A 71,856-nucleotide genomic window follows, 5' to 3' on the forward strand; every position below is an offset into this window, starting at 1 on the left:
GCAAATTTTAGCGGCGCTATTTTTAGCGGCGCTTTTAGCGGCGTTTGTTTTTACGCCGTAGGTGTTTTTAGCGGCGCTTAAAAACGCTGCTATAAGTAAAAAAAACGCCGCAATAAGCCACTTTTGCTGTAGTGACTTTAGACTAAGCAATGATATTGACTTAATGGTTGGATACATGTTTAGTTTCCTGAGTGACAAAGGTTTGAATCTTTTTTGTTCCAAATTGCTTTCCTTTGTTTTCTTTCAACCAGAGGGTGACACATGTCACTATTTGATTGGTGAAAATAAATATATTAAATTAAAATAAAGTTAGTCCTTCAATCGAATGGTGATACGTGGCATGACATGTGGTATCATTCGATTGTATGATATAATATATTTTAATTTATTAAAAGTAAGACTAAATTGAGTGTAAATAACATGTACCAAATATGTGATTATATCAAAATATTTAACTGTTGTTAACGGCGGTTAACTCAAGATAACCACATCTTAATTAAATAAAATCGAAAGTGACAATATCTTATGTTTTTTTAAATCAGTGATCAAGAGTGGACAAAACACAAACATAAATGATCATCTGTGTAATTAACCCTAAAATTTAATCAGAAAAACATTCCTTTCAAATTCACTCGTTTGAGTATAAATAAATGTAAATTCTAATCTTCTCTCTTCTTCAAGTAATGAATATCATAATGTAACCACCATGAAATATTATAGAGCTGGCCAGAAATCTATCAATTTTATTATTAGACATTGACATTTTAATTTCATGTTGTGATCTCTAATAGTCATCTTTTTACCATTTATTTGCCCCTCCTAATCTTGGTTTTGATTCATAATAGGTTAAGTGACTGTGAAGATTTGCTTGAAGATACGGAACAAAGGGGTTAGCTGGATATGGAGGTAGGGCTGGTAATTTAGCTACATTTGTTTGGGTTTTTCAGAGAGGAAAAAGGAGTGGTGTTGATGTTATTCTCTTTTTATGAGAACATGAAATACTTTGGTTTCAGGTTTATCATGCAAAGTTTTTCAAAATCTGCAATAGGCAAAAAGCTGTTGAAGAAGCTTTTTCGCTTCACAAAGCTGATTTTGATTTAACATCGAGTACATTTAATATGCTGATTTTCGGCCATCAGTTGTCAGCTTTGTAATATTTCATGATAATTGCAGTATGATATTCATTACTTGAAGTAGAAGAAGAGAGAAGAACACCGATGAGAAGTTTTGGGGACTCAAACTTGTGCTAAACAATGCTAGATAAGCGGTTAACGGTCCAACTCAATTTTCCGTCACTCGCATTAACAACTGTTAATATCGAGTGACCAACTTGTTACAAACTAATAACTTAAGTGATCAATTTGTTACTTTTGAAATTTAACTGAAAAAAACTTACTTAAACGTTAGTGACTGTTTGTGTAGTTTACCCTTAATTTTTTAATAGTAGGTAATAAAAATTAAAATAAAACTAGCTAAACCCTACGTAAACTGGAGATGGCCGAGTTGGTCTAAGCGTCAAATTAAGGTTCTGGTCCGAAAGGGTGTGGGTTCAAATCCCACTCCCCACAATGTTTTTTATGCAGTTTTCGAATGATCTTTATGATTTTTAACCGAGGAAAGAGGGATTTCAACTGTCTAACTGGACAACGGACATATGGACTTGGAACAGAACAAGTTCCTAGTTTCCTCAGAGAAACAGAGAGTGAGATTCTCAACCAACTAAAATTACAAACCAAACCAATGATCACGATTTAATCACAACTGTCTTTCAGGTTCTGTCTTCTGTAAGAACTCTGAATCTTTCATTCTCAACTGACTTTTCCATTTTCTGTTTTTAATTTTCTGAAACTGTTTATTCAATAAAAAAATTAGCTGACTCTTAATCCCATATGTAATGGGATAAGGGGAGGTAGGATAGTAGGCTGCCCCCAACGTCAGGTTGAGAGTAGCTTCCGTGAGACACCTCCAAATTATGAAATGCATCTTGCGCTCTACCATTTGAGCTAGATAGTCATTTGAAACTGTTTATTCAATCATTATCTTTATGTTTCAGTTTTTGTTTTGCTAGAAAATGTGGGTCAGTTTTATTTAATTGCTTTTTAATTTATGCATAATTGTCAGCTTTGATCCATTCAAAAGCTTCAACCTTTTGCTTCTCAGTGTCATTACAGCTTTGGCTTTTCATTGAATTTTGTCCAATTCAATATGTGTGTGTGTGTGCTTAGGTGTAGGTATGTGTGCATGTATCATGTATGTGTAGGTATGCATGCATGTGTAGGTATGTATGTGTAGGTATAGGTATGTATGCATGTATGTGTAGATATGTATGCATGTATGAGTACTTTTGCTTGTATATATATGCCTGAACTTTTCAACTAGTTTAGCTCATCAATGCATTTTGATTAGGTTATCATGTTTGATCAATCTAAATCTCTTTATATATATATATGATTAGTTTTGTAGGATAAACGGGAGCAACTCAGCAATACTGGTATACATGTAATTTTATCTACCACTGTTGGAGTTTATATTTTTCATTCTAGGTAGTTGCCTTTGGGATTGATCATGGCGACTAAAGAGAATCCTGGTGAGCTAAAAACGAGGAGGCCGATTTCTATGTCTATTTTGATACTAGTTGCCGTCTATTGTTTCTTCTACATGTTAGGCGAGTTGCGGTGCAGTGGATTCGACAAGATAGCCTCGGCTATCAACAGAAAACCTGATTCCACTCCTCATGTTGGTGATGCTTTGAAAGTCGCTGATCATTCAGATGTATCAACCAAAGAGTTCCAACCATGTGATGATAAGTATATTGATTACACACCATGCCATGATCAAATGAGGGCGATGAAATTTCACCGGGAGAATATGATCTACGGGGAACGGAATTGTCCGCCAGAAGAAATGAAGTTGCATTGCCTCATTCTGGCACCTAAAGGGTATGCGACCCCGTTTTTGTGGCCGCAGAGTCGGGACTTTGTGCACTAAGCAAATGTTCCTTATAAGAGCTTAATAGTCGAGAAGGGCGTGCAGAACTGGATACGATATGACGGTGATGTGTTTAGCTTCCCAGGTGGAGGACCACAGTTTCCTCAAGGAGCGGATACGTATATTAATCAACTTGCATCTGTGATTCCGATAGAAAACGGGACGGTCCGGACTGCATTAGATGCTGGATGTGGGGTAAGTTAACGTTGAATTAGGTTTTCCATTAATGTGATTGAAAAATTAGCATAGAAATAACTTATGCATTCAGTTGTTAATCTTGGCTACTTGAATCGTTTGATGACTGCAAATTGTAGTAATCCTTGATATGGTGTTCAGGTTGCGAGTCTCGGTGCATATTTATTCAAAAAGAATGTCATAACAATGTCATATGCACCGAGAGACTCTCGTGAAGCACACGTTCAATTTGCTTCGGAAAGATGTGTTCCTGCTGTTATCGGAGTGATGGGAACTATAAAGATGCCATTTCCTTCAAGGGCCTTTGACATGGCTCACTGTTCTCGTTGTTCGATTCCATGGAGGAAAAACGTCGAGTATAAAAATCGACAAAACAATTTTGACTTCTGATGTTTCAGTGCAGTCCAGGTTTACGTCACTCTTAAACCATAATAAACATCATTTTATACCATTGTTATTGGACATCTTTCTGCAGGTGGAATGTATATGATGGAAGTCGATCGAGTTCTTAGACCTGGTGGCTACTGGGTGCTTTCCGGTCCTCTGATCAACTGGAGGGATAATTATGAATCATTGAAACGTCCTGAAAAGGGGCTGAAGAAGGAACAAAGGAAGATTGAACGGACTGCACTACTCCTTTGCTGGGAAAAGATTCGAGAAATCCAGGAGATTGCTGTTTGGAGAAAAAGGAAAAACTACAATTTATGCCGCAAGAATGATCTGAAACCTACTAATTGTGTAGGAAATCCTGATGATGTCTGGTATGACATTCATGCCGTTCACTCATACTCCTTTTAACGATCTAACATATGTGTTGGCCGAACGAAAATGACAATTTCCAGATAAGTTCGATGAAATGTACGATTACTGCAGCAAAGTAAACTAGTAAAGCTTTGCGATGATTTGAGCATTAAGTTCTAATGATATGAGTTCGAAATAACTTTATCTTGTGCCATTTGTTTTTATGGAACACAGGTACAAGAAAATGGAAGCACGTGCAATTCCATATCCGGAGACAACTGAACCAGAAGATGTTGCTGGCGGGGATTGGAAGCCATTTCCCGAAAGGCTTAATGCAGTCCCCTTCAGAATATCGAGTTAATCTGTCCCCGGAGTATCTGTTGAGGCATATCAGGACGATAAGTTGCTATGGGAGAGGCGTGTGGAAGCTTATAAGAAGGTTAACAATATTATTGACTCGGGGAGGTACTGCAACGTCATGGACATGAGTGCTGGTCTAGGAAGTTTTGCTGCTGCCCTTGAATCTCCGAAACTGTGGGTTATGAATGTTATGCCAACTATAGCTGAGAAAGACACACTGGGAGTTATTTATGAACGCGGATTGATTGGCATTTATCATAACTGGTAAACTCGAATGACATTTCTCTTCCACTTTTCTGATTGCTCTCATATCACTATTTCTTAAATTCTGTTTGATCTGAGTAATCATTAAACAGGATTTTGTTACATGTTCAATTGCTCCTATACTTTTCTGGCATTGTTAACTCGGATCCTACTTGACTTCGGTACTGGTTTTCGTTTCGGAGCCAAAATGATCTTAGTTATATGCCACTTCGGATATCGTTTTCTTCGGCAAGATTTGAGTAGAAGTCCAACCATTCAAATTTTTATACAATATCGATGCATTTATGGACTTAAAGATAATCTGTCAATAGTACTTCAGAATTCACAGTCAATTACTTGGAATGCAAGTCTGTTATTTCAATCATCGATGAACTGCAGAACGTGGCAGAATCATCTACAAAATTCTAAAAGTTTCGTTTCTTCTTTTCCGTGTATTTCCTGTACTGATATTTTTCTGGCCCCTGTGTTCTTCGATTTAGATGATTTTCGGGGTTTCAATAAGGTAGACAGCATGTTGAGAGAGACTGAATTTCTCTAATTTTTCTCACCAGGATTCTGCAGGCTTTATCTGCCTTGCTTGCTTGTCCTTGTCCTTCTTTTGACAGGAGCGCCGAGAATTTCACGTTAATGGCACCAAAAAGTCGTCTAAGATCGTAGGAAACTAATCGTTGACGCCCTGGATCTTGGTTCTTAGGAGATTAACTTTACAAATGAGCATGAATGAAATGAATGTCAGTTATAAAGCTTGCAAACTAGGTCTGCGATGCCAGAATTGATGTTTACATATAGTTCCATATCTATGTTCGATTTGCATTTGTTACGTCGCATCGTGCACACTACGTACCATTACAGAAGTGCGAGCTGAGTCACTTACAGCAATTTGAAATATGTTTTCTGTAACCACTCTCGTCGTCAGACAACTTAGAGTCTTTTATCCCAGGTGTGAAGCTTTCTCGACATATCCTCGGACGTACGGTCTCATACACGCAAATGGTGTATTCAACTTGTATAGTAACAAGTAAACCTTCGCCCTGATACCAGTGCCTCAGTGGTTTTGGGTATGCAAACGTAAAAATCAAGTATATTTGTGTGCTCATTGTTGCAGATGCAAAGCTGAAGATATTCTTGTCGAGATGGATACAATTTTACGGCATGAAGGGGCAGTCATAGTCCGCGATCGAGTTGACATGCTAAACAAGGTAAGGAAAATAGCAGGAGGAATGAGATGGAATACACAAATGCAGGATCATGAAGACGGTCCCCTCGTCTCGGAAAAGATACTTTTTTCCGTGAAAATGTACTGAGTTGCCGGTGAAAACATCACGGCATCGACGGGGTGAGCGGATTATCAAGACTAGGAAGCTGCAGACTGATTGCTAACCTGAACTTAATTGCAATGAACGTGTAGTTAACCAAAGAAACTGATGGAAACTCCTATATGAACAGTTTTTGCGATTTCTCCGTAAATAAATTTCGATATTTTCCTCGTTTTAGGCTTCGGGTTATGATTAAATTTAAATCGAACATTTAAACATATTTTAATTTTTAAAGTACAATTTTCTCGGCAGTTTAGTTAGAAGTACCTTTAAGAACTAAGAAGATTCCGTGTACAAATATTAAAACGGAATCGCTTTACTTTCCCATATTACCCTTAGAAAAGGAAGAAACTGACTATAATGTCCTAAACTTCCAGCTTTCAGATTCCTATTGATCCACGTGTAAATCCAAAAATATCCCCTGACAGAGAGGATATAAACTCCAAAACCCTAACGTTTCCTCCCTCTCTACTCTCTCGTGTCTTCGTCGATGATAATGTTAGGGTTTTAGAGTTAAGAGAAAACAGAGAGAAAGAGGTCAAAGGATAGAGAAGAGGCTAATCTTTTAGCGTTTGATTTTTTTAGAAGATTTTTTTTTTTTGGATTAAGAAGACGAAAATGGTGGCTGATAAAGGGAAGAAGATGAAAGTTGAAGAGAAAGGAGAAGAAGAGAACTCTGAACAAATCGATGGAGAACTCGTCCTTTCCATTGAGAAGCTTCAAGAGATTCAAGACGAACTTGAAAAGGTACGTTCCTTTTATTTGCATTTTACTTTCATTTTATATATCCATGTGTGTATGTACGTGCTCTGTTTTTTTTTTGGCGTCTTTTCTTGCTTTTGGCTTGTCTGAAAAATTCAGGAAAATTTGCTGGCTGAAGTGATTTCCCCACCCTCTTTTCCCCCCTTTGTTAACCGTTTGAGGTGTCTAAGTATTGTATTTTTATTAATTTCAATTGCGGATCAATGGAATAAGTGTTTGGAATACTATTCATTCATGTGGTTGTTAGTTTGTGTACCCGATCTGTTTTATTTCGTCGAGATGTTGGATATATCTTAATTATTGTATAAAGCTTGACTCGTTTTAATTGTTATTTTCTGCGTTTTTAATTGTTCACCTTTTTTTTGGGGTGGGGGAGTTTACTACTTTAGGTTATTGTACTGTGGAGAAGGTGATTTAATGCTGATGTGTTTGCTTATGAGCTTATTGATGAAGTGGTAAATGATTACGCATTGATGTTTATTTATTTATTTTGTTCCTTTTGCGGTATATTGTAGATCAATGAGGAGGCCAGTGAGAAAGTATTGGAAGTGGAGCAGAAGTACAATGTGGTTCGCAAGCCAGTCTATGATAAGCGGAGTGAAATCATCAAGTCGATTCCTGATTTCTGGTTAACTGCTGTATGTGGTTCTATTCATTCCTATTGATATATAAAATATATAAAACTTTTTCATACAGAAGAAAGTTTTAAACTAACAAACATTCTTGATGTGCAGTTCTTGAGTCATCCTGTTCTTGGTGAACTTTTGACTGAAGAGGATCAAAAGGTTTAATGTCACTTCTTTCCAACACTGAAATCAGTTCTTCACTTCTTTTATTTCGTGAAATTTATTCGGTGTCCGATTTTCTTTTTCTGGATGTTTGCCTGATTTCTTTATCTTCTTTTGAATTATTTTTAATCTGTAGATATTTAAGCATATTAGCTCACTTGAAGTGGAGGATTTCAAAGATCTGAAATCTGGATACTGTATTACATTTGTAAGTTCATTTATGTTCTTCCTTTTTACCTTTTTTGTAGGCAATTGAAATTGATGGTACTTTCTTTTTCTTGCATTCGATTGCTGGTACAGAAGCAATATTAGTTCATGTTTTAATTGAATTTGATTATAATTTTTCAGAACTTCAACCCCAATCCATATTTTGAAGATACAAAGCTTACAAAGACCTTTACATTCCTTGATGAGGGAACCAAAATTACGGCCACCCAAATCAAGTGGAAAGAGGGAATGGTGAGGCTGTCTCCGCTCATGATGTGCGTATGTCCTATTATTTGTATTACATGATTATGATATAAAATTACTTTCCTTAAACACCAAGGGCTTGCCAAATGGACTTCATCATGAGAAGAAAGGAAGCAAGCGCCAGTTTGCTGAAGAAAGGTTTGTTTGTCTTCCCTGTCAATGAATTCTTTCTGTATCTTAGAACTTAAGTAAAAACTTCAGGTTGTGAAATGTAATCTTGTATTTTAGCCTAGCATTATATGAGGTTCTCATTTTCTTTATTAGTCATTGTTCTGATTTATTGAGCCAAATCTTGACTGATTAAGATTTCTTTTTTACAAGATGAGTACATTGCGAATTGTAAAGCATCAAAGGAAAAGGATATCATGGAGATAACATAAAAGATGGAAAACTATGTGTCCTCTTGATAAATATATACATAAAAGATTATATAATCCTAATAATAATTTAAATATATTAGCCAGTTCAAGATTTTGAATATAGGTTGTGTAACAACTTTTAAAATTTAGTTTTATTCTAAAGCAATTCATAAGTAATGAGGATATCATAGCATTTAGAGCCAGGTTTCAAAGTAAAATATATTAGCCAGTTCAAGATTTTGAATATAGGAGTCAAATTAGCATTTATGCATGCATTTGTATCATCTAATCTGGGTCTAGTTAAGTAACTTATATCCCTTTTAATCTCCTGGCAAGCATTTTTAGCGTGCTTATAAATGGTGTGCATTTATACATTTATTTCGTTAGTTTCTTATAAGTTACATACTTGTATTATAACTCTAATATGCTAGTCAATTGCTGTGTTATAAATCATTTGCATCCCTTTTTGCCGGCCTCTTATTTGATCCTTTGATCTCACTTAGCCAAGCTACAATTCAGACTATAACATGCTAGATTTCCTACACATAGTTGCAGCTTCTTTACCTGGTTTGCTGATGCTCAGCAGAAAGATGACATGGATGAAATTCATGATGAGGTAAACTTTATATGCACATGCCATCTATCTATATTTAGTTATGTATTTATGTTCTTTAAAGTGCTGGTCTAAGTTTTTCACTTGATAAACCATTACAGGTAGCAGAGATTATCAAGGAGGACTTATGGCCCAATCCTCTCACTTATTTCAACAGTGTAACTTATTTTTTGCCTGGCTTCTTCCTCTGGTTTTGTAGCACATATTTTGTTTAAATTATGTTTTGCTTTGTTTGCTTATTGTTATTTGTAACTTCCTGATGTAGGAGGCTGACGAAGAGGATTTTGATGGAGATGAAGAGGTAGATTTTTTTTTGAAAAACTTAATATATGCATCCGACCATTTTCACTCTTCCCCTGCCCTGCTCTACCCTCAAGCCCTGGGGATTTTTAGATCAAAATGGCTTTAAGTTTTTAGATCAAATTTGGACTATTTTTGTGATCAATATGTCAGGGTAGATTATAATTAATAGTGTATTTTGAACTTGAAAAATGAACTTATCAATTGAACCCAGAACTGCTGCTATTGATAACAAAATGTGAATATAAATTGAAATTACTAAGGTTTAGAGGCTTATCAAATGGTTGGAATAAGTTGATAATTTTCTCTGGGGTCGTTGTGAGTTGGTGACATTTGTGTGAGGCATACTTTCTAGAACTTGCTATGTGAATTTGCTTATACCTGCATACATTTGTCTCATGGGGTTTAGGTACTATAACTGGTTCTACATATGATCTTGTGCTACTTAGTTATTGAAGGCAATTTAGTTTAAGTTGGAAACTACAGTTTTTCTCTTAATAAGCTAGAGTGATAGGGCTTCTCTACTATGTAATGGATGCCGTAAGACAAGTTTCTTTTGCTAAGATAATTGCGCTGATTATACTAGGCTTCGTTTGGGAATGCTTATCCAAACAAGCTTTTCCAGCGAGCTTTTCAACACAAAAGCACGTTTTTCCAGCTTTTTGGTTTGAGTCAATAATCATGTTTCAAATGTGAATTTTTGGCTGAAAATGAGTTGTAATTTTCGGCCAAAAGCACTTCCATAAGCATTCCCAAACGGCCCCTAAGTAATGCAGAAGCCACCAATTTGCGTTATGTAAATCTAATAGCATTCAACAATTTGCCATGTTAATTCTGTCGAAGGTGGCTGAATTGGGATAGCTGGAGGAGCTAGGTCCATGTGACTACCTCTACAAACATGTATATCATGTATTGGCTTTAGGTTATTTCTAGGTGTTTACAGACACATTTTTGGGAATAATTCTTCTTCTACCCACCAAATCATTCGGATGGATTCGTGGGTTATTTCCTCATGTGCATGCCTTTTAAATTACTTTAGACCAGTTTAGCTCGATTTTCACCGAGTTCAGCATTGTGTAGAGAATTTAGCTGTTGTGAGATGAATGGTCTTTGACCAAGTTAAGATTTGGGTTTCAAAATGAAGATATTTAGTTTGGATTACCGATCAGTGGAGTACTCAATTTAGCAGTATAACAGAATTTTGGAATTAGATTGGAATAGCAATGGGGGAAATTGTGGTGATTTGAGAGCATTATTTGCATTTTCTCTTTATTCTAGGAAATATTTCCATCTAGGTCCTGGTTACTCTGAATCTTTATTTTTCTTGACATAACTCTGTCAGACTTTGAACCATATCCAGATATGGTTTGGGTAACATGATCCTACACAGATCCTCCAAATACATTGAAAAGCTTTGAAGAAACTAGAAAGCCTATATATGATGATTACACCTGAGTTTGAGTACTATGTTTCCATTTAGATATAAATCTGTATTGGAATTCATATCTGCTTCAGAATTGTTAGACAACCGTTCATTTATTTATGCTCTGCTGCTGCATTCAATGTCTAGATCACCTTTGTGCACGTTCTTAAGTTAGATCGATATGCATGTACGTATGAGTTGAATTGCATCGTTGCCATTGAGCTCTACTCTGATATTTTTTGTGGTATCAGTTGCTTAGGAATTTTGTTTACCCTATTAATATTTTTGTCCATTGATAGGGAAAAGAGGACGATGATGACGAGGACGAGGATGATGATGGTGATGACGAGGATTAACAAAAATGAGTGGGTGGCCTTAATTCTGTCGGGCTTGCTTTAGTAAGAACTTGTGAAAAGCTGTCTTAGTGGTTGCTAAGTAAGGTTCTGGGGAGGATGACCATCCTCAAGATAGCTTTCTTTTTGCTCCTCTCTCTTTTACGTTTTATAACTATTTTTTATGTTTCCCCCCTGATCGGAACATGGAATGATATATTGCAGATTTTTAGAATTTTATATATGCTTATAATATTTCATGTTCTATTTGCCTAGATTATGCATGTTTAGTTTTAAGCAAATAGAGAATTATTTAATTATTTGTTCAATGTAAAATTCTTAAATGATAATATATCAAAAAATAGTCCCAAATCCACTTGAGAATACATTATTAGAACGATTGTATTATTAATGGTTTTTAAAATATATAAAATTAGATAGATAAACAATAATATGAATTGGTGTTTCATATGATCATTAGTTCAGTAATGAACTCAACTCAAGCACTCATAGGTGGTGTTTGGTGTTGGGATGATTACTCCAAAACCCTCGGCAATCTACTTATTGGACACTTTTTGTGTTCTTTAAGATTTTAATAGAACCTGAACATTATAATATTTTATTAGTATAAAAATATATTGTGTACGTATGAAAAATTTCATTAAAAAATGTTTTAGGAGTGAAACTAATTTACGCGAACAATATAATTAATTTAAACATAGATGTGTTTTAATTTTTTAAATACGATTTACGTTGTATTTTCAATGAACCGAGTTGTCTCCGTGGTAAATAAATGTTTATTATTTCTTGAGACCCGAATTCGAACACTGAAAACGTCAAGGGTGTGAGCATCAATACCAAAGGTTGAGAGTTTCTGATTAATTAAAAAAAAGTTTACGGTTAAGTCGACAGAAAGATCAGATTAATATGATATTAATAATTTTTTATTTTATTAGAAAATTTTCAAATTTGAGGACTAATTTAAAATCAGGGCTATAATGTGGGGACATAGGGTGTATGTAAACCCGCCCGCTTCGTATCTGGCATTGACTTAGATGTCTATCTGTCATGCGGCGGTCTCTATCGTTCGCACTACGGATTCGTAATCTGGCAGTGCCGTCCACCCCTCACGGAGCAACCCTTGCCATGGACAACAGCAACCCCCACAACCACCACCACCAACGCCGCACCACTAACAACAGCGTCGAATCCGACCCTCGCGTTCAAAAACTCCAACAACTAATTGAAACCGACCCATCTGGTAATCGTCCTTTTAAACCCCAAACAATCATTCACATATTTGTTATTTGTATAGGCATTAGGTATTCGTTCAATCTTTTTTCGAAGCAATTAAGGGTTTTGCTTATATATTAGACTAGTTTTCTACATGGGTTCTGGTAATTGTATGATGCTTTTCTACACCATTTCATGATTATCTTTCCTCTTCATCTTTAGCTGGTTGGGAAGAGTCCTGGAAGCAGGGAGTCACCCCTTGGGATTTAGGTCGCCCTACGCCTGTTATTTTGCATCTGCATGACACTGGATCACTCCCCATGGGCAGGGCTCTCGTCCCTGGATGTGGCACTGTAAGTTGTAATTCTCTGCAATGTGCCTTATTGCTTAGAAAAAACAGCTTCATGAACTATGCAAATCAGGGCGGCCTTTACTTATTCGCAATCAATTGTTGAAATTACATATAATGTTTCTTAACTGATTTAAATGAGAATAAAGTATTGCTCAGGGATATGATGTGGTGGCAATGGCATGCCCTGGACGCTATGTTGTTGGTCTGGACATATCAGAGGAGGGCATAAAGAGAGCAAAGCAGGTTAGTGAGGTCTTTGCGGGTTGGACACAAGATATTATGACAGGGGTGCGAACCTTTAGGAAGCATATAAGAAATTTAGAGGGTGCAAAATTATATCATCAAAAGAAAATACAATGGAAATACTTAAATTATATAGGAATTTGAAATTTCCAGGGGTGTGATCGCCTTCTAGCACCCCTTGGTTCATCCCTGTTTGCACTCCTCCCACTTTAACAAGTTCCTTAGAATGGTATCAGTTGCTCTGATTTTAGGTATTTTTGCTGGTTTTAGTCTTTCTGCAGAATTGCTTATTCTAATGTTATGTTTGGTTGTCAATATAGATGTCTTGCTTGTCACCGAATGCAGATTATTTTACTTTCTTGAAGGAAGATTTTTTCTCATGGCGTCCAACACATTTGTTTGATCTTATTTTTGATTACACGTAAGTCGTCTTTAAAGTGTAGTTATTCCATTAGGAAAATCTCTCGATCATCACAACCTTATGAATTTGCAGGTTTTTTTGTGCCATTGAGCCTGATATGAGACCAGCATGGGCACAGCAAATCCATAACCTTCTAAAACCAGATGGAGAGCTTATTACGTTGATGTTTCCAGTAAGCATTTTTTTTTGTGGTTTTATGAGTTCTTCCTTTTCGTCATCTCCTCATCGAGGGACCATTTTTTTTTTCAGTTAAATTCTTCTTTATCAATTATATTATAAGTAGCTATGACTGTAAAAAAAATAATTCTGCACAATTTATGGTAATTGAAGTGTGGCTTTCCTACTCTACTTTTTATTGTGTTGCTTGAAGTAAAAGTATAATTCCCTGATGTCAGATGGATGATCATGCTGGTGGACCCCCTTATAAAGTAGCAATTGAAGAGTAGGTTTCTGCCACCTTTTCCCCTTCTTTTATCTAGATTATGTTAAAATTATTTTCTAATTCTGTTTTCGCGCTATTGCTCGTAAAATCTTGATTGAATAGGGACACACACACACACATATATATACTGACAAGAGAATGATCCATCTCAATCTGTTGGGAACTTTGTAATCATGCAGCTATGAAGAGGTGTTGCATCCAATGGAGTTTAAGGCAATATCCATTGATGATAATGAATTGGCCATCAAAGGTAGAAAGGTAGGTTAACTTGTTTCTACTTTTTAGTCAATAAACTTCAGTCTGAGGTTGCAAAAGCTATATTATACCTCATATGAAGCTGTAATTCGAATTTGAATAACGTGCACTAAATATTACAATTTCAGGAAAGTAACAAACCCAATGGTGGATCTAGAAATATTTTTTTAGGGTAGGCACACATGCTAACAACACAAAATTTTCGAATGGGGTAGGCACATATAAACTTTCAGGGTGGGCTCCATCAGTAAAATAGGGAACTAACTGAAGAAAATTCGGATTTCAGTGCCCACCCTCAGCTATATTTGGCTCCGACGCTGAACAAACTAGTTTGATGGTTCCACAGTATATATAAGATAACACCTTTAGCGGAGGTGAGGATGTGGACTTTGTTGATCAATCCTTATGCAATGCCATTATAAAGTATATACTTAAGACTACTGCTAACTAGTCTTCCTGTAGACTGGTTTTTTTTCTTCTATATCATTTTGATTAGAAACAAGTCACATTCATGGATCTTCATTCTTATTTGTCAAAAGAAATTCAGCTTTCTCTATCTTCTTTTTGAAGGAAAAAAGTAAACACTATAAGGGATTTATATTAGGCTAAATAATTTCTTTGATTGATTGAAGTCCATTTGGACTGTTGTTTCTTTATTGGACTTGACTTGAGGTTATTTGGATGTTCAATATCATTTCTCTATAACTTGGGAAGGGAAATGCTTTATATTAGATTTTCCGACCGAAGCATCTTGTATCTCTGGTGAATAAATGTAAAGCGAAAGAAAAATGGAAGATGGAGGAGGAAAAGGAAAATGGACTTTGTTAAGACCAGCCGACGGACAAGGCTCTCTCATTTTCTTCGTCGATGTCGTGCCTATAAGTCAGTACTCAGTATTGTCCTCTTTGGATTCCTCTCCAGTTCTTGGAGAAATTGTCACCCGAATATGCGCCTCTTCACGTTCAGACCTGGGGTCTTGAATTTGGTATTGGGTTTGAACCTGGGGTGGCATCTATTCCGATGAAAAATCCTTTGAAGTCAGTAGGCATTCAAAGACGGCCTGGTGCACATGTGGCCCAAGGAAATGAGAGTACCTTGTTGATCAGTAACAAACTTATTATTGGAGCCCCACCAATTTCTGGTGGAAATTTCTTAGTATAGATTTTAGTTTGATCTAGGATGCCTTCTTGGGCAAATAGAAGAGAAAATGTAATATATTTTATTATATTAAGGTACTCAAAGTATAATAATTGTGGCCACTTACTCGCTGTTACCTTGTCTAAATACTAGGTTCTTGTCGGACTGATCTCTTTGAGTGTTATTTCTTCAAATTTTCACTGCCTTTTCTGCTTCCCCTTGGATGTAATATTAATCTATGATAGCCATTAATGAAGGTCTAGTGATTTACTTCTGTATTTCTGAGTTGTACCTGATACTTAGAGATGTGTAGTCATAAAAGCATTATATATATAGATCGCTAAATACTAGTTCCTTCAACAGGGAAGAGAGAAGCTTGGAAGATGGAAAAGAGCTGTAGGCAAGTCCTCCTATGAATTGTGATAACGGTCGTTGGCTCAAGATCAAGGGTAATTAATTTCATTTACAATGCTCATCTGAACCGGAACACTTTGCACATGATAGTTCATGTTAATACAATGTTTGAAATCTCGTATTTTCTTTTGTAATATGAAATAATTCTGTTTATTTTAATTCTCTAGGTAGTTTGGTTATAAACGAGTCATTTTCCTTTGAAAGTTACGATTTAGTCATTCAATTAAAATATTATTATAAATATGTCATTGATCGTTAAATATTAATTTGTGTGATCCTGTATGATAACAATTTTAGTCTTCAAAGCTTATAAATTCTATAAATTTTCTCTTAATTCAAAACACTTAATAAATTTAATCTTTTTATTTAAAAGTTCTATTAATTTAGTCTTTATCTGAAATATTATAATATTTTCATGTTATAATAATAATTTTGTTATTGTTTTATTGTAGAGTGCAGTTCAATTGATGTATTAGACTCGTTTGATTTGATAGTATTGTAAAACAACACTAAATTTATGGATTTTTATTAATTAATTTGAGGTGAATACAAAGTAGAATAAGTCTCTCAACCATTTATCAATAAACGTTCGTACATCCATGTCACATTGGACGTGTATTTTAATTTGAACGATGAAGCGATTTATTTGTCTTAATATTTTAATTAAATGATTAAATAGTAATTTTAAAAATATGAAAATGAAAGACGATTTGCTTTTTGTGATGAAGTACAATATGAAATATGAAAGTCCAACAAAACAACATAAGGATGATGGAAGTATTAAGATCCATGACAGAAGATGAAGCAAATGGAGATATTTGGCAGTGCAAAAGAAAAAAAGAAAATGAATGGAATGCTTGCATGCAGATGGAGGAGTATTGCAGTTAAAAGAAGGCTTAATACCAAAATAAGTGCTCAAACTATACCCATTTTCTCAAATAGGTACCTAAACTAATTTTCATCTTATCTATGTGCCTAACGTTACAAACGCTACCCATTTAAGTGGATGGGCCGGTAATGGTGTTAATTTTTCTGTTGAATGACACAATCTGATAATTTTAAAATTTTTATTTAAAACTAAAAAATGATAAATTTTTTAAAATTAAAACTATATATGTATTTTTAAAAATAGAAAAGATAAATTTTGAAATAAACCCAAAACTTTAAAAACCTTTATTTCAACACCTAAACCCACGCCAACAGTCGTATTTTGTCGTCAACGAAGCTCCACCGACCTCCCCTTTCCCCGGCGACCAAAACCTCCATGAAATCGTGATCGATCGACGGCCTATCGACGACGAATCAATGTTTCAAACTGCCAGAACCCTAGGATTGAAATAGTGATTCTGATAGCCAATCACGGAAAATACAACGGTGTATGTGTAGAAAGATGGCAAGGACTACGTCGGTGACGATGGCCACGGCTGGAAAGGACGACGACAGCGGATTAAGGTTAAGATATGGGATTTTGGGTTGTTTTATAATATAGGAAAAGTTCGTGTTTTTTAATAAATATCATAATATTTTTTAATATTTTATTTTTTAAAGAATAAATTTCAAAATCATCAGATTATGATACGTGTTACTTAATGGGAGAAATTAACGCCGTTGACGGCTTATGCATCTAAAAGGGTAACAGTTATAACCTAGATGGGACAGAAATTAATTTATGTATCTATTTGAGAAAAACAATATAATTTAAACAATTATTTTGGTATTAAGCCTTAAAAGAAAGGCAAGAAACATTCTTTGTACCGTCCTTAATTATCTGGTTCATAAATAGAAATGTGCCGCCTTGTCTGCCTCACCCTTGGCTCTCACGATCCTCACTTTCCGCTGTCTCCCTACACTTTGCGCTTTTCATCTTTCATTTTTCTGTCTTTCTGATCGGAATCAATTCACCCTCTATCTTTTTTCATCAACATATCTACTACTGCTAAACCACGATCATTTTTTTTATGTTTAGTTATGGATGAACATACCATCCATGATGACGATAAGGACCGAGATGCCCTCGCCGGCCTCAGCTCCGTTCCGCCTCCCCAACGGAAGATACATTCCTACAGCCAGCAGCTACGTGCCAACTCCGCCTACAAGCGTCACCGCCAAGTCCGTAACCACAGCCTCGATGACATCCCCAAGCCGCCGGATTACTTCAACGACGAGTCTTCCGACGACGAGTTCTTCTATCACTCCACTTCCAACAATGCTCCCAATGCCTCTGGTGAAGAATATATTATCACTAGTCATTCTCAAAGGGAAAGGCTCGACAAGAACTTGTCCTTGGAAGGCAGTTGTGCTACCGTCGATGATTCCCAAACTTTCCAGCCTTTCCAGCCTCTGCCGGAGTTCATTGGTTCCGGAGGTGGCACCGGTATTTTCAAGGTCCCGATGCGTGCCACCGTCCACCCCAGGCGGCCACCTTGCTTGGAGCTTAGGCCACATCCTCTAAGGGAGACTCAAGTAGGCAAATTCTTGAGGAACATTGCTTGTACGGATACTCAGCTTTGGGCGGGCCAAGAGAGTGGGGTTCGGTTCTGGAGGTTCGAGGATGCTTATCAGCCCGGCTTCGGTTCCAAAGTTCGAAGAGGCGACGAAGACGCCGGACCGTTTCAAGAGTCCGCCAACACTCCACCCACCATCTGTTTGCTGGTCGACGGTGGAAACAAATTGGTTTGGAGTGGCCACAAGGATGGCAAAATCCGGTCATGGAAGACGGATCTTCCTACAGATGATACTACTCCGTTCAAAGAAGGCTTGTCATGGCAGGCGCATCGTGGTTCAGTTCTTTCCATTGTCATGAGCTCCTATGGTAAACTATGTTATATTAATCAAAAGATTAAGCTTTTCCTCCTCTAAATTACAAAAAAAAAAATACAACATTTAAGCATAATGCCTTGTTGCAGGTGACTTGTGGTCAGGTGGAGAAGGCGGTGTTATTAAGATTTGGCCATGGGAATCCATTGAAAAATCTCTCTCTCTTAGACCAGAGGAGAAACACATGGCTGCTTTATTGGTAGAAAGGGCATTCATTGACCTCAGGAGCCAAGTTACTGTTAATGGTAACTGTAATCTCTCTTCCTCCGACATCAAGTGCTTGGTTTCTGATCATGTAAGAGCCAAAGTTTGGTGTGTTCAGCCTCTTTCCTTCTCTCTATGGTACGTTTGGTTTGGCCTATGATATGCATTTATAACATGCTTTTCGATTTCCATTGTTGAGTTTACTTGATCTGCAGGGATGCTCGCACCAAGGATCTTCTCAAAGTGTTTAACATCGATGGTCAGATTGAAAATCGTGTTGACATACCGTCGCAAGATCAACAGGGCGCTGTGGAAGATGAGGTGAAGGTGAAAGTTGTTTCCGGTACAAAAAAGGAGAAGTCCGGGGGCTTTTTGCAACGTTCTCGAAATGCTATAATGGGAGCGGCGGACGCCGTCCGTAGGGTGGCAACGAGAGGAGCCGGAGCATTTGCGGAAGACAATAAGAGGACCGAAGCGCTAGTGCTTGCTCCGGATGGGAGCATATGGAGTGGATGTACAAATGGCCTACTTGTGCAGTGGGATGGGAATGGAACTCGATTGCAAGATGTTAGTCACCACCCTTGTGCAGTACAATGCTTTTGTGTTTTCGGAACACGGATTTTTGTAGGCTATGTTAGTGGAATAGTCCAGGTGATGGATCTTGAGGGGAACCTGGTTGCAGGATGGATGGCTCACAACGGTCCCGTCATAAAATTAACAACTGGCAACGAATACATCTTCAGCTTGGCTACACACGGCGGTATACGGGGATGGAACATCTCATCGCCGGGGCCAATCGATGGCATATTACGACAAGAACTATCGGAAAAAGAACACATCTACTCTAGACAAGACAACATAAGGATGCTTGTTGGAACATGGAATGTCGGTCAAGGAAGAGCCTCTCCGGAGTCACTTATGTCATGGTTGGGTTCTGTTGCATCAGACGTCGGCATTGTTGTTGTTGGTTTACAAGAAGTGGAAATGGGTGCAGGTTTCCTTGCAATGTCTGCAGCTAAAGAAACCGTAAGATCTATAAAGTCATATAATACGATACCATGTCGTCGAAAATGTTCTTATTTGAAAAAATGCAATCTCTTCGTTAACCTCTTGTATCTAAGTGTAGGTAGGACTTGAAGGGAGTTCTATTGGGCATTGGTGGCTTGACACAATTGGAAAGGCCTTAGATGAAAACACAACATTTGAACGTATGGGTTCTAGGCAGCTTGCAGGATTACTGATTTCTCTCTGGTAAGTAGCCATTACCTCGACATAAAATTTTGTCGAATTCGATTTAATGAAGCTAGGAGCTTTATCTTCTGTATATAGGGTAAGGAAGAATCTTAGAATGCATGTCGGGGACATCGATGCTGCCGCGGTTCCGTGTGGCTTTGGTCGAGCTATCGGCAATAAGGTTTTTTCCACTTCGATAACTTCGATTTTCATGGTTTAGAACATAGGCATTAATGCCTCTGCAACTGCAGGGAGGTGTAGGTTTGAGGATCAGAGTGCATGACCGGTTAATATGCTTTGTTAACTGTCACTTAGCTGCACACTTGGAGGCAGTAAACCGGCGAAATGCTGACTTTGATCATATCTTTCGAAATATGGCCTTCACCCGGTCGTCGAATCTACTCAATAACGCAGCTGGTATGGTGCGATTACTGTTTTTCTGTTGCTCTCTTGCGTTCTGCACATATTTATTTTGGCTGCTTTATTCTTCTGGCTTGCCACTCGTGCTCTGTGTTGCAGCTGGAGCCTCTGCTTCTGTTCATACTGCTCGGGTCAATAATGTATACGCTCACTCCGCTCGATTTCATTATATATATATATATATCTTAGTTTACCTTTTCTACATACTTAGTTTCTTGGAGATCACAAGTACTACTGCATTTTCCACAGCCTGCAGGTGTTAACACTGAAGAAACAAAGCTTGATTTAGCAGAAGCAGATATGGTTGTATTTTGTGGCGATTTTAACTACCGCCTCTTTGGTATATCTTATGATGAAGCTAGGGACTTTGTTTCTCAAAGATGCTTCGATTGGCTTCGAGAAAAGGATCAGCTTAGGGCGGAGATGAAAGCCGGTAAGGTTTTCCAAGGAATGCGCGAGGCCATTATCCGATTCCCTCCGACCTACAAGTTCGAAAGGCACCGCCCGGGCTTGGCAGGTACATACAACAACAAAACTTGATTCCTCGGTTTCTATCCGCTTGACTTATATAATTCAATCACTTTGTTATACCCTTTAAGGTTATGATTCCGGAGAAAAGAAGCGTATTCCTGCATGGTGTGACCGAGTGATATATCGTGATAACAGGGCCGGACCGACTGCCGAGTGCAGTTTAGAGTGTCCTATAGTTTCCTCCATTATACTGTAAGTATGTTCACAAAGTGTTATGTTGTGCCGCTGAGTATGGATCTTTCTGATGTGCAACTGCAATGAATGTGTAATGATCAGGTACGAGGCTTGCATGGACGTTACCGAGAGCGACCATAAACCTGTAAGGTGCAAATTCCATATTACACTTGCGCATGTAGATAGATCAGTAAGGAGACATGCATTTGGGGAGGTGATGCAGTCAAATCGGAAAATTAAGGCTATACTCGACGGATTACGTTTCGTTCCGGAAACAGTTGTTAGCACCAACAACATCATCCTGCAAAACCAAGACACATCGATCCTCCGAATCACCAACAAATGTGACAAGGATAAAACTATATACAGAATACTTTGCGACGGCCAGTCCACCGCCAAGGATGAGGAGGATGTAGTCGAGTACCATCCGAGAGGCGCCTTCGGCTTCCCGCGCTGGCTCGAGGTATTTGCAACTAAACAGTGGATGTACTCTGTTATGTCATATAGACTTGTGAACTGTGCGATGCTGTTTTTGACATAGGTTACACCAGCTTCTGGCATAGTCAAGCCGGATTCGTTTGCTGAGGTCGCAGTCCATCACGAGGAATTCCATACACTCGAAGATCTTGTCGATGGCATCCCACAGAACTGGTGGTGCGAAGACACTCGAGATAAGGAGGTGGTACTGACAGTGGTCACATACGGGAGTTGTTCGACAGAAACGAAAAGCCATCATATCCGCGTGCGTCACTGCTTCTCGGCAAAGGCGGTCCGCATCGGCTCAAAATCGAACACAAACAAGAAAAGCCAAGGAGGAGGTAGTCTTAGGAAGCACAACAGCACCTCGGAGTCGAACGACGATTCAAGGCACTGACATTAAAGCCTTTGAAGCTACTAGAAGCGAGTGTCTGTAGGAACGTACATAGGCAACAACTGGGGGGGAGCCTGACTAATTCCATTCCATTTTTACTCACAACTTGAAGATGTAAAATACAAAAAAGGAGCATGGGAGTTTGAGATGTTGGGACCATTGGTTTTGATCTGTTAAAAGTAGTGGCTTCTTTATGTTTTTTTAGCAATCCATGCCATCCATATTCTCTTCATGTATTTCACAGACTACCCCACAAACCATTCTTGCTTGAAGGCAGCAGTGTAATGTTTCTGGCCAATTTATTTATTTATTTATCTATTTCTTTCCCAAGCGGAGGAAATAATTGTGAGATTGATCAGCTAAACAATATCAGACTATAATTCAACTTATAACATATTCTTCAGGCACATGAGTACTATAATCTTCGACTCAACTATTATGCATAGACCAGATTCCTGATAGACTCACGTGACTTATGAGAACGAAATCCATGATCTGACTACCATGTATGTTTAATATACAAAACCTACTAGTAGCTGCAATTATCCTATGTTTGATACAATCAGATCACTATATACACTTCAACCATGGCTGGAAAAAGGAATCCATCTTGACTATTATCTTCCTATAAACTTACATCTTCCCCTTATTAACTTGATCTGTCTCAGAGAAAAATATCGACTAATACCCATTTTAACACTTATTGTGGCTCTGATCAAATAAAGAAGGATGAAATATCAGTGACTGAAGAGACAAATTTATTCATACCAACACAAGTGAAATACCCGAAAGAAACTCCCCATTTTTTAACATTGTTAACATGACATGCTTATGGTTCCGGTTCCAGAAACAAAAACATGGAATCCTTAAAAATAGGTACCTTTGCCTGTCTTCTTGCAATAATTGGGAGTGCATATTGTTTGGGGAAAACGGATTATTTCCCACACGAACGTAGTTTTAAAATTGACCTAAAATGTCAAGATTAAAACCACCAAAGGTTGCACAGCGGATAAACCTGTCAAACTATTGAATATTGAAACACAATGGAAAAGAATCGAATAAAAAACAATAAAGGAGAGAACACACCAAATTTACGAGGTTCGACGAGAATATCGTCTACTCCTCGGGCACCACACCGGATGATAACTTCACTATATCGCCAATATTACAACAAATGGAATTCTTTGGAATTTCCAAAGTCGGAGAATGAAGAATACAAGAGGAAGAGAGAACTTGTTTTTGGGATGATTTCTAATGGAAATACTTAGGCCTATTTATAGTTGAGTTTCAAGAACAATATGTTCAAAGTTTGGCCACCTACCAAAGAATTTTCCAATGTGTACAAGTTAGCCACAAAATATGAAATTCACATGTTCAAAGTTTGGCCACCAACCAAGATGAAATTTCCAATAAGTTGGCCACCAACCAAGATGAAATTTCAACTTGTCAACTTAATTTCTAGACAAATCTAACAAATCTCCACATTGGCTTGAAATTACCAAGCCTACTCAACTTCTTCAACTCCCCAATTTTGTAGTGCCTCTAATTGCGCTCACAAGCGTCACACACCCGAAGGTGTTCATACTTTCAGGATGTTAATCAAGTTCAAACAATGATTGAACTTGATTACTGTTACCACCTTGGTCATCATATCTGCATGATTTTCTGATGTCGCAATTTTCTGAAGTAGAATCTTTTCTTCTTCAAAGATCTCCCGCACAAAGTGATACCTCACGTCGATATGCTTAGTCCTTGAATGGTAGACTTGATTTTTTGCTAAGTGAATAGCGCTATGACTGTCACAATAGAGACTAATGTGACTTTGAACAACTCTCAAGTCTTCCATCAACCCGTTAAGCCAAATTGCTTCCTTTACAGCCTCTGAAACTGCCATGTATTCTGCCTCTGTAGTAGACAATGCCACCGTAGATTGCAATGTAGACTTCCAACTTACTGGGGCTTTAGCAAGAGTAAACAAATACCCAATAGTTGATCGACGCTTATCCAAATCACCAGCATAATCAGAATCAACATATCCAACCATACACTGACCAAGTGCTTCATCCTGTTCAAAAACTAAACCAACATCCACGGTTTGTTGGAGATACCGCGGAATCCATTTCACAGCTTGTCAATGTCCTTCTCCAGGATCATGCATGTACCTGCTCACAACTCCAACTGCTTGTGAAATGTCAGGACGCGTACACACCATTGCATACATCAAGCTCCCAACTGCATTAACATATGAAACTTTTTCCATATACACTCGTTCTTCGTTAGTTTTAGGAGATAATTGAGAACTAAGTTTCAAATGAGAAGCCAATGGGATACTTACATGTTTGGTATTTTCATTCATGCCAAAACATTGTAATACCTTTCTCAAATACTACTTCTGTGTTAAACAAAGCTTCCCTCTCTGTCTATTTCTGCTTATCTCCATACCAAGAATCTTCTTGGCCTCACCTAGATCTTTCATCTCAAACTCTTGATTCAATTGAGCCTTTAATTTGTCTATCTCCTTTTGACTCTTCGAAGCGATCAACATATCGTCAACGTACAAGAGAAGATAAATGAAAGATCCATCTTTGAGCTTTTGCAAATACACACAATGATCATATTTGCTTCTAGTATACTTTTGCCTCCTCATAAAGCTATCAAATCGCTTGTACCACTGTCTCGGAGATTGCTTCAATCCATATAGCGATTTGTTCAGCTTACAAACCCATTTCTCATGACCACCATCTTTGTATCCTTCTGGCTGAGTCATATAGATCTCCTCTTCTAAATCACCGTGCAAGAAAGCCGTCTTTACATCAAGTTGAGCTAGCTCTAAATTCAACTTTGCTACCAAGGCCAACAATATTCTAATAGAGGAATGCTTCACAACAGGGGAAAATACTTCATTGTAGTCGATTCCCTCCTTTTGAGCGTAGCCTTTAGCTACCAACCGTGCCTTGTAGCGAACATCTTTCTTGTTATGAGATCCATCTTTCTTTACAAATACCCACTTGCATCCAATGGCTCTTTTACCTTTCAGTAATTGTGCCAGTTTCCAAGTGTTGTTCTTTTGGAGAGATTGTATTTCTTCATCCATGGCACTTTTCCACTTATCACTTTCCAAGCTTTGTATTGATTCTTGGTAAGTGATAGGGATATCATCATCAACAACTGGAAGAGCATAGGCCACCATATCAACAAATCGAGCAGGTCTACAAATTTCTCTTCTTGGCCTTGTAACTGCAAGTGTTTCTGGTGTCTCCAATGGTTCTTGGGTTTGAACCTCTTCATCTTCTGATTCTTCTATTGGAGTTGAAGAATCAGCCGCATCAACTTCTGGGATCATCGTCTGCTGAAACTCCACCTGTTTTGGAGTATGCTCCACCTGCTGCGGAGTACTACTTGTTTGGACAGCTTCACTTGTTACCTTCTTTACTAGGGCAGATTCATCAAAGGTAACATATCTGCTACAAATTATCTTCTTGGTGTCTAAACACCAAAAGCGGAATCCTTTCACTCCATGGGTGATTCCCATAAAGAGAGCCTTCTTTGCTCTCGGATCAAGCTTGGATTCCTTCACATGATAATAAGCAGTGGATCCAAATACATGTAAGGAATCATAATCAGTAGCAGGTTTTCTAGACCATACCTCCAATGGTGTTTTTCTTCCTATTGCTGATGACGGCAGACGATTGATGAGATGGCCAGCATATGTCACAGCCTCAGCCCAAAATGACTTGCCTAACCCAGCATTAGACAACATACATCGAACTTTCTCCAATAGTGTTCGATTCATACACTCTGCCACCCCATTCTGTTGTGGTGTATGTCTAACAGTGAAGTGTCGAACAATACCATACTCATGGCAAACGTCAAAGAATGGGTCACTTTTATATTCCCCTCCATTGTCCGTCCTAAGATGTTTGATCTTTCTACCAGTCTGGTTCTCGATCATATTTTTCCATTTCAGGAAAATTTGAAGCACTTCATCTTTAGACTTCATCGGATACACCCAAACTCTTCTGGAAAAGTCATCTACAAAAGTTACAAAATAATGGTTTCCTCCTAAAGACGATGTCTTTGAAGGACCCCATATATCTTAGTGAATATAATCTACAATACCTTTTGTATTATGTATAGTGGTGCCAAACTTCACTCTCTTCTGCTTTCCAAGAACACAATGCTCGCAAAAGTTCAATTTGCAAGCCTTTGCACCTTTCAACAATCCTTTCTTTGCCAGAATTTGCAAGGATTTCTCTCCAGCATGTCCCAACCGCATATGCCACAACTGGGTTGCATCCAAATCATCACCTCCGGAAGCTGCTGCAACTGCTCCAATAATTGTACTACCTTGGTAGTAATACAAATTATTTTTCCTGATGCCCTTCATTATCACAAGTGCGCCATATGTGACTTTTAAAACTCCATCTCTCATAGTGACTACTGAGCCTTTGGATTCTAAGGCTCCCAACGAGATGAGATTTTTCTTCAAACTGGGCACGTATCGGACATCCGTCAGAACTCTGGTTGATCCATCTTGATTCTTCAATCGAATTGAACCTATCCCAATTGTTTTACAGGCATTGTCATTGCCCATATAAACAACTCCTGCATTTAGTTCCACTAAATCAGAGAACCACTCTCGATTAGGGGACATATGATAGGTGCAACCCGAATCTAATATCCACTCATCGGAATGGAATGTTGTTGATGAAGCAACCAATGATATGTCAGAGTCATGTGCATCATGCTCTGCAACACATGCATCTGGAGCAGCTTTTTCTTTCTTCTTCAGCTTCGGACAATCTTTCTTCCAATGGCCTTTCTCATGACAAAAGGCACATTCATCTTTTCCCAGTCTGGAATTCGACTTTGATCTCCATCTCCACTTTGGCTTTTGACTTTTCGAGCGACCTCTTGCCACTATGGCCTCTGCTGCTTCGTACTTACTTTCCTTCTTGGTTTTCTTCCTGAGTTCATAACTATACAAAGCAGCAGTTACATCTTTAAGGGTAACATTATCCTTACCATGAAGTAACGTTGTCTCAAGGTGCTCAAATTCATCTGGAAGAGATGACAACAACATCAAAGCCAAATCTTCATCTTTGAAGGTTTCATCCATGCCCAATAAGTCTTCCACTAGCTCATTGAACGCAGTGATGTGTTCATTCATACTGGTGTCTGGTTGATAATCAAATCTGAACAATCTTTTCTTCATGTGGAGACGATTCTGAGAGCTTTTCTTCAGGAATTTTTCCTCCAAAGCTTTCCACATCTTACTTGCAGAAGTCTTGTTCTTGTAGTCATACTTCTGCTCCCTGGAAAGACAAGATCGAATCGTGCTGCACGCCAAACGATTGATTGTTTCCCATTCTTTCTCCTCCATATATTCGGGCTTTTCTTCCTCAATGGCGATGTCTAGACCTTGTTGGAATAAAGCGTCTAACACCTCGCCTTGCCACATGCCAAAATGACCGGATCCATCGAACAACTCCACCGAGAAATTTGCATTTGACATCACCCTCCTCACCGGTCCAGATGAAGCGCTTGATGTCTTAACTGATCCGTATTTTGGCATTTTAATTCTAACGAACAATATTCAATATCACGAACTGTATCTTTTCAGCAACGGAACCACCAGGATAACCTCAACCGAAGCTCTGATGCCAATTGTTTTGGGAAAACATGTTATTTCCCACACGAACGTAGTTTTAAAATTGACCTAAAATTTCAAGATTAAAACCACCAAAGGTTGCACAGCAGATAAATCTGTCAAACTATTGAATATTGAAACACAATGGAAAAGAATCGAATAAAAAATAATAAAGGAGAGAACACACCAAATTTACGAGGTTCGACAAGAATATCGTCTACTCCTCGGGCACCACACCGGATGATAACTTCACTATATCGCCAATATTACAACAAATGGAATTCTTTAGAATTTCCAAAGTGGGAGAATGAAGAATACAAGAGGAAGAGATAACTTGTTTTTGGGATGATTTCTAATGGAAATACTTAGGCCTATTTATAGTTGAGTTTCAAGAACAATATGTTCAAAGTTTGGCCACCTACCAAAGAATTTTCCAATGTGTACAAGTTAGCCACCAAATATGAAATTCACATGTTCAAAGTTTGGCCACCAACCAAGATGAAATTTCCAATAAGTTGGCCACCAACCAAGATGAAATTTCCAACTTGTCAACTTAATTTCTAGACAAATCTAAAACATATCCCTTTTTATTACTTTATTTGTGGGAATTTTGTTGAGCTTAAAGTTTTGAATTATGAGATAGAAGCAAGGCATTGTTGCTGTTCACATTCTTAAGCTTGAAGCAAAGGCACAGCGTTGTGCACAAGTCACAACGTAACCGAGCAGCAGAAAACATGAAATACGGTAGGTGGGCGATGGTGCCAGCCAAATGCGCATGGTGACGCCCTTCATTGCATACTCCCACATGCTTTTTGCTACCTACTCGCGATAACTCTATGAAAACACTATTCCTTGTTTTCTTATATCATATATGTGTGTGTATATATATATATATACATTAACCGAACCCAAACTAAGTGAACTTATAAAATTCTATATATATATATATATATATATATATATATATATATTTAAATTTTTTAGGAGAATAACAATTCTGACCAACTAGGGGCGGATGCACAAAGCCGTTTGGGACCAAGTGCATCCCATTATTTAGTAAAAAATGTAAAATTTAGTTTAATAAGTTAAAAAATTAGAAAAAAATAAAAAAATTTGCATACCTATTATTTTTTTTAAAAAATTAAAATTTTAGACCCGTTCTTAAATTTCTGGATCTGTCACTATGATTAACCCCTCTCGGTCTATCCCTATATAATTATATTGAATGATCCTTATCTCATATATTTATCTACTAAGGGCTAACCCACCCTGGAAAACTGGAAATCTACCATCTTAAGCAACATCCATCTCATATTCCTTATTTTCTGCTCATATCTCTTAAACCAATCGCTTACGATATGTTTTTCTTAATTTGATGGCTACATAACATATATGCTAATGCAGTTAAAAGTGAAATATTTACTGAATTATCTATCATTTTATCCTCATGAATCTCCTTCTATAGTATTATTGGTTCGGACCTCTCATTTTACATGAAGTATTTGTATTCAATGCTCATGTATGACACTTAGATATGGAGATATGATATTCAAATATCCTTTAAATTATAATGAAAAACTTTGAAAATCTAGCAAAATTCGTGCTGGATACTTAATCATGTCTGACATTTGTACCTTAATTCGATTAATATTCATGGAATTAAATTACGGTTACGTTTATCGCTATTGTGAACATAACGGTGTTGTGGAAGACGGCTATCGGATAGAGAAAAATCGCAACTGATAATTTGAGAAAATAAAAATGAAGATAAAAGAGACACAAAATTTACGTGGAAAACCCCTAAAAAATTTAGGGTAAAAACCACGGGCAACGGTAGAAGAATTTCACTATGAGAAAATAGGAATTACAACCTCTCTCGATCTACCAAGGAGAAAACAATGATAATTCTCTCTTGATAAAAAGGAGAAAACAACTCTCAAGAAACTCTCTAAATTCTCTCTAGTATTGGAAGAAAGCTAGAATGCTTTGGGATGGTTTTGAAGCTAAATGGGATAGGGTATTTATAGCTAAATCTTAAGGACTTAATCTTGTAAATACCCTAAAGTTTAATAACTAAAGTTTGTAATTTGACCATATAAAAAATCAAAAAAATTGGCTTTTAATATATATTTTTTTCAAAGCCACCGACTGCTAACTAGCAGCCCATGTGGTTTTTGATTTTTCAACAATCTCTCACTTGAAGATTTGATTAGAACAATCATATCTTCACACCATTCTTTCTACCTTGTACCTTTATGTTGCTTATATTTCCGTCAGGCTGCAAGAGGATCGGCACCAGGTAAATTTATCAGCGTTGATCGCCTTCGTCATGAAATCTGTTATGTTGTCTTTGGTATGAATCTTCTGCATATCTACTGTTCCTTCTTCAACCTTTTCACGAATGAAATGGTACTGAACTCGTATGTGTTTTGTCCTTGAATGAAATGCTGGATTCCTTGCTAGATGCAAGGCGCTTTGACTGTCACAAAATAGAGAGACATACTCATGATTGTGCCCAAACTCATCCAATAGCATCTTCAACCAAATTGCTTCTTTACTGGCTTGTGTAGCTGCTACATATTCTGTCTCTGTTGTGGACGTAGCCACAACTGACTGCAATTTTGAAACCCAGCTTACAGCTCCACCAGCAACTTTGAACACATATCCTGTAGTAGATTTGTTTTTATCCAAATCCCCTGCATAGTCAGAATCTACATAACCATTTATTAGTAAGTTTGATCCTCCGTAACATAATGCAACATTTGAGGTTCCTTTGATGTATCTCAGGATCCTCTTCACTGTATTCCAATGCTCTTTGCCTTGATTCGCCATGTACCGACTAACCACTCCCACTGCTTGTGCAATGTCTGGTCTTGTGCATATCATAGCGAACATTAAACTTCCCATTGCTGATGCATACGGTACTCGAGACATCTCCATCCTCTCTTCTTCATTGCTTGGACTCATACTGGAGGATAATTTGAAGTTAATAGGAAGAGGGGTAGAAATTGGCTTACAATCTTGCATGCTGAATCGTGACAAGATCTTCTTCAAGTAATTCTTTTGTGAAAGTCAAATCTTCCTATTACTTCTGTCTCGGTGAATTTGCATCCCTAGAATCTTGTTTTCTGATCCCAAGTCCTTTATTTCAAATTCCCTAGCCAGTTGTGCCTTCAATTCTTCAATATGATCTTTGTTGGGTCCTGCAACAAACATGTCATCCACATACAACAGTAATATAACAAAATTGTTATCACCAGACCTCTTGAAATAAGCACAAGGGTCTGCATTAAGTCTGTTGTTTCCAAGGCACATAATGAAGGAATCAAATCTCTTATACCAACACCTCGGCGCCTGCTTTAGTCCGTATAGAGATTTGTTCAACCTGTAAACCAAGTTCTTTTTTTCTTTTTCTTCAAAACCTTCAGGCTGGAGCATATAAATTTCTTCTTCAAGATTTCCATGAAGAAAAGCTGTTTTAACATCTAGCTGCTCTAGATGTAAGTTCAATGTAGCATACATTGCCAAAACTACTCGAACTGTTGTTAGTCGAACCACAGGAGAAAATATTTCATTGAAATCAATACCTTCTTTTTGAGCATATCCTTTGACCACCAGTCTTGCACGATACCTCTCAACTTGATCGTCACCATTTCGCTTGATTTTGAAGACCCATTTGTTACCAATTGGCTTCTTTCCTTATGGTAGTGGAATAAGGTCCCATGTATTATTTTTATGAAGGGCTTCAATTTCTTCTTGCATCGCCATCATCCACAGTGAAGCATCTGAGTTGTTTATTGCCTCCTGGTATGTTGATGGCTCACCATCATCTGTTAAAAGGCAGTATGCAATATTACCTTCTATAACATAATCTGAGTGCCAATTGGGTCGTCTTCTCACACGATCTGATTGACAAGTTGTTGGAACTTCAGAACTCTCTGGTTCTTGTTCATCATGTGCTGGTTCTGCTTCATAAGAATCTCCTTGTTCATCCTCCTTTTCCACATGTATCTGTGTAGTCTCTGACTTTTCAGCGCTATCATCATCTTCTTTTCTTTGTAGTTTATCTTCTACAAAGATAGCATCTCTACTGATGATCACTTTGCGGGCAGTGGGATCCCACAAGCGATACCCCTTTACTCCATCAGCATACCCCAAGAATTTGCATTTCCTGGATTTTGAATCCAACTTTGAAATTTCTTGGGAGTTGTACATCACATACACTATACTTCCAAAATACATGGAGGTTTAAATAATCAACTGGTTTATCAGTCCACATCTCTATTGGTGTCTTCAGCTCTATTGCAGTTGATGGAGCTCGATTCACCAAATAACATGCGGTATTGACTGCTTCTGCCCAGAATGATTTTTCTAGGCCTGCATCTCTCAACATTGCTCTTGTTCTTTCTAACAAGGTTCTGTTCATCCGCTCTGCCACTCCATTTTGTTGAGGAGTGTTCGCCACTGTGAACTGTCTTTTGATGCCTTCTTTCCTACAAAAGTCATCAAATTCTTCGCTTTTGTATTCTCCTCCATTATCTGTTCTGAAACACTTGATCTTATTTCCAGAATCAAGTTCCACCCGCGCTTTGAAGTTTTTGAAAGTTAAAAACACATCTGACTTCTTCTTAATAGGCTACACCCAACATCTCCTAGAGTAGTCATCAATAAATGAGATAAAATATTTTGCTCCGCCAAGGGATGTAACCGGTGCTTGCCATACATCAGAGTGAACCAATTCTAGAACACCTTTGCCTCTAGAATTTGATGTGTTGAATTTCAACCGGTGCTGCTTACTTGTTATGCAATGCTCACACAAAGGAAGTGATACCTTTGTTAAGCCTGGAAGTAGCTTTTGCTCCACAATGACTTTCATTCCTTGTTCTGACATGTGTCCAAGTTTCTGATGCCATAACATTGTCGAATCTGAACTACATGAGGCAACAGAGGCTTCTGCTTCTACCAAAGTCTCTCCCTTCAGCATGTACAAGTTTGCAGCTATCTTTTCGCCTTTCAGCACCACAAGCGCTCCACGGAACACCTTCATGATTCCTTTCCGTGTTTCAATCTTGCTTGCATTATTATCCAACAATCCGTAGGATAACAAATTTTTCTTCAGGCCTTTCACATGCCGTACATCTCGAACAACTTTAATTATTCCATCATATATCTTCAATTTGATGGTTCACACGCCAATGATTTCTAAGGCATGATCATTGTAACTATACACAGATCCTCTTGAGACTGGTTCATAATGATGGAACCATTCTCTTCTTGAGGTCATGTTATATGTTGCTCCCGAATCAATGAGCCATATATCTGCATATCTCTTTCTACCTTCCACGGTGGTTGACGCTTCACAACATAGAGCATCTCCATCATCTGAAGTGTTTGCGGTATTGCCTTGTGGATTTGAGTTTTTATTTAGACTCCAACAATCCTTCTTCAAGTGACCCTTCTTTCCACAGTGGTAGCACTTTAAATTCTTCTTGCTCCTCGACTTCGATTTACAATGTTTATAACTGCTGCTTTGGCCACGTTCTGTTGATCTCCCTCTCATCGTTGTCAATGCTTTTGCTTGTTGCAGATTTACTTGTCTATCTTCCTTATTGTTGCGCCGATTTTCTTCTTGTAGAAGAGTAGCTGCAACGTCATCAAAGACTAGACTGGTGACATTACTGTTTGTCAAGTTGATGATGAGTTGATCGTACGAATCCGGTAAACTTTGAAGTAGAAGTTCAACACGTTCTTGTTCTCCTATTTTACAGCTTAAGGATATAAGCTGAGAAAATAAGGTGTTTAGTGTATTTAAGTGCTCCGTCATTGAAGTAGATTCTGGCATACGGAGAGTGTACAATTTCCTCTTAAGGAAAATTTTATTGTGCAGCGATGTGGCCTCGTATAATTTCGTGAGATGATCCCATATCTCCTTAGCTGTCTTCTTCTCCTTGATGCTTGACAATACTTCATCTGCTAATGCTAGATGAAAGTTTGCCATACCATTCCCGTCCATCTCGTTCCATTTGATGTCATCTGCGAAATCCACCGGCCTTTCATTGATAGCTGCTAGACACCCGTCTTTCCTTAGGATGTCCTTCATATTCAATTTCCACAATGAGAAATTTCTCCCATTGAATTTTTTAATATCAAATTTCGTTGCCATAGCTTCTTTTACGGATAGCTCCCACTATTTCACTATCGTGAATAGTTCTCTGGAACCTTCAAAGAATGGGTAATACCTTCTTACTTTCTTATGTTGGAGGATCCACCTTTTGGTGGCAACCACAAAGACAATAAGCAGATATTACACACTCAAATCTAGCTCTGATACCAATTATTGCGGAAGACGGCTATCAGATAGAGCAAAATCGCAACTGATAATTTGAGAAAATAAAAATAAAGATAAAAGAGACACAAAATTTACGTGGAAAACCCCTAAAAAATTTAGGATAAAAACCATGGGCAACGGTAGAAGAATTTCACTATGAGAAAATAGGAATTACAACCTCTCTTGATCTACCAATGAGAAAACAATGATAATTCTCTCTTGATAAAAAGGAGAAAACAACTCTCAAGAAACTCTCTAAATTCTCTCTAGTATTGGAAGAAAGCTAGAATGCTTTGGGATGGTTTTGAAGCTAAATGGGATAGGGTATTTATAGCTAAATCTTAAGGACTTAATCTTGTAAATACCCTAAAGTTTAATAACTAAAGTTTGTAATTTGACCATATAAAAAATCAAAAAAATTGGCTTTTAATATATTTTTTTTTCAAAGCCACCGGCTGCTAACTAGCAGCCCATGTGGTTTTTGATTTTTCAACAAACGGGTGCTATTGTGATCATTACGGATATTGCAGTCATATAATAATAATTCCGGACGGTATTGCTATAACTATATAATAACCGCTATTTCGATAATTATTTAAATCCATGTAATATAATATTGAAACTTACCCATCACTCTTTTCTTGCTCTATTTAACTAATTTTGTAAGCATAAATCAGGAGATTATTTACACATAATCACCTTTCTTTTCCTAAAAAATTCCATCTTTTCAACAAGATTATGATTTTTACTTCATAAATCTGTTATTGATTTGTATTGTTCTCATGATATGCATACTTTTTTTCTATATATATAGAAAAAGAAAAGCTAATGGCGGCTGCATGAATGCACGGCCACATGCAAAGACAAAACCCTAAGTAATCAGCAAAAACAGATCAAACACTGCGACGTCACCAAGTTTACTTATACGACAATCAATGATAAATTACCACTCTGCATGCATTTCAAATTATACGTAAACCCTAATTTATAAATACCCCTTTCAGCACTTGTGTCTTCTCATCCCTCAAAGATTGAACAGACAACCAGTTGTGTTCTTTTTCTTGCATTTGTTCTCCTTGTCTTCCCTTCGTATGGGGTAGCTGTTCCATTGACTTACAATACGTACAATGTTCTTAGCTATGGAGCCAAACAGGATGGCAATGTGGACTCAACCAAAGCCACGGTTGCTGCATGGGCTTTGGCCTGCAGCTCTATCAAACCTGCAACCATTTACGTCCCGCCGGGGTGGTTTTTGCTGCGCAACGTCGTTTTCCGAGGACGGTGCAAGAATAATGCTATTGTATTTCGTATAGACGGTACATTCGTCGCTCCTTCGGATTATAACCTTCTCGGAAGTACCGGAAACTGGCTTCTCTTTGAGCATCTAAACGGGGTTTCGGTTTATGGCGGGATACTTGATGGTCAAGGCACAAGCTTGTGGGCTTGCAAGAGATCGGGAAACGGGTGTCCCAGTGGAGCCACGGTGAGTTTTGCATACGTTTTATTGATATCAGCGATTAACCAACGTTATATAATACAATTTGCAAATTATTGTTTTGGCTTTGCACTTGCAGTCGTTAGTATTTAGCAATTCAATGAACATTGTAATAAGAGGATTAACATCTGTAAACAGCCAATTGTACCATATTGTCATCAATGGTTGCAACAACGTAAAAGTGGACGGTGTACGAGTGTCTCGGTTGGCCCTGGAACCAGCAATCTATGGATCGAGAACGTCGCATGTGGACCTGGCCATGGGATCAGGTAATTAACGATTGATCATCACTTGTATATGTAGCTATATCTCTGAATTAATATGGTTGGACATTGGAGCAGCATTGGGAGTCTTGGGAAGGAAGCCGAAGAACCCAGTGTTCGAAATGTGACAGTTAAAACCGTCACATTTACCGGTACTCAAAACGGTGTTAGAATAAAATCATGACCAACGTCGAAAATCCGATCGTCATCGATCAACACTACTGCCCCGACGAAAAGAATTGCCCCGGCCAGGGACGTATGGTAATGGTTCTTTAATCAATCGAATTAGTTATCCTCTTTTATCCGAGCTGGCTCGGAAGAATAATTAATTAAACGATTCGATACAGGTTTCGGGGGTTAAAATCAGCGATGTTACGAACCGACATCCATGGAACATCGGCAACGGAAATAGCAGTGAACTTTGATTGTAGCCCAAGCAATCCTTGCACTGATATGAAGCTGGAGGACGTGAAGCTCACTTACAGGAACAAACCGGCTGAAGCATCATGCAGTAATGCTGATGGATATTGCCTTGTATACAACCTATACAAACTACAATGTTTGATGACTTTGGTATAAGTTCTATACGCGTTTTCTCACTGAATTTAAAAAACATAATATTTGATCACTTTCGATTGATTTAATTAAGATGTGATCATTAAGAGTTAACTATCATTACACTTTTAGCGGATTATTGACATGACATAATGAATATATAAAATTAAAAAAAGATAAATTACACAAATGACCACTAATACTTGAGTAAGTTTTCATTTTCCTCACTGGAATTTTTAAAGTAACAAATTGGTCGAGACCATTTTACATTATATGTCGAGAATGATACGAACCGATACGGAACCCCACCGGCCCAAAAGGAAGCAGTAGAAGCATTTCATCAAAATATTTGCATTGAATAAGAAATCGAAAGCTAAGTGTCGGCCACACTGTGCCTTAGATCTGAAAAAACTCATCGATTTCATCAAAATCTATTAAGGGTATGAAATTTGAGGAAAAATATGTAACATGCATGGGGTTTTAAGATGGAAAAATAGTAGTTAAACTTTCAACTAAAAACATCCTACAAGAAAAACTAAACACAAAGAGTAAAGTAATGTAATGAGAGAGAGAGAGAGAAAAAATAGTATAAATTACATGTTTAATACTTAAACTATCAGCTTTAGTCTATTTTAATATTTAAATTTTTAATTCTTTCGAAATCACACATAATAATTAATTTTTGTTTATTTTAGTACTTCGGTCGTTAAAATCATTTTTATGGGTAAATTATACATTCATCCCTCAACTATCTTCTCACTTCTATTTTGATACCGAAGTTTAAAAGTTTTCAATTTAACTAATCAACTTTCATATTACTTTCTATTTTATAAAAACTCATCGATTTCATCAATAAGGGTATGAAAATTGAGCAAAAATATGTAACAAAAAAAATTGCATGGGTTTTAAGATGGAAAAATAGTTGTTTACTGTAATGAGGGGAAAATAGTGTAAATTATCAGTTTTAGTATTTAAATTTTTGATTTTTTTAAAACTATACCTAACGTTTAATTTTTGTTTTATTTTGATACGTTGTCGTTAAAACTTAACGCACTTCATTTTTTATGGGTAAATTACATCATTCATCCCTTTACTATCTTCTCACCCCTATTTTGATACTGAAGTTTAAAAGTTTTCGATAATTAATCTTTAATAATTGTAAAAAAAAATTAAAGATGCCAAATATATATTTTTTAAATTTAAGAAAAGATATAAAAAATAAATAAAAATTATCAATCATATAATTTATCCTTTTTAAAAATTACTTTCCACATAACATATCATCATTAAAATGTGTTATTTTAGTATTAAATGAGTTGGTTTAAGTGATAAGCAGCTTGATATTGTTTAAGCAATATCTCATGTTCGAGTCTTTGTGTATGTAGAAAATCTCCACTAGAAGATTTATCCACAAAGCTAAGTGTGCAATCCGGGTTGGTCCAGGTTAATCAATGCGAAACCTTGGAACTAAAGGGCAAGAAAAAAATTATTCTCATATTGTTGTCAAATATTTTTGTCATAACCTGAATTATTATGACAATTTTTATAATATATAGGTAGAATTGAGACATGAATCATAAAAATGTTATTTACGTGATAATTTTGACCTTCAAATTTAGATGAGAAAGTAGTTTAGTCAGTAATATTTTTTTTCCTCTCTTTTAATTCTTAAACTTTTTTTTCCAAATTGAACTAACCGAAAAAATAACAAACCTATTAAATTAATGTCAGTTATTTTATTTTTTTGTCCATATTTATTTTATTATTTTATATAAAAAAATTTAAAGAATGTATTTAAAATAATCAAAAAATAATTTTAAATTAAAAATTAATAAAATCAAATTATAAACATAAATCTTAAAACTTATGCATAGTACAAGGACTAATAATGAAATATGAGCAGAAGCGAAATCCTTCTTCGAACCCCTTGAATACCTAAAGATAGTTGTCCGAAGCCAGAGATCCATCCAAAACTGAAATGGAGGCTTCTCCTCCTTTGGGGCTGCTTTTAATGTAGATTACTATTATCCGAAAAGAACCATTTTTTTTCTTCTCTTCCACGCTTCTTTTCAAAAAACCTAACCCCCAACAGTGGCTGTTGCGATCTTCATCATGAAAAACATGTCATCTCCTCCATCACAGGACGTGGTTCTGGCACGCGCCACCCACCTGACGCGCGAAGAGCTCCTCAAGCGGCGGTTGCAGCACCTGAGGCAGCTTTCTCGGTGTTACCGGCACCACTACTGGGCTCTCATGGACAACCTCAAGATCCAGTACAGGAACTATTATTGGAAATTTGGTATCAGCCCTTTCAAGCAAAACTCTATTCAAGAAGATGATGCACCACTCACTGACCGCGCTGCTGATAATAATGTTAATGTTAATGATAGTAATAACAACAATAATGTTGGTTTGAATTTTAGGAATAATCAACATTGTTCGTTTGTTGGATGTAAGTTCAAAGCCATGGCCTTGACTAGATTTTGCCATCTCCATATCCTCTCCGATTCCAAGCAGAAGCTCTATAAAGCTTGCACATATGTCATCAAAAGGTATGATTTTTTTTGTGTTTTTCTTTAATCTTAATTTAATGGGTATGTATGTATGTATGTATCTATGTATGTGAATTATGATGAGAAAGAGCGTTTGATTGCTATAACCAAGGAAGGAAGGAGAGGTTTTCTTGCCACCCGGGTCTATGGAGGCAGGATTTTGGGTTAGCTGACGAAATTTAGAGGCCAAAGTTTTAAAATTTTAATAGAAGAGAACAAATTATCAATAGTAAATATAAAGAAAATATTTAAATATACTAGAATTTAAAATTTTATGCATGGAGGTGGAGGGTTCAAATGCACTTAAACACAATTGCCTTGGGTTTGGGAGTTAGAGGGGTTATGGGTAGTTTAGGTTCATAAAAAGTTAAGAGCTTTTTTTCTTTCATGAAAATGATAATGAATAGGGTAGGGGATAAGGATGGTGAAGATTGATTTTTTTTAATTATTGGCCTGAATTTGTTTGTATAGTGCTCATGCCGGACCTATAACATGCGGGAAGCCAATACTCAGATCAGCCGTTCCTTCTCTGTGTACTGCCCACTTCCAAAAGACTCAGAAAAATGTTAACAGGGCATTGAAGAAGGCAAATCTTAATGTTTCCTCTTTGAGTAAGCTTGCTCCTATGTTTCATGTCATAGTGGCAGAATATGTACATCAAATACAAGCCAAAAGAAGAGCTGTCTCGAGGGGAATCACTAGTAAAACTACTATCAAGGAAGAATGTCCTAGCTGAACCTTCCTTAATTGCTGCACTTGTCACCAATGCTAAAGAATTCAAAGGTGAGACTGACTGACTCTTACTCGTATTTGATGTTTCGATACCCGTCTTAGCAGCTCCTAGGTTTTTAATATGTCAAGCTGTAGCTGTATTCTTTTCCTTTATGTCACTAGTTATCACAATTCATATCGATGCTTCTGGCGATCTTTATTGTAAACTTTGGAGTTGAGAGGAGCCTTTTGTTTGAACTTGATTTAAACCGGTGATCTTAAGATGAGAAAGTTATAAACTGAGCCGGGAGGGAGAGACATAATTCATGTTCTATGTTTGTTTAATTGTCTTGATGGTCGATCCCTTGATCTTGTTATCCCTCGGTTCAGGTATCTTAAGTTGACACCCCGCCAATACAAGTCAGTGCAATGTCCGACATCGACATCAGTGACACGAAAATCATAGGCATCCATGAAGTAGCCGAGCTTCTACTTGTAAATGACAGTAACAACCAATGTGCTTCAGCCAATGACCAATGTTACATGCATGCTTTCTCACTCAGCTTGACAAGTATGCCGAAAGTGGTGCCTCGAAGCCTTAAAACTTGGAACTTTGGATTCATCCTGATTGTTGTAGCTTTGTAGTATACTTCTGTGGTTCCATGGAAAGACTTATTAAAATCTTTTGCAAGCTGTATGTATGACTAAATCAAGGCTTGTATATTTATCAACCAATTCAAATAGTTTAAACATGAGTGGGACACTCCCGTTCATTGGACTATGACCTATTAGATAGGGGTGGATGAGTAAATGCGGATTGTGAATGCTAGTCATGCAGGGCAAAGTTTGTAGCCATGGTTTTTGCCACTATACCGGTTGATTTTCCCGTATCCAATTCAATACATCAAAACTCACGTGTGCAATTGATTAGTGATTAAATTATACATTATTTTGTGATTAATTACTCCTTAATTAGTTATTTTAGTTTGCTAACTTAGCCTTTTTCGTTCATTTTCAATGCAAGACAGTAGATTCTAGAAATATTGCTAAAAATGATGAAATTGTGTAATTTTTGATTTTCTGAATTCATGATTTGATTGGTGTGCATGACTTAGCGTTCAGTCAGTAGCTTCTAGAAGGTCCAGTCAGCAGATTGTGTGGAGAAGGAGACTCGGTCGAATTTTTGAATTGAAATTAGAATTATTTTTATATTTATTTTTTAGGAATTATCTTTTTAAATTTGAATGTGATTTCTTAGGGTTTTTGAGGACTAAATACCCCAACAGGGTAAGCCTCAAATGATCATTGGGATCTTTGAATCATTTACTCTTGAACTCTTTGTTACTTTCTTTCTTTAGTTTTTATAAAAGTTTTTTCCATTTTATTTTCTTTAAAATGCTAAGCATGGTTTTTACCATGCTTAGCTAAATTTTCCATAGCTAAAGGCTAAATAAATGACTCGATTCTGAATCGTGAGAATCGAAAAGCACATCATACCCTTCAGGGTTATATTTTCAGTTTTTGAAAATCAATGATCGATAATCGACCATCCTTTTACAATCAAAAGTGATTTTCATTTCAAAAAGTGTATGTTAGAATTGAATTTCAGTTTCGATTAACAATTGAAAGGAAGGATCGGCCTATGGCACATTCGACTTTCTGTGAATACATTTAGCAACGGTCCGCTAAGGGAAACTGAAATCGGGTTAGATCCTCAATTGAGACGGAACAATTCGAGTCGTGTTTTTTCAGAATTTAAAGGCGTTGAATTGGTAAGCGATTGTCACGATTAATTCACAAAGAGTTGAGATCTAGAAATTGATTTTAGATTCTCGATTTATTTGAGAAAAAAACAACTTACAGGGGATGTGCCCTGTAAAATGTAATCAACATTAGCTCTCAGGTAAAATCCTATTCAAGAATCGATTTAAATCGAGACAAAAACTTTAGCCCAAGGCTGATTTTTATCAATTAGATTTTTACTTTAATTTTCTCAATTTACTTTCTTATTTTTCTTTCTTATTTTTCTTTCAAATCTTAATTTTACCTCAACTCTCAAAACTCCTCTTATTCACTCTTCTCTACAAATCACACCAAAGACAAATCAAGAGCGAGGATCTTATCAGTCTCCTAGTCTATATTCTACTTAATTCATTTCTTTTATTTGAGATTAAGAAACATTTTATTTTGACATCAGAACGAAAATCTGTCAGCAACGTGTGTCAATATCGGAACAAAGACGATGCATCAACCAATACGACATTGATATCTTATCCATTCGTATAAAAATGAAACTAAATACATCAATAACAAATGAAATAAAATTCCCCTGAAACTGGCATCCATGTAATGTAATTTAACTAAAGCTCATTTTAACCAAGTGAGATGTGACCTAACGCTTCTGCAATTACCTTGATACAAACAATTTTTCTGTAGCCACACTAAACTCCCATATTTCTTCAGCCACTAATTGGGAAACAGTTAAAAAAAATCTTAATCAACACTTCATGGTAGTAAAAGCAAGACTTATCTCATGTTGACTGGACTAATTTTCCCAGCAGCTCTAGAAAGGGGACCGACCTTGATTAATGCTTGGACCGGCTGTGATGTCTATGGCGCTTGCTAGAGCGTTCTTCCTTACCCTTAGAGCTCCTTTTCTGAGAGACTTCTCCCCTCTCTGCAGTGCTCCTGGAATGGTAGTGCTCCTCTCTGTCCGAAGAACTCCACTTGTAGATATGATCCCTCTCTACAGGGGTCGATTTTGGAGAATAATCCGACCTATCCTCAGGGCTTTTTTCATGTTGGCATTCTTCCTCCACACGACTCCTTTTCCTGGGGTATTGCTTTCCCCCTGTTGTCCTTCTGTGTTCATCCCTCTCCGTCGGGCTACTTCTTTGGGAAAAATCTTCTCTCTCTGCAGAGCTCCTCTTGTGAGAGTATTTTTCCTTCTCCACTAAACTCCTAGGTTTTCGAGGGGGTGATGGGACCTAGAAACACATTCGGACAAGATGACATCATAATGACATCTTATTAGGTTAGGCTAAACCCGAAAAGGAGGCAAAGCAGTTCAGAAAAGATTCAAGACCAACCCCCCCCCCCCAAAACCAACACACACACTAAAAAAGGAAAATAACTTGTAATTTAAGAATAAAAATGAAAATATAATAAAATTTACATACACCAGCAACTCTAATAAATTCAGGAAGCAATGAAAATGTACAAGTAGAAAAATAATGCATAGAAGCAAGACTTATGCAACAATGTATTTGTAAAGCTTATTTTATCTCACTTTAAAATATCCATATATATGCCAAGGGTTTGAATTAGTATACGATAGTGAGGTGAATGGGGCTGCACCTGGAAACGAGACATGTATCTTCCTTCAGGTGGAGGAGGAATGCCCAGTTTTTTCAATTCTTCATAAGGAATTGGTTGCCTGGTTTTCAAGGGGAAATAGAGAATGAGCAAACAGAAAGCTGCAGCTCTCTGTATCTAGCCACAAGAGCTAAAAACTTTTATGATTATAGGACTATTAGATTTTCACTATTTGGACCCTAATGAACCCAGAAGTTGTATTAAATAGATGGAAAATTTGGGGTGGAATGTACATCAGATTTATCAGACTCATATAGCACACAGAGCATCTGATAACTTAATGGATCAAAATATGCATAAAATGATGGGAAAGACAATGCCTACAAAGGAGCTCTAAATGGTCTTTCTCGTCCTCCAAAACGAAGTTGTCCTGATTCCTTTCTACCACCAAGACCCCCTCCTGTTAGAAATCTGAAACCTGTCAATTTCGGCAACATTCCATAGCTAGATGAAATGGGAAAAGAAGAGAAAATCTATACCGACCTAATCTTCTAGGAATCCACCCAGGCATCAACTGTTGCCTGTTGTAATCAACAAGAATTTCAGCATCATCAACAATTGAATGGTGGGCGTCCTGAAAATGGAGTAATCATCATATTTGTTCACCCTTTCTTAATTTTACAAAAACGGACATTAAAGATGTAATCCCTGGCTAGAATAAAACTAATAAGACGAGAGAAAATGAATCAATGTTGAGTACCAGATATGCACGACGCATTTCTCTCTCGGATTCGAATTCAACGAAAGCATAACCCCGTGATGCGCCGGTCACTACACAATGCATCCCCTTAAGCTAGAATCTAACGGAAAGGTATAATATATATATATATATATAGAGAGAGAGAGAGATAAACTAATGTTCCAGAACTAAATGAATATAAAATTAAAACCCTACCGATGTGGCGAACTAAGCGCAAGTTTTTTACTCGACCATATTTGCTCATAGCCTGAAAAAAAAAACCAAACAGATACAACATTTAAAATAACAGGAAACCCAAAAAAATTGAAAAGTTTAAGAGCAGAATCGCAAAACCAAAGAAAAGAAAAAAAAGGTTTTAGGACCTTCTGGAGAGTGTGCTCTGTGGTCAAGTGAGATAGGCGACCGACGAAGATGGTGCGATAAGGGTCGCCGATGATTTTGAGGTCACCCAAAGGGTCATCTGCAGTGAATTAATGAATCAAAAGAAAAAGAAAGGGAGAAAGATGAAAAGTTTAAGTGAGAGAGAGAGAGATACAAAGGGCAGCATTGGAACATAGATGAGCTCGGAGAACGGCGTTGTCGTGGGGGAGGACGTCGGTGCCGTCGATGCTACCAGCTTGAATAGGATGGTACGACTCTGCATAGAACACCGAGTTTATGTTATTGCTGCTGCTGCTCATTATTCGTTTAGGTATGTAACAGAACTACATTGAGTTGGACTTATAAAATCCCGAATCATTTTGGGAGCGAGTTTGAGAATGGTTTATTAGGGTTTTAAAATTTCGATCATTTTAATTTGGATGTATTTTTCGAAACCATTTTAAAAATTAATTTTTTTAATTTCGAGTTATTTAAGTCTAGTTATTTAAATTCAGTTTTTGAGTTCGATTTGAGTTAAAATTTTAAATTTTCGAGTTACTCAAAAAATAAAAAATTTGATTAAGTATTTTGACAGTTTTACTATTTAGCCTATGATTTTATTATTTATTCAATTTATCCTTCATTTTAAGTTATTTTTTATCAAATTTGAATCACATGCTCTTAAACCATCGTATAATACATACTTACTTTCAATTCATCTTTTTTATAATAATTTTTTATTTTTCAATTTAGTCCCTCAAATTTTAATAATTTACTTTTTTTCTTCAATTCTTCATTTATTTTAAGTCTTTTTTTCACCAAATTTGAATCATATGATCATATACCACAATAGAATACCCATGTAACTTCAATTCTTATTTTTTTACTAAAAATTTACTCTCTTTTTTAGCCCCTTAACTTTGCATTTCACTAAATTTGGTTTTTTTGACTACAATTGTTTGCAAATTATTTATTCTCATCAATTCCTTACTCCTATATACTCTCAAAATACTTTCTTTAAAATATAATATTATAAATATATTTTATAATTTTAGATTGTATTTGATATATTAAATAACATTATAATGTGAAAAGAATAATATATATATATATATATATATATATATATGGTTAAAGAAAGTCAAAAAATTAGAACAAATCCTTACCATAATACTATAAATAATTATAATAAAATTAGTATAGAAATTAGAATAACTCGACTCGAATTTCTTAAACTCGACACGAATCGAAAAATTTTCAAGTCAAGTTCGAGTTGTAAAATACGACTCGTCAACTCGAATAAATCAAAATTTTTTTACTCGACTCGACTTGATCGAATGCTCACCCTATCTAATGTTACAAACGTTATCATTTTAGGTGTAACACCCTCAACTTGTATCCGACCCGGATACAAATCCGAGATGTCACATTACCTTTATAAAACAATATACTTATACAAAATAGTAGAGAATTTAAACTTGTACTAAGAAATCTCATAATTTACATCAATTTAATACAAAAACTTACAAAAGTAATCAGAGCATATACAACTTAAACTTTTGATTACATGCCAACATTACTTTTTATAACAAAAAAAATCTACTGTTTAAGTTGCTTCTGATATGATATCCGCAGGAGTATGTTATCCCAGCTGCCTATCATTGCTCGCCTAACTTCTTGGATCATACGTGTGAAACACTCACACGCTAAGTCATCGACTTAGTGAGATATAATAGGTAATAATACTATAATGAGATGGAGTACAATGCATTCATATATTCATTCAATGCAACTTACATAACCATGCATTCCACACATAAGCTTATCAAAGTAACAATTATGAATTCATATTAATAATTTCATTAGCCCATGATACAATACTGAGAACTTAAGGTATGTGAGTGCATTGAGGTTTTCCACAAATGATGTCACAACAGCTCGTATAAATGCACTGAAGTGCCATATAAAATGTCTATAAGGACCACATAGAAATCTCCTTAAAAACCATATACATATTCCAAAGGACCAAATATGTGTCTCAAAGGACCGCATATATGTTCCAAAGGATTACATATACGTCCCGAAGGACCACGTAGATCCTGGACTCTTGGCATGTCAATTATACCTATAGCTCTCATCTACACAATATGGGCTTTTCACAATTCACATTGTTTATATCTCATAGACATATAAATTCTTAACTTTTATCGCATCGCTTATGTAAACTTCTCATACATATTCACTTAAATCATTATCGTGATTTTGTTGTTTTCTTCGTCGGAGAAGCGATGTTGTCGTCGAGTTTGACTTGTTGTAGGGTAGAGGTTCTGGTGGAGGTATGATCGACGTCAAACGGGGATGGTCGACGTGGGTTTGAGGATTGATATTAGAGTTTTCAAAGTTTTTCAATCTTTTTGAGTTTTTTTAATATATAAATTTTATTTTAAATATATTTTTTTAAATTAAATGTTGAAAACATTTTGATATTTCGATATAACAAATTAAGTTAACTGAATTTTAAGATTTTCCAAAAGATTTTCTAAGTATATTCAATATAATTATTCGAATATCAAAATATTACTCCAAATCTTTCAAATGACATTTTTAATCCTTACTCAAGTGTAAAATTAAGTTTTAATCTTAAAATAATTTCAAAACAATTTTACAAAGTATTTCGAACCGTTTCAAAGCCAAAAATTCCAGATTGTCCAGAAGGAACCGATTCCCCCCCAAGGGGGTACCGATTCCCCATGTTCAACGGTCGAAATATTTGAATTTTACACTTAGGGAACCGATTCCCTATGAGGGGGTACTGATTCCCCCCACGCTCCAAACTGTTTTATTAATTGATTTTACACTTAAACGGCTCCATTGACTCCACTAATCATCCCCAATGTTCAGAATCAATTGAAGGAGTATTTAAACAAGCTTAGAAGCCATTGATCAAAAACAAGAAACAACAACTATCAAGAATTGAGAGAGAATCAAAGAGAAAGCATCAAACTCATTGTTTGAGCACTTCAAGCCTATTTTTCATTCAATATTCATTGTGCTTTCAAGAACACCATTTGTTCTCTATTGTATTTATCCTTGAGTGTTCTTTATTTGTTCTAATATTGTGCAAACAATCTACCTTGTGAGGTTTTCCTTGTAAGTTTGCAAATTTGTGTATTTCTCTTTGAAAAATAGTGTGCTTAAGAATTTGTGGTATAATTCTTGAGGGAGTTTTAAGGTTACTCTTTGTCCTCAAAAGAAAGAACAAATTAGTGAATTTGTTGGAAAATCCTTAGTGTGGATAGCTAAGGTAGTGGATGTAGACTTTAGTTGAGAAAGTCGAATCACTCTAAATCATTGTGCAAATATTTTCAATTTTCTGCAAAAGCTTCCACCAAAATTTTTATTGCCAATTCACCCCTCTTGGCCAATTCCATCGATCTATTAACTCAATAATTGGCATCAAAGCTTGACTCATTTGAAGGTTTAACCGCCTCTTGAGTAGATCTGGGAAGAGTTAAATGGATAAAGATGGCGTCCACTTCCGGTTCATTCTCCGTGGAAGAATCCAGACCAATTGACATGCTTCCACACTTCAATGGAACAAATTATCGTCGTTGGAAGAAGCTTATGATGATATTTATCCAAGCATTTGATATGGAAGCTTGGATAATGATCGAGATAGGATATTCTTCTCCAACAAAGAAGGCAAAGAAGTGGAGTGATCAAGAACGGAAGAAAGCTCAACAAAATATAAAGGCTATGCACATGTTGTGTTGTGCAATTGATCCTAATGTATATAAAGGAGTTTATTCTTGTTCAAATGCCAAGGAGATGTGGGATAAGCTTGAGGAGATCTATAGAGACAAGGAAGAAGAAGAACCAATAAAAGTGATGTCTCTATTAGCTCTCACAGAGCCAAATGTATCTTCTAGCTCAAATAGATTAAATTCAAAATCTTTTAATGAGTTACAAGATGCCTATGATGAATTATTTTCAGAGTTTGAGACCATGAACTCCAAATAAAATAAATTGATTTCTAAATTTATTGCTAAAAATGATATTCTTTTGAAAGCTAAAACAGACTTGGAAAATCAAAATGAAATGTTGAGAAAGGAGTTAGAGGTTTCAAAAATAAAATCTGAAAACTTTGAAAAAGAAATTTTCAAATTAAACAAACTTCTTCTAGAAACGAAAATTAATTTTGAAAATCAAAATGAAATCTTGAAGAAGGATTTAGAGCTTTCAAAAATAAAATTTGAAAGTATTGAAAAAGAAAAGTTCGATTTAAAAGTTAAGCTTGAATGTTTAACAAAAGAAAAAGATATCATTTTAAATAATTCATCTAGTTCAATAATGACAATATGTTCACATTGTCATTATCATGGTCATAAGGAACATACTTGTCCTTTAAAGAATAGAAAACGATTTAAAATTAGACAAGTATAGGTTCTAAAAGGAACAAGAGGCATTGAAACTAATGTTCAAGGATCCAAAGCAATTTGGATACCAAAATCTACTTAAATGTCTCTTGTAGGTGTGTGGGAGCAGTGGTGATGAAGATGATGATATTCAAGATGCTCTAGCCACACATGAAAAATGAATGGGTAACCTTTAAACTTAATGTTTTTATTTTATTTGGTTGCTCATTTATTTTATACATGCATGAGGTTTTAAATGTTGAATAATTTTAAATGATTATGTTTTATCTCATATATGTTGAAAAATATTGTATGATGAACATAATAATTTTTTGTAATGTTTTATGAACTCTAGTTCATCATATTAATTTTTGGTTAAAATTGTTTTTAAAATGTAATTGATATCTCTTTAACAATTGATATTGATTTTTCAAGAACTTTGGTTTTGCAAAATTTTGACCTTAAATTTTTCTTAATGATTATGCATAGATTTTTTTATAAATATTATAAAGTTTTAATGTATAACATTTTCAAAAACTTTATGCATGTGCTCTTAATCTCGATAATCAACATTGCATAATGTTTTGTATGTGAATGAATTAAAGCATAATCTGATTAGATGAATTTGACAAAAGATACAATGTCTTATTTTTAAATTAAGTGTTTGCAAAATTGATTGACATTGCATCTACTTTGATTATGCTTGTTGGTCATAGAATAGGAAACATTTACATGGTGCATTTAGATTCTATCAATATGACTAATTTATGCCTAGTTGCTAAGGATGAGCATGATAGTTGGTTATGGCATAGGAGACTAGGACATGCTAGTATGAGTGTTTTGCAACGGTTAGTTCAAGGAGATTTAGTTCGAGGGCTGCCTAAACTAAAATTTGATAATGATAAAATTTGTGAGGCTTGTGCTAAAGGAAAACAAAAGCGAATTTCTTTTAAATCCATTAATGACGTATCCACTAGTAGAGTATTACAATTGATTCATTTAGATCTTTTTGGGCCATCTAGAACTATTAGCTTGGGTGGAAAACAATATGCATTTGTTTTGGTAGATGACTATTCTAGATATACTTGGGTTCTATTCTTAAGTACTAAAGATGAAGTATTAGAAAAATTCATCACATTTTCAAAAGTAATCCAAAACGAAAAAGGTTACTCTATAACTAGTGTTACGAGTGATCATGAAACTGAATTTGAAAATCTTGGATTTACTGATTTTGTAATTCTAATGGTATTAGCCATAATTTTTCAGCTCCTAGAGCCCCTCAACAAAATGTAGTTGTTGAGAGGAAAAATCGAACTTTAGAAGAAATGGCTAGAACCATGCTTTGTGAAAATAATTTGCCAAAATATTTTTGGGCGGAAGCCACAAATACCGCTTGTTATGTTATTAATCGAGTAATGATTATGCCTATTTTGAAGAAAACTCCATATGAACTTTTTAAAATAAAAAAACCTAACATTAGCTATTTTCATCATTTTAGATGTAAATGTTTTGTTTTAAACAACGGTAAAGACAAGCTTGGCAAATTTGATGCTAAAAGTGATGAAGGAATTTTTCTGGGTTATTCCTTAAATTCTAAAGCTTCTCGAGTATTTAATAAAAGAACTTTAGTTGTAGAAGAGTCTATACATGTTGTTTTTGATGATAATCTCCTTCTGAGGAAGGATTCTTGTTTGAATGATGATGTAGGTGTTATAAATACAAATGACGTTAGACATGACGTTGGAGAACCATCATCAAAGGAAGAAACGAAATATGAAGAAACTCAAGATCCTCTCGAGAATCTAACCATTGAAGAAAGGGAAGTATCTTACCCAAGAGAGTACAACTATGTCAAGGATAATGAAATAATATGTGATCCATCCAAAAGGGTAACAACTCGATCTTCTCTTAGAAATATTTGTAATTTTGTTGCATTTATCTCATGCATAGAGCCTAAGAATATTAAAGAAACATTAAATGATGAACATTGGATTATGGCTATGCAAGAAGAGTTAAATCAATTTGAGAGAAGTAATGTATGGACATTAGTTAAAGGGCCTAGTAATAAGTTTACTGTAGGTACTAGATGGGTATTTAGGAATAAGCTGATGAAAATGGTAATATAGTGAGAAACAAGGCTAGACTTGTTGCTCAAGGGTACACTCAAGAAGAGGGCATAGACTATGATGAAACATGCGCTCCTGTAGCTAGGATAGAAGCAATTACAATGTTATTAGCATTTGCATGTTTTCATGAATTTAAATTATATCAAATTGATGTTAAAAGTGCATTTTTAAATGGTTTTATTAAAGAAGAAGTGTATGTGGAACAACCTCCAGGTTTTGAAGATTCAAAATTTCCGGATCATGTTCTTAAATTGACAAAAGCACTTTATAGTTTAAAACAAGCTTCTAGAGCTTGGTATGAAAGATTGTCAAACTTTTTAATTGAAAAAGGTTTTTCAAAAGGGAAGGTTGACACTACATTGTTTTTAAAGCATAAAGGTAAAGATTTATTAGTAGTTCAAATTTTTGTTGATGATATAATATTTGGTTCTACTAATGATGTTCTTTCCCAAGAATTTTCCAAGCTAATGCAAAGTGAATTTGAGATGAGCATGATGGGGGAGCTCTTATTTTTCTTGGGACTCCAAATCAAGCAAAGAAAAGATGGCATCTTCATCAATCAAGCTAAGTACGTCCAAGATATGCTCAAGAAGTTTGGACTGAAAAATGGGAAACCTCATGACACTCCAATGAGCTCATCAACAAAGCTTGACATAGATGAAGGAGGTAAATGTGTGGATGTTAAATTATATAGGTCAATGATTGGTTCTTTACTTTATCTAACCGCAAGTAGACCAGACATTATGTTTAGTGTTTGTTTATGTGCTATATTTCAATCATGCCCTAAGGAATCACATTTACTAGCTGTTAAGAGAATCTTTAGATACCTTAAAGACACTCCTAGTTTAGGACTTTGGTATCCTAGAGACTCTAGCTTTAGCTTGCATGCCTTTTCTGATGCGGATTATGGAGGATGCAAATTAGATAGGAAAAGCACCTCCGATACTTGCTAATTCCTTGGAAATATGTTGATTTCTTGGTTTTCAAAGAAACAAAACTGTGTTGCATTATCTACCACTGAAGCGGAATACATTTCAGCCGGTAGTTGTTGTGCACAAGTTTTATGGATGAAACAACAACTTTTTGATTATGGAATTGAAGTAGGTACCATTACTATCAAGTGTGACAATACTAGTGCTATTTGTCTTACAAAAAAAACTCATCCAACACTCTAGAACTAAGCACATTGAAATAAGACATCACTTCATTAGAGACCATGTCGCTAAAGAAGATGTAGTTCTAGAATTTGTTGATACTTTGCATCAATTAGCGGATATATTTACAAAACCTTTAGAAAAAGAAAGATTTTGGACACTTAGGAGAGAATTAGGTTTAACTGACCTATCTTCACTTAGTGTTTAAAATAATTTTTAGCACTTTTAAGAATAAATGAAAAATGCTTATAATAACACTTTTGATTGCATTCTTTGCTATTAGTTAGGGGGAGTTTATGATTCTTTGTGAAAAATTGATTATATGTTTAATGATAGATTTGATTGATTGAACATAGTTAATTTTTTGTAATATGAATTGCTAATACCACTAGAACAAATTATTTTAGCATTTTGAGTGTTTAAAATAAAATTTTAGCATTTTTGGTGCAGAGGGAATCGATACCCCCTTGAAGGGGAACCAATTCCCTGTTTGAATGGGAACTGATTCTCTCCTTTAGGGAATCGATACCCCACACGGGTTCTAGTTATTAAACGCCCAGAAAAACCTTTTCTCTCAAAATCCTCTCTTCTATTTTAAACGTCGTTCATCCTTTTTTTCCTATCTAAATCTCCACTTTTTCCAAAATCATCAAATACAAGTCGGAATTAGATAGTTCTTCAACTTCTGATCCTGCCAACATCACATTCTCATAAAATCCAAATTTTCAAGGTAATATTTCAAAATCCTCTATTTCATTGATTTTTGAACTTAGGACTAGTTTTGATTAGTTCTAAGATGAACATTACATCGGCATTGGTTATATGATGATTTTACAACTAATTTCATCAAAAACACTCATTTTTCAAAATTATCTTTAAATTTCGAAATAAAAAAATTCGAAAATTGTTGTTTTTGATTCAATTATGTTGTTTTCATAAAAACTATACGTATTGTGTTTTTCAAACATTATTTTCCAAATAGTTTTTTAAAACACTGCCCTTTAGGATTCGGTTTAGAGAACCTTGAAATATTGAGGATTTATTTGAGTTTTGGGTTTGTTTATATTACATACATGTGTTTAAATTTATAGGTTACATATTCTATTCCAATCCTTAAATCATGTCAAATCCTAAATGACATAGGACATTGTCTAGTCGCTCAAGTTAAAATCGACCTCTTATTCCTCCACCCAATCCAAATAACCCAAATATGACCATTCTGAACTCTTTTTTCAATGTACCTGGTCGTGGAAAAGATATATACCATAGGTACCATACTTGTTTTGAGTCATACAAAATCCGGGAAGAGCGTATCCCTTCGATCCAAGCTATGGAAGATATGAACTTCCAATATCTTTCTACTCTTAAATCCTAGAAGTTTGATAAACTCTTTAAAATCAAACCTTTGGGTTATCATATATTAGTCCGCATTTTTCTATTCCAATGTGATATGTGTCCAAAACGAGCACCGGTCCGAAACTATAGGAATTCGATCCTATCTTTTAGGACAATTCATTTTTATTGACTCCGGCATAATCACTACCCATTTTGGACTAGATAACTCAGGTTTAATGAAAAAGAGACTGTGGATTCACCCTATAAGTCTAAGGATAGTGAGAGTACCCTAAGAACTCATCGTGATAGATTCCTTCATTATATGATCTCTTGGTGGTTTAGACCATCCGGAGGTAGGTACTCATCCCTTAGGAACATAGATATACGGTGGATATATTGTATCCAACATGTTGAAAACATTTTGAGGTTTTGATATAACAAATTAAGTTAAATGAATTTTAAGATTTTACAAAAGATTTTCTAAGTATATTCGATGTAATTATTCAAATATCAAAATATTACTCCAAGTCTTTCAAAGTTCATTTTAATCCTTACTAAAGTGTAAAATTGTGTTTTATACTTAAACTATTTTAAAACAATTTTACAAAGTATTTCGAGCCTTAATCGAGCCAAAAATATTTTCTTTTTAAAGGGTTTCAAGAAAAATCAGATTGTCAAGGGGGTACAGATTTCCCCCTAGGGGGTACAGATTCCTCCCCCAGGGGGTACTGATTCCCCCCAGGAGGAACAGATTCCCCCCAGGGGGTACCGATTCCCCTTGTCTAGCGGTCAAAAACTGATTGCACTTAGGGAACCGATTCCCCATGAGGGGGTATCGATTCCCCCACGCTCCAAGCTATTTTATTAATTGTTTCTCATCCTCAAACGGCTCCAAAACATCTTCAACGACTATATATGACTTCAAACACATTCCAAGCTATAAATACAAGCTAAGGACACTTGAAGAAGCAAGAGAACAACTATCCAAGCAATCAAACACAAGAGAAGAGTTTTTCAATCTTATTTCATCTTTCTCTTGTAAATATTTTGTTCTTGTGAGCTCAATCTTGTAAACACCTACCTTAGAGAGGTTTTCTTGTTTACATCTTTTATTCTTTTGTAAAGGGGAAATGTTCTAGCTTAGCCCGTGTAAAAACTAGGGAAAGGTTATAGTTTATCCCGGAAAAACTAGGGAGTTTGTAAGGTTACTCTTTATCCTCAAAAGAAAGAACAAATTAGTGAAATTGTTGGAAAATCCTTGGTGAGGAGCTAAGGTAGTGGACGTAGACTTTGGTTGAGAAAGTCGAACCACTATAAATCGCTGTGCAATTCTCTATCTTTCAATCTCCTTACTCTCTAAACACAAAACCGTTCCAACCACTCTTTACAAACCATTCCGGTTGTCGATTCGAGCTTCTGAAAATCCCAACAATTGGCATCAGAGTCTAACTCGTTAAAAAGGTTTAACCACCTTGAGACGATCCTATAAGAAGCTCTACCAATTTCTGACACAACCGAGAAGATGGCTTCTACCTCCGGCTTGTTCCACATGGAAGACTCCCTACTAACGGATAGGCCTCCATACTTCAATGGAGACAACTATCATCATTGGAAGAAATTAATGAAGGTATTCATCCAATCCAATGATCTTGATACATGGGAGATAATCAAGAACGGTTACTCTTCTCTAAAGAAGAATGAGAAGAAGCAGAGTGACAAAGAAAGGAAGAAAGCTCAACTTAATGCCAATGCCATGCACATGGTGTTGTGTGCATTTGGTCCTGAAATCTATGAAGGAGTTTCTTCATGTTCAAGTGCCAAGGAGCTTTGGAATAAGCTCGATGAAATCCACGGAAACAAGAAAGATGAACCAACAAAGGTGGTGTCTCTAATGGCTCTTGAAGAGCCCGAGGTATCTTCTAACTCAAATGGATTTAATTCATTTACTTTTGTTGAGTTACAAGATGCTTATAATAGGTTGTATTTGGGATTTGAGACCATGAATTCCAAATATACGAAATTAATTTCAAAACTCAAAATTGAAAATAAATCGATTTTGAAAGCTAGAGTTGATTTTGAAAATCAAAATGAAATTTTGAAAAATGATTTAGAACTTTCAAAAATCAAAATAAATGATCTAGAAAAAAAATTTTGAGTTAGAAGTTAAGCTTGAAAGCTTAACAAAAGAAAAAGAATTAATTTCTAAAAATAATCTATTATGTTTAAAAATGGCAATATGCTCACATTGCCATTATCATGGTCATTTGGAACATACTTGTCATTTGAAGAAAGGAAAACGTTTTAAAATTAGGCAAGTATGGGTTCTGAAAGGAACAAGGGGAATTGAAACTAACGTCCAAGGATCCAAAGTAATTTGGATACCAAAATCTACTTAAATGTCTCTTGTAGGTGTGTGGGAGCAATGGTGATGAAAGTGATGATATTCAAGATGCTCTAGCCACACATGAAAAAGGAATGGGTAACCTCTAAGCTTAATTCTTTTAATTTTGGTTATTTGGTTGCTCATTTGATTTTAAGCATGCATGAGTTTTGGTTTTAAATGATTATGCATCATTGTTTTAATCTCATGTATGTTGAAAAGATGATTATGATGAACATTTTAAAGTTATATTAATTTTTAAGATTTTTTAGTTCATCATAATAAAATTTTGGTCAAAATTGGATTTAATGCAATTGATATCTCTCTAACAATTGTTATCAAATTTTTAAATACTTTGATTTTACAAATTTTAAAATTTTTGACCTAAATTTGAATGTTTATGCATGTGGTTTAAATGAAAATGATATCTCTCTAATAATTGATATCAAAAATTTTCAAATGCATAACATTTTTAGAAAACTTTATGCATATGATCTTAAATTCAACAATTGGTATTGCATAAAGTATTTTAGTCTTGGATATATTGAATTTCATATACTACTAACATGTTTGTTATTCTTTGTTAAAATTCAATTTTGTTTAAGTGTCAAGATCCTAAAAGCAAAATTTTATTTGGAATGCATTTATTGAGGGGGAGCTTTGATTTTTTTCAAAATGATTTTTAAAATGTCAAATTTACTACTTACTCTCCAAAGTTATTTTGAACTTCAAAGATTATAGTCTTTTTTATTTAACAAAAAGGGGGAGAAGTGTTAAGGTGTTAAAGGGGAGAAGTGTTAAAGTAAGGGGGAGTAATTTCAAACTTTATTTCAAAATCTTAAAATTACTCAAATGTTTTGTTATATCAAAAATGGGGAGATTGTTGAAAATATTTTGATGTTTCGATATAACAAATTAAGTTAAATGAATTTTAAGACTTTACAAAAGATTTTCTAAGTATATTAGATGTAATTATTCGAATATCAAAATATTACTCCAAGTCTTTCAAAGTTCATTTTAATCCTTACTAAAGTGTAAAATTGTGTTTTATACTTAAACTATTTTAAAACAATTTTACAAAGTATTTTGAGCCTTAATCGAGCCAAAAATATTTTCTTTTTAAAGTGTTTCAAGAAAAATCAGATTGTCCAGGGGGTACAGATTCCTCCCTCAGGGGGAACAGATTCCCCCTAGGGGGTACCGATTCCCCCCAGGGGGAATAGATTCCCCCCCAGGGGGTACCGATTCCCCCTGTTTAACGGTCAAAAACAGATTGCACTTAGGGAACCGATTCCCCATGAGGGGGTACCGATTCCCCCCACGTTCCAAGCTGTTTTATTAATTGTTTCTCATCCCTAAATGGCTCCAAAATATCTCCAACGACTATATACGACTTCAAACACATTCCAAGCTATAAATACAAGCTAAGGACACTTGAAGAAGCAAGAGAACAACTATCCAAGCAATTAAACATGAGAGAAGAGTTTTTCAATCTTATTTCATCTTTCTCTTGTAAATATTTTGTTCTTGTGAGCTCAATCTTGTAAACACCTACCTTAGAGAGGTTTTCTTGTTTACATCTTTTATCCTTTTGTAAAGGGGAAAGGTTCTAGCTTAGCCTGTGTAAAAGCTAGGGAAAGGTTCTAGTTTAGCCCAGAAAAACTAGTGAGTTTGTAAGTTTACTCTTTATCCTCAAAAGAAAGAAAAAATTAGTGAATTTGTTGGAAAATCCTTAGTGAGGAGCTAAGGTAGTGGACGTAGACTTTGGTTGAGAAAGTCGAACCACTATAAATCGCTATGCAATTCTCTATCTTTCAATCTCCTTACTCCCTAAACACAAAACCGTTCCGACCCCTCTTTACAAACCATTCCGGTTGTCGACTCGAGCTTCCAAAAATCCCAACACAACATAAAAAGAAGATTAATCTAACACAGATCATCTTTAGTGAGTTTCCATAAACACTGTTCCTTCCAAGAATATAGAAACCTTGGTTTATGGTTGTCTCCTTAGTAATTTGTTTATCAAACTCGGTTTTAAGATCTCTCCTGATATTCATATCCCTCTCCAAAACCAAATCAATCTTACTTCCTTAAAGAAAAAGGGATGCAAAAAGGATAAGGAAATGTCTCAATAGGTTTATCGTCCCGAACTCAGAACTTTGAATTGTGAAACATTTTGATGTTCATGGATTATTTTATTTTGGATGTTTGAATATCTTGGATGATTGGATATTTGAACTTACATGCTTATATCTTTGGTTTGGTTTTTAACTTTCATTTTGAGCTTAATGTTTATTAATTTTTGCATCATTTCCATATTAGTTGCATTATGATCAATTTACCATGTCACATTGATTATCACATTGATTATGAATATTGATTATGAAACTAATGGCTAACGTTTCTCTTGATTGTGATCTTAGCAGCTTAAGCTATATATATTTATAAACAATTGGCTAAATGATTTCAAAACCTTGTTTAAAATCTTTTAAAAGTCTTTTTTGATTTAACAAAAAGGAGGAGAAATGTTAAAGTGTTTTAAAGGGGAGAAGTGTTAGAGTAAGGGGGAGTAATTTCAAAACTTGATTTCAAAATCTTAAAATTACTAATATGTTTTGTTATATCAAAAAGGGGGAGATTGTTGAAAACATTTTGATATTTCGATATAACAAATTAAGTTAAATGAATTTTAAGATTTTCCAAAAGATTTTCTGAGTATATTCGATATAATTATTCGAATATCAAAATATTACTCCAAATCTTTCAAATGTCATTTTTAATCCTTACTCAATTGTAAAATTAAGTTTTAATCTTAAAATAATTTCAAAACAATTTTACAAAGTATTTCGAACCGTTTCAAAGCCAAAAATTCCATATTGTCCAGAGGGAACCGATTCCCCCCCAAGGGGGTACCGATTCCCCCACTGAATGGTTTGGCTCTGAGAAAAACAGAATGCTCGGAGGGAACCAATTCCCCCCCAAGGGGGTACCGATTCCCCCTGTTCAACGGTCGAAATATTTGAATTTTACACTTAGGGAACCGATTCCCGATGAGGGGGTACTGATTCCCCCCCACGCTCCAAACTGTTTTATTAATTGATTTCACACTAAAACGGATCCATTTACTCCACTAATCATCCCCAACGATCAGAATCAATTGAAGGAGTATTTAAACAAGCTTAGAAGCCATTGATAAAAAACAAGAAACAATAATTATCAAGAATTGAGAGAGAATCAAAGAGAAAGCATCAAACTCATTGTTTGAGCACTTCAAGCCTATTTTTCATTCAATATTCATTGTGCTTTCAAGAACACCATTTGTTCTCTATTACATTTATCCTTGAGTGTTCTTTCTTTGTTCTAGAATTGTGCAAACAATCTACCTTGTGAGGTTTTCCTTGTAAGTTTGCAAATTTGTGTATTTCTCTTTGAAAAAGAGTGTGCTAAAGAATTTGGGGTATAATTCTTGAGGGAGTTGTAAGGTTACTCTTTGTCCTCAAAAGAAAGAACAAATTAGTGAATTTGTTGGAAAATCCTTAGTGTGGATAGCTAAGGTAGTGGATGTAGACTTTAGTTGAGAAAGTCGAACCACTCTAAATCGTTGTGCAAATATTTTCAATTTTCTGCAAAAGCTTCCACCAAACTTTTTATTGCCAATTCACCCCCTCTTGGCCAATTCCATCGATCGATTAACTCAACATTAACAGAACATGAAACGTGTCACTTAACGGTGGAATTTAATGTCATTACAGTCTCGAAACCTAAAGTGATAATATTTGTAACGTTAGACACCTTAATGAATAAAAAAAAATTAGGCACTTATTAGGAAAGGTGGTATAATTTGGATTGTTATTTTATAATTAATCCAAAAATATTTAACCTTCCCTCAACTAATTCAAAGAATAGGTTTCATTTACCAAAAGTCAATCCAACCTGTATTTTTGAAGTATAAATTCGATCCGACTTGGCATAAAATAAAGATCTAATTAAAAAATTATAGAGAGTGATTCGATTCAAGTCGAAGATTTTTCACACTCAACCTCACCCTATATAAAATTTGACATAAACCTGACCTGAACTCGATTTTTTTATAAAAAAATGTCCTTATCGAATTTGGTCAGATCAGAATCTGTCAATTTCGAGTTAAATTGTAAACCCTAAGTACAAGTGATTATAATATATTATCTCTCGAAAGAAAAAAAAACATCTCTAAAAGAAGGATTTCGAAGATCTAAGTCTTGGGAAGTCTTGATTAGTATATATGACCCTACGGCTACGATACTTGTTATAACCCTACAACTCACACACACACACTAAAGAATCCTTATATAACCTCCAAAAGCATGATCTAGAGACAATTACGGTAAAATATACAAATGGTCCTCTGACAATATGGTGCTACTTTGTTGAGTCTCCCAACAATTAAAATATACAAAATAAGCTTCTGACTACAGAACATTGTTTTGTTGCGTCCCATGACTATTAAAAGTTACAAAATGGTTACCCGACTATTCATATGTTCCAAACTCGTCATTTTTCGTTAAAAAATAACTGTTGTTTGAGATGAGAATTAACTTACTGATTGTGATATGATAAAATCATATTTCAATGATATCTATTGATACCATCATTGCTTTAAAGTACTATCTCGATGACATAATGTTTCAAGCACTAACGAATCCTTATATAACCTCTTCTTGAATATAAAGTATTTTGACAATAGGTGACTTACAATTTTTCACCAATTATGACTCTCCATTTAAATTAAAAGAGTGAACCATCAATAATCATCGTAATCCCTTTAATCCCATAAAAACAATAATTCAACTAAGGCAGGATTAATATATGGTTACTCCAATAATATACCAAATATAAGGCATAATGTCCACAATATTTCACAAAGGGACACCCATTATATGTACTCATAAAGTTATTAGATTCTCATGCCAATAATCTTAGGAAGTGAGAACTCATGTGGCTATGGACTCGGAATTAGGTTTGATACGGGAATGCGAAGACGACTCATCATTTGCTTGAAGTCGTCTAAAAACAGGTCCACATTATCTAAAAAAAAGCTACAAAAAATATATTAATAACTTGTGAAAATAGTTAAATTCAATTTTAAATACTTAAATTCAATTTTTATAATTTATGTTGTTAAAACATTAAACCCGTTTACACAAGACCTATATGCGAAAAGGCCCAAGACTTCTATTCCCCTTTTGGGCCGAACAGAGATTTTTCTTTTTTGGGTAAACTACGAATTTGATACTTAAACTATCATTTTTGGCTCGTTATAATAGCTAAATTTTTAATTTTTTTAAAATCATACCTAATGTTTAGTTTTTGTTTCATTTTAGTACCCCCACCATTAAAAGCATAACGCGTTTAGTACCTAAACTAATAGTTTTGATCTACTTTAGTACCTAAACTTTCAATTTTTTTTAAAACTTAATGTTAAATTCTGAACAGAGGTATTAAAATGAAGTAAAAACTAAACTTTAGGTATGGTTTTGAGAAAAATGAAAGTTTAGATACTAAAATAAATCAAATCTGATAATTTAATTACTAAACATGTAATTTACCCTTCTTTCTTTTTTTTCTTCTCGCCATTCTCCACTCTACCCCAAAATTCTAAAAGTTCAAGTTACTTTTTTCCCTCATATTTTCTTGGGTATAAATAAAAGGAAAGTTTGATGAATTGTTTTTATTAAGTTAAATAAATAAGTATGAACAAAAATTTTATATTCGTTTAATAAATAAACGAACATGAACATAAATGATTTTTGGTTTGTTTATGTTCACAAAAAAAATTTGTTTGAAAACTTGTTTATATGGTTCTCTTTTTCCTTTTATATTTTTCTTACATTTTAAATATGATCGAATATAGAGATTAAACTGAACACATAGTAAATTTTTAGAGTTCAAACTATGAAATATAAAGAATTTAAGGACTAGTGGTATTATTTCACTATTTTTCTAAACATATAAACTAATATGCTGATAAACCTTAAACGAATCGAATACGAATACCTTTAAGGAGAACAACAATCTCCCTTCTGTCATTGAAATTATCGGATGAATTCCACTTGTGAATATTAAATTAATATATAATGTTAAATTAGTTTACAAATAAAATTGATGATAAACCTTTCAAGGAAATTCGTTAAAATAAAAATAAAATATTTGATAAAGTATTTTTTAAATATATTATTTTTCAAATATTTCAAATATATGTTTTAGATCGATTTGGGCCTGCATGCGAAATATAAATTAACCACTCTCAACTTGTCATTTAAAATTAAAACAAAATAATTATTTAATTTAATTCCATCAATATTATTGTCAGTACATTATACAAAAGAATATAGGATCAAATATGTTTAAATATTCGATATTCTATAATTTATAGGATTGGATGAGACATGAAAAAAATAATTAAAACACGAGAACTTATACAAAACATATTAACATATTATGGATTCATAATGACACAAGGATAATAAAGAAACATAAAATATTATTTAAAAATAAAATATTATAATATTTAATCAAATTAATATAATAAAAAATATTATAATATTTAATCAAATTAATGTAATAAAACTATGTAAAATACAATATAAACAAACAAAAATAACACTAAACAGTTATTATTTAATTAAATAGAAGAAATTTTAGAGAACATTGAAAAGCTAAATGTAAAAAAATACAATTATGCTCTAAAAATTAATATTTCAAAAATATTATAAGTTGTCACTTTTATTGACTTTAAAACTTGAATTAATACAAAAAGTTAAATACGACATTGAAACAAAGATCTACATATAGTAATAGAACTTGGTGATAGAATTTGGGGGTTAATTTAAAACTTTAAAAAAAGTAGAGGATTAAATTAATTTTTTAATTTTAAAGGGTTTAGTTTATATTTTTCCCCAAAATATTAGGGTCTAACTTAAATTTTTTAAATTTTGAGAGGCCTAATGAGATTTTTTTTAAAAATTATGGGAATGGTTTTAATCAAGAACATTAACAAAATTTGAAGTTTAATCAAAATTTTTAAAACTTTTGAGGGAGCCAAATTATTTTTTTAATATTTTAAGGATTTATATTATAGTTTTTTAAATTTTAGGGGGCCATAGCCCACTAGCTCCTCTTACCTTCTGCCACTGTTTCCACGTGTATGATACCTATTTTTTATATTATACCTAAACTACTCATAATTTCTTCGATTTTTTTTAAATAAGGTAAACTACTGTAGATATTAGCGAAGGTTGGGTGTTATATTATTTATATCTTTAAACTTTTAATTTTATCAATTATAATAATAAATTTTAATTTTCGTTTTAATTATATCATTAAATTATTAAATCGTTAATAATTTAATCAAAAAGACAACATTTTGGTAAGGTGTCTACATCAGTAATTGTCAGCTACATCAGTAGCTGTCAGGCATATCATCGTGTCGTTAGCGATATAACGGTTAAATGATATAACTGAAACGAAAATAAAGTTAAGTCTTATAACTGACAAACTTGAAAGTTTGGTGATATAAACAATTCTATGCCCAAAGTTCAGTGATATCTGATGCAGTTTACCCTAAAAAATTAATTATATTTAAACATATTTAAATCCTCGACTTTTAAAGGATACTAACTGAACCAAGACTGGATCAGTATACATAAATATGATATATCAGAGAAAGGAAGAGCAGCAACTTAACTGGGAAATTGTCAACGGCATGCAATGCTTAGCTAGCTACTTAACTCACCTGAACTCGGTTGGATCTGAGTTTCTTCTTGTCATATATATATAGCTAGGGTTCTCCAAGAGGGCAGGAGCGAAAGTGAAGAAGATGCAGTGATCATGATGGGGAAGAGGGGCACATGAAGAACTAACTCAGTAATGGAGCTACAGGTAGAAGAAGCTAGAAAACCTAAATCAATGCACTCGTGGCAGTGGTGTTAGTAATGCACGTGCCCTGCTTCTCCATCTTGCTCGACACACCTTTGTCTTCTCCCATGATGTCCATACATAAACAGAGAGGCTGAATTTCATTAATGGAGAATTCTGGTCTGCAAATTTGTTTAGCCCCATCATCCCACTTTTATAACCCCCAAAAAGTGGAAATCAAGTCTGTGTTTTTGAAAGGTGCGCTTGTATCGCATGAATTGAAAAGGTGCTTAGTTGTGTGCGGGTCCCTTACCTCAAGAATATAAATATGATAATGTTAAATACTTAATAAGAGAATTTTGATTTGTAATCTTTTTCGATTTAACGTAATTGTTAAAATATTTACAAATTTTAATATTTATGTTTTTTTATGTAAGATTTATGTTTAATATCTTTTTATAATATGACATTTTTTTATTGAATTTCCTGATGTTTTAATCACAAATCATTGTCAAAATTGTCTCATCCTATCTACGTCATTCATTGAGACACTCAACATAACATCGAACAATTAACGTGAAGCAGTAGATGAAAATAATGAATGCGTGCGGTGTGCAATTAACTCAACAAATGTAATTAATAATACCTGGTTAGGTTAGGTTTAAGTTAGGTTATAATTAAAAGTTTTGAAGCAATGTTGGTGATTATGCATTGTGGGGCACCTCCTCCCTATTTTGAATATCTTTTGAACAAAAAGTGAGGGAATATAATTATAAAACTTGGCTTATATGTAACCCATGTAGAACTGTGGTGAGGGCTAGGGTTTTGAAAATTCATCATTGCAGATGACCCACCATTTACCTGGTGGAGACGGAGGTGGAGTCAGATCAGTCCCACAAAAGTTTTCATTGTAAATTAATGTTCATTGCAGATGACAACAGCTAAATTAATCACATGAAATGAAGAAGACAAGCATTAAACATAACTTTAAATTAAGAGTTTAACCTGGAAATGCAAATCCACGGATACATATGTCGTTAGATTTGACTGTTGACTTAACATAAATGATACTCCAACATGATATAATAACAGTTTTAATACTCAAAATTTATACATTTTGTAAAGTCGATTATAATTTAAAATAACTCAATAAAAGATCAATTAGATTCTTAAAAGTTGTGTTCCATTCAACAACACTTCCCAATCCATGGTGGTGATAACCATTCTTCAAATCAACCTTTGGTGTTACAATAGAAGCAGCAAATTGATCAATCATAACATCTAACCAAGACTTCTTCACAAGAATATGATCAACATCCATACTAATATTACATAAGGCATGATCATCTAGATGATATCACTTTTTAAATAAATGCAGCGTCCCTATTTTTTAAAATTGAAATAGGGATATACATGTAGATTTTCGAATGCCTTTTTGCAAGCTTGATTTATTTTATTAAAAATCAAAATCAATTTGGAATTGTATGTGCATACTTGACATCACATTACAAGAAAAAATATATTAATTATACCAACAAGTACAGAAAAGGGAGCGTTATATTAAATTAAAATCATATATCATATAGTGGGGTTAGAGGTGTCGATCCGTGACGAGCATGGCAGTAGGTAAACTATTAAAGCTAATGGACATATGATCTTGCAAGCACAAAATGTAGCAGTGGGGGCAAATCATAATGGTGATTAGCTAGCCTAATTACTCATCAATTTGGGATTAAAATTTAAGGGGGGAAATGAATAACTTAATCAGACCCACATCCAAAATTAACACCTACTTTTACAGCTATATAAAGGTTGGACCGACTTGTTTTATTTTATATGTGATTTTTTAGGGTTGCACGTGATAATATATATTAATATGAAACGATTATAATGTAATATATTCATATTTTTTTTAATTATTGATAACGTACATATTTTGCATATACAATTGTTCAAACTCAGAATCTCAAAGGAGAACAACACTCTTTTTAACCACTAAAAGTACTCAATGGATTCAAAGTAATCATATATATTAATTCAAAAATTAAATTTTATTAAAATTCTATAGATATATTAATTCTAACCAATCATGCCATGTATGTTTAAAAAGGTTTATAATTTTTGTCTTAAGCATCTAGTTGATAATATGAACTTAGAACCCGTTATATGCGTTAATCTAATCATCCATATTATTATTTTTAATATAACCATCAATATTTAAATCATTGATAAGTAATCTAATCGAGTATTATAAAATTTTATTTTTTATATTTATTAAAACATTACAAACGAGCTTAGCTGCACGTAATATGAATACGTAGCAAGTGTTGGAACTTGGAAACCACTATCCCCATGTCTTGTCTGTACTCACTCATGTTATTTTCTAACACTCTCGTTAATCACTCAATTAATTAATTAAGTAGTGTTTAGATATACAAATACAAAGAGTTGTATATAATAATAGTTAGTTAAAATGGAGACTCTATTTAGGATTATCTGCTGTTGGTTTATGTGTGCATGCGCGCCTTTAGTTTAATTTTATTCATGGAACTCTTAGTAATCCCCATTAGCCCAAATTATTATTATTATTAATTACTTCAAAGTGAGTATATTATAAGTCGTACGGTCGTCATCCTCTCATCACCATAGCGCAATGTGTAGGTTGTGTTTTTCACCTTCAATTTGAGTTTCGGAAGAATCAAAGCTACATAATAATTAATTCTAAACCCTGGGTAATTATCAATGTGTAGCTGTACATGATAAGCGTATCGATTACTGACCGTAACTCTTCGTCCGAATTAAAAAGGATAAATCGTCTTTAACCGAAATAGTTCTGCAACAAACAAACATCAGAAAAAGGGAGAAACATACAGGTCCCCGGATCAAGATATGTAATGATCCTTTGCCAGTCGATCAGCCTTGATGTTAAACGCTCTTGGTATATGACGAACTCACCGGCACCCCGTTGCTAGACAATACACCAAATTGGAAAAAATAGCTGTATTGAATCCTTTTGATAATAAAAAATTCACTTTATTTTTATTTTTATAAGGTTATTATTTTTTTTACTTTGAAGAAATAACAAAGATTTTATACTAATAATTCTTTAGGAGACTATCTCGTTAATCATCTAATAAAATAACCTTATCTTTATACATTTAACTAAGACCAAATATATGATGCAAACAGAATAATTAATCATCGTACGAACCAACGAACTTCATTGATTGAAGGGATAATTAATGTTCCTAGAGATTTCAAGTTCGAACACGAACGACTGTAGGGTATTTAAACGTTTATTGTCAAATGGTTGATAGTATTTGTATTGTATAAAATTAAAATATTTTACATTGTAAGTGGATCTCACCTATATATATTGTTGGGAAGGAGACTGCAAAAATCAAACTATTAGCGCTGATTAAATAATAATAAATAAAATAAACATGAAACAAATATCAGTGTCATGGTATGAACCATTGTCTTACAAATGATTTCGCCTCGATGTTTGTAATTGTTGTAGTAATCGGTCGTCCCCGAGATTAAGACGGTTGCTCCGAATAATCATACACTTGAAGATCGAAATGGACAATGGTGAAATTGCTCTTCTTGTCGAAAGAATAATTTGATAGAACTTTGAAAGCAGAGAATTTCGTAAAAGATGTTGTTACTTGAGATAATTGAGAATTCTGAAAACCCTCTGTATTTATAGGCTTTACTCAGGGAGTTAAAATCGTCAACATGAAATCATAAACGCTGATTTAATTTCCAAAATTAACAGTTGATTAATTGACGTAATTAATCTGTTGTAGCTGACTGAACCTAACCTCAAAAATGTCCAATTTCATCCAAAAAATATAACTGTTAAAACATTTTTATATCAACAAGTCAAACAACTGAAATTAAGCCTTGTTAATTAACTGATAATAATAAAAAATTAATCTGCTGCCTGCTGCATTGAAGGGTTGAATCTACCCTCAAAATTGTCTAGGTTCATCCAGTGAAAAACCATCAGTCAACCTTTCAAATAGCACATGTTATATTACAACTAATTAATTCTGATTAACAGATAAATTACAGATTAATTGAAAAATAATTTGTTGTCAATGTTGTATGTATTAAAACATTCAAGTTTTAATAATCCGCCTTTAAATTTGGTCCAAGACACATATTTCTACGATCACAAACCGAGCCAAGCTAGTCGGACGGAAGACAGTGATAGCGGCATACATGTGCGTGGGAGTTGTCTAACCACATTCAACAAATGAAGGTATAGAAGACTCTTTAAATACCATTCCCAGGGAATTTATCCTCCGAATATGAGATTAGATATTATATATATATTTGCCGATGTTGATGTTAATGGAATTAGGTTAACGCATATGTTGATTGGTGACAAATAATGCCTTTACGACTTAGACAACATGATCTACCCATCAGATACTAACTATTAACCTCGAAGCATCCCACTCATCAACCAAAGCTTTGAAGCAAAGATTACATTATTAACTGCAAAATTTTTATATACATATATCCACATTCTTTACAATTACAAATGGAATCATCTTCTTCTCCATGTACTCTGACTTTTCAAATAAAAACCAACTCTCAATATCATATTGAGGTTAAGTGAAAAAAAAAAGATTACCTAAATTAACCACTCCAATTCACGTTTGTTGTGTTGGGAAATAAACCGAGTACGAGTAATTTTTCTATAACCAGATTAGTGATAATGCGAAATAAAAGCGGAAAAATAATACCCGAAAATTGATAACGGAGTTCAGCCAATTGTGCTTACGTCTCCGGACTGCTGCAGATCTTTTACTAAGAGAGAAAATTTATAGGTGTTTACAAAACACTCACTACTCACAAGAAACTCTCTAGTATTGGGAGAAAGAAATGATTTTGAAGCTAAATGAGCTAGGGTATTTATAGTTGAAACTTAGGGACAAATCTTTGAAAATACCCTAAAGTGCAATGACTAAAGTGAATTTACTCATTCCTATTTTCAACAAACATCTACCAAACTTTGAAAAATATTTTTCAAAGTTGGTTGCCAAACTTTGAACTAACTTTTAACAATCTCCCACTTGAAGACTGATTTTAATATGTCTTCACACCTCGATCAATGCAGCAGTATTCTGGTCTTGTTATTCTAGCATGCCAACTGAAGCTGAACATGTAACACCCTCAACCCGTACCCGACCCGGATACGAGTCCGAGGTGTCACATTGACTTTTCAAACTTTGACTCATGACAAAAACTCGAGAAAATTTAAAACTTTCATTAAAGTCACAGCGATTTGTTTAACTCAAACAATTAGTACATGCCAACTATATTCAATATACAAAATACATCTAATTCGAGACATCTTTTCTGATCTGATCTTCAGTAAGAAGTAACTGACCGGTCTTACTCCTCTTCACTTTTCTTCTAGCTTTCCGAAACCTACGTGTGAAACACTCACACGCTAAGTCGATGGCTTAGTGAGGCATAAAAACATATAACCACTACTAATGCATTCATAATCTATACTTATTATATCATACAAAATCATACATTATGTCATGCAACCACTATCCACTTGTACACACACATCATTCACATATTCTTATAACATGTTTCCTAGCACAAAACATGTAAATCGTATATAAGGTATTTATTATTATCTCTTTATTAGTCTTATTTTCGTTCTTTATCTTTTTGTCATATGTTCTTCCATCAATTCCTCTTAACCAAGCTATATTCACATCATCATATCACATATATCACTTCATACCATAAAGATTACAAACCAATCACATACTATCATGCAAGGTTCTTTTATATTATTTCCTTTATTAGCCCATGTACACATGTGAGAACCATAGATATGTGAGTCTATAGAGGTTGTGCACTAATGCTGTCACCACAGCTCGTATAATTGCACCGAAGTGCCACGTAGAATTGCACCGGAGTGCCGCGTAGAATTACACCGTAGTGCCATATAATAATGTCCATAAGGACCACATATCATTCCTTAAGAATCATATACATATACTAGGGATCAAGTATGTGTCTCACAAGACTTCACACATGTTCCAAAGAATATATATATATCCCGAAGGACCGCATAGACCCTCGACTCTTGGCATGCCAACTATACCCCTAGCTCTCAAGACACATAACATGGGCACTATCTTTTATATCCTTAAACATATTCATGTAACATATCACATATTCATATAAGCTCATAGCTTCATTCACACATACATGTAATCACGTAGTTCATGTAAATTCTCATATGATTTCATATTCATATAATCACATAATTCACTTACACATAGCACATTTTTCATGTAATTCACAGATATCCCTTAGTTTATATCTCTTGATCATTCAATCATAATTTCTTATCACATATCTCATAGGCATGTCTTCATATATTCATTTCATCACACAGGCTCATAGTTTCTAGTCATATTATTCACATTCTCTGACTTATCACTTATGATCTGGTAATCACTACACTTATTACATATAACTTATTACCGAATAATTCACATATAAACACCTAGATCACTTTCACATAGCTTATATAAGTTTCCTGAATCCTCTCTTATTACCTGATAACGTATATCATATAGTTATATAATAACTTATCTCATTTCGTCTACTTTATGCTTTATTTCTTTATATTCCCTTAGATTATATAACTAATGTCGTATTTCAAAACATATATATTACACTTAATCATATTTTATTTATATACTACTTTAATCCATTTAATTAATTCAATTTCATACATTCCTTATAACCTTTTCATATAACCCCATAGATCTTTAACATATAATTTATCATATATATATACATATCAGCGCTTTGTATTCCAGTTCCCTAATAGATATATTATTCTCATTCCATTCTATTATTCAATCTTATTTAGTTTCCTCAATTCTCATTAAATCAAATAACTCTATTTTACTAATTCTCATAACCATGTATTTCACATAGTCTTATATTTCATTATCTTATTACTTATATTTATTCTCCTATGATTCTTCATAAACTTCTATTTCCATTTCCCTACATCTCTTGACTTATCTTCTATATTCATATAATTTCATAACTTATTTGATATTCTCTCATTAACACTTAATAGGGTGTGTACATAAACCACATAGCACATACAAAACATATCAATTCATATAATCAAGCATACATACACTCATATTCAACTCATTCCTTTAATCATGAATTCATATGTAACTCTTCAGGAAATAGACTCATCGCAAGTCTTCTTCCCATCACCTATCATATACTATTGAATATGCACTCACCTGGCCTCACTAGTCAATTCCAATCTCTTATCTTTCCCTTTGATCGATCTTACTTGACAATGATTCTGGAACTCGTTCAGGCTCTGAATCTACATAATTATACATTTTCAAGACAATTATTAGATGCATACACCTTGTAATTTGATACTAGCAACTTAAACGAACTTAATAAACCCATATTCACATTTTCCTTAGGGGTGCATCGATGCAATATAGGTGCATCGATACACAAAATGGCTTCGAATTTTTTTATGCATCGATGCATCCCCTTAACGCATCGATGCACCTTCAAAATTTGTCTTGGTGCATCTGTGCACACTCAAACTGCATCGATGCATTCCAGGCATTCAGTGTTCTTCTTTTAAGAGTGCATCGGTACATATTGAATGTGTACCGATGCATCATGCCCAGAAATTGTATTCAAGCCCGAAAATCATCAACTCTTCACTCAATTCTTCTATTTTAAGCCCCTAACATGTCATTAAACTCAACTACCACTTTACAAACCAACTTATATCCATATAAGCTATCTTTATCTTTCATATCTCTTCATGATTCTTAAAATTAAGAATCATTCCCAATTTTCCATGTTATCCAAACTTTGATTTAACACTTATAACTTCTTATTCAAACCTATGACAAGTCAAATTCCATCACCACATTCATTTATTAACTCTTTTTTAGAAATTCGCTTTGAAACTCATTTATGTTTTGATTTCTAAGATAACTTAAGCTTCCTTAAGCTTAGTTATTATCTAATGATCAAAACCCAATCTTTAATTCCACAAATAATCAAGAATTCATAAAACTCACCTTTCTCTTGAAGCTCACGGCTGGAGAAGAAGAAGAAAGAAAGAAAGCTCTGAAGAATTCTCTCATTTCCCACGTGCTTATTACCCTTTTAAAGGGAAATAAAAATCTTTCCTGAGAAATGACCATAATACCCTTATTACTTCCAAACTTTGTTATAAAATCCAACACTAACATTTTTCATTAAAATCCCTAAACTTTTAATCTTTCTGAGATTGGTCACTAAATTACCAAAAATTCCATTTTGGTCATCCCGACTTTTGGGATGTTACAAATCTCCCCTCCTTTAAAGAAAATTCGTCCTCGAATTTTCACTGCATGCCTTTATAATATCATGTCTTTTAATATTTCCATGTTGCTTCCCTTAATATTTCCTGCTACCGCTAGCAACTTACCATTTTCCCATACTCAATTCTTCATATACGTCCATATCTTTATAAGTCCATATAATATTATTCATTATATAGACAGCAACCCTAAATCCTTAATCCTCACTATTATAGATCAATTGATCTTTTCCATCATTCTCTATGTGCATTGCACATAAATCAAGCTTTTGCTTATTTCTTAATCCTTGTATGTATTACTATACACACAATCTTTTCATATAACCCTTACGTATTTGTTCAAAGAATAATCACCCATTCTCGTTCTTCTAATAATTGAAAATTGTATTATTCAATATCAAACTTATAACTTATATCTCAATATACCTCTTGTCTTACTTGATCGTTTAACCTCCATCTTTGTCTTTTCCTATCCCTTTATTCTTTCATTCC

General features: G+C 34.8%; 5 protein-coding genes and 2 pseudogenes across 7 annotated transcripts; 6 read left to right on the forward strand and 1 right to left on the reverse strand.

Annotated features, from left to right (window-relative positions):
• Positions 1–2,565: 2,565 nt before the first annotated feature.
• Positions 2,566–5,852, forward strand: LOC120135590 (annotated as a pseudogene).
• A 475-nt stretch (positions 5,853–6,327) lies between these two features.
• Positions 6,328–11,152, forward strand: LOC120135530 (NAP1-related protein 1-like). Of its 2 annotated transcripts, none has more exons than XM_039151804.1 (10): positions 6,328–6,611; positions 7,142–7,264; positions 7,361–7,411; positions 7,551–7,622; positions 7,763–7,873; positions 7,962–8,023; positions 8,800–8,860; positions 8,959–9,015; positions 9,123–9,158; positions 10,880–11,152. In XM_039151804.1, the coding sequence occupies exons 1-10, from the start codon at positions 6,483–6,485 to the stop codon at positions 10,934–10,936; spliced, it is 759 nt and encodes a 252-aa protein (XP_039007735.1). In that variant the 5' UTR covers positions 6,328–6,482; the 3' UTR covers positions 10,937–11,152. The 2 variants fall into 2 exon arrangements, with proteins under 2 accessions (XP_039007735.1, XP_039007736.1); XM_039151805.1 differs by lacking the exon at positions 10,880–11,152 and adding an exon at positions 10,518–10,547.
• Positions 11,153–11,954: 802 nt separating this feature from the next.
• On the forward strand, positions 11,955–15,502 carry LOC120135433 (probable thiol methyltransferase 2). Its single transcript, XM_039151692.1, has 8 exons — positions 11,955–12,173; positions 12,368–12,498; positions 12,654–12,740; positions 13,061–13,161; positions 13,234–13,333; positions 13,557–13,603; positions 13,783–13,861; positions 15,359–15,502. The coding sequence occupies exons 1-8, from the start codon at positions 11,981–11,983 to the stop codon at positions 15,416–15,418; spliced, it is 798 nt and encodes a 265-aa protein (XP_039007623.1). The 5' UTR covers positions 11,955–11,980; the 3' UTR covers positions 15,419–15,502.
• Positions 15,503–17,328: 1,826 nt separating this feature from the next.
• LOC120135447 (type I inositol polyphosphate 5-phosphatase 12-like) lies at positions 17,329–21,763 on the forward strand. The gene is made up of 10 exons (XM_039151709.1): positions 17,329–18,221; positions 18,316–18,568; positions 18,646–19,456; positions 19,557–19,681; positions 19,760–19,844; positions 19,915–20,223; positions 20,333–20,600; positions 20,683–20,806; positions 20,891–21,251; positions 21,330–21,763. The coding sequence occupies exons 1-10, from the start codon at positions 17,378–17,380 to the stop codon at positions 21,660–21,662; spliced, it is 3,513 nt and encodes a 1,170-aa protein (XP_039007640.1). The 5' UTR covers positions 17,329–17,377; the 3' UTR covers positions 21,663–21,763.
• A 12,702-nt stretch (positions 21,764–34,465) lies between these two features.
• Positions 34,466–35,974, forward strand: LOC120135591 (annotated as a pseudogene).
• Positions 35,975–37,938: 1,964 nt separating this feature from the next.
• On the forward strand, positions 37,939–40,040 carry LOC120135532 (INO80 complex subunit D-like). The gene is made up of 3 exons (XM_039151806.1): positions 37,939–38,502; positions 38,974–39,285; positions 39,604–40,040. The coding sequence occupies exons 1-2, from the start codon at positions 38,063–38,065 to the stop codon at positions 39,236–39,238; spliced, it is 705 nt and encodes a 234-aa protein (XP_039007737.1). The 5' UTR covers positions 37,939–38,062; the 3' UTR covers positions 39,239–39,285; positions 39,604–40,040.
• Positions 40,041–41,526: 1,486 nt separating this feature from the next.
• LOC120135495 (U11/U12 small nuclear ribonucleoprotein 35 kDa protein-like) lies at positions 41,527–54,721 on the reverse strand. Of its 2 annotated transcripts, XM_039151778.1 has the most exons (10): positions 54,712–54,721; positions 43,824–43,992; positions 43,651–43,748; positions 43,484–43,535; positions 43,289–43,359; positions 43,072–43,162; positions 42,913–42,988; positions 42,571–42,649; positions 41,723–42,200; positions 41,527–41,672 (listed from the first exon to the last, which is right to left on the reverse strand). In XM_039151778.1, the coding sequence occupies exons 2-9, from the start codon at positions 43,966–43,968 to the stop codon at positions 41,799–41,801; spliced, it is 1,014 nt and encodes a 337-aa protein (XP_039007709.1). In that variant the 5' UTR covers positions 43,969–43,992; positions 54,712–54,721; the 3' UTR covers positions 41,527–41,672; positions 41,723–41,798. The 2 variants fall into 2 exon arrangements, with proteins under 2 accessions (XP_039007709.1, XP_039007708.1); XM_039151777.1 differs by lacking the exon at positions 54,712–54,721 and having other exon boundaries at positions 43,824–44,025.
• Positions 54,722–71,856: the final 17,135 nt, after the last annotated feature.

The sequence above is a fragment of the Hibiscus syriacus genome, unplaced genomic scaffold (assembly GCF_006381635.1).
Source record: "Hibiscus syriacus cultivar Baekdansim isolate YM2019G1 unplaced genomic scaffold, ASM638163v2 tig00110610_pilon, whole genome shotgun sequence".
Classification (NCBI taxonomy): Eukaryota; Viridiplantae; Streptophyta; class Magnoliopsida; order Malvales; family Malvaceae; genus Hibiscus; species Hibiscus syriacus.

What these genes read in the sequence shown, in the direction of transcription:
- LOC120135495 (XM_039151778.1), bottom strand. Translation starts at nt 43,968, where the DNA reads ATGAGCAGCAGCAGCAATAACATAAACTCGGTGTTCTATGCAGAGTCG. An exon ending in ATGTTCCAATGCTGCCCTTT is followed by an intron (nt 43,749 to 43,823) that starts GTATCTCTCTCT and finishes AATTCACTGCAG; the next exon opens with ATGACCCTTTGGGTGACCTC. An exon ending in AGACCATTTAGAGCTCCTTT is followed by an intron (nt 42,650 to 42,912) that starts GTAGGCATTGTC and finishes CTTGAAAACCAG; the next exon opens with GCAACCAATTCCTTATGAAG.
- LOC120135530 (XM_039151804.1), top strand. Translation starts at nt 6,483, where the DNA reads ATGGTGGCTGATAAAGGGAAGAAGATGAAAGTTGAAGAGAAAGGAGAA. An exon ending in CTGATTTCTGGTTAACTGCT is followed by an intron (nt 7,265 to 7,360) that starts GTATGTGGTTCT and finishes CTTGATGTGCAG; the next exon opens with TTCTTGAGTCATCCTGTTCT. An exon ending in CGCCAGTTTGCTGAAGAAAG is followed by an intron (nt 8,024 to 8,799) that starts GTTTGTTTGTCT and finishes ACATAGTTGCAG; the next exon opens with CTTCTTTACCTGGTTTGCTG.
- LOC120135447 (XM_039151709.1), top strand. Translation starts at nt 17,378, where the DNA reads ATGGATGAACATACCATCCATGATGACGATAAGGACCGAGATGCCCTC. An exon ending in GGATTACTGATTTCTCTCTG is followed by an intron (nt 19,682 to 19,759) that starts GTAAGTAGCCAT and finishes TTCTGTATATAG; the next exon opens with GGTAAGGAAGAATCTTAGAA. An exon ending in GCACCGCCCGGGCTTGGCAG is followed by an intron (nt 20,601 to 20,682) that starts GTACATACAACA and finishes ATACCCTTTAAG; the next exon opens with GTTATGATTCCGGAGAAAAG.
- LOC120135532 (XM_039151806.1), top strand. Translation starts at nt 38,063, where the DNA reads ATGAAAAACATGTCATCTCCTCCATCACAGGACGTGGTTCTGGCACGC. An exon ending in TGCACATATGTCATCAAAAG is followed by an intron (nt 38,503 to 38,973) that starts GTATGATTTTTT and finishes TTGTTTGTATAG; the next exon opens with TGCTCATGCCGGACCTATAA.
- LOC120135433 (XM_039151692.1), top strand. Translation starts at nt 11,981, where the DNA reads ATGCGGCGGTCTCTATCGTTCGCACTACGGATTCGTAATCTGGCAGTG. An exon ending in GCATAAAGAGAGCAAAGCAG is followed by an intron (nt 12,741 to 13,060) that starts GTTAGTGAGGTC and finishes TTGTCAATATAG; the next exon opens with ATGTCTTGCTTGTCACCGAA. An exon ending in TTATTACGTTGATGTTTCCA is followed by an intron (nt 13,334 to 13,556) that starts GTAAGCATTTTT and finishes CCCTGATGTCAG; the next exon opens with ATGGATGATCATGCTGGTGG.